Source organism: Amblyraja radiata, chromosome 27, assembly GCF_010909765.2.
Source record: "Amblyraja radiata isolate CabotCenter1 chromosome 27, sAmbRad1.1.pri, whole genome shotgun sequence".
NCBI lineage: Eukaryota > Metazoa > Chordata > Chondrichthyes > Rajiformes > Rajidae > Amblyraja > Amblyraja radiata.
In genome coordinates this window covers 17,152,670-17,212,869 of record NC_045982.1, presented here as the reverse complement: position 1 = coordinate 17,212,869, position 60,200 = coordinate 17,152,670, and the positions used below count along the sequence as shown (strand labels likewise).

General features: G+C 41.1%; 2 protein-coding genes across 3 annotated transcripts in view; both read right to left on the bottom strand.

Annotated features, from left to right (window-relative positions):
* Positions 1 to 5,936: 5,936 nt before the first annotated feature.
* akirin1 (akirin 1) lies at positions 5,937 to 33,223 on the bottom strand. Of its 2 annotated transcripts, XR_004415973.1 has the most exons (6): positions 32,679 to 33,223; positions 22,249 to 22,392; positions 20,333 to 20,464; positions 13,925 to 13,996; positions 11,590 to 11,666; positions 5,937 to 9,399 (listed from the first exon to the last, which is right to left on the bottom strand). XR_004415973.1 is itself a non-coding variant. In XM_033045323.1 (5 exons), exons 1-5 carry the CDS (start codon positions 32,866 to 32,868, stop codon positions 9,389 to 9,391), a joined length of 549 nt encoding a protein of 182 aa, XP_032901214.1. In that variant the 5' UTR covers positions 32,869 to 33,222; the 3' UTR covers positions 5,937 to 9,388. The 2 variants fall into 2 exon arrangements, 1 of the variants encoding a protein (XP_032901214.1); XM_033045323.1 differs by lacking the exon at positions 11,590 to 11,666 and having other exon boundaries at positions 32,679 to 33,222.
* An 11,821-nt stretch (positions 33,224 to 45,044) lies between these two features.
* LOC116988522 (cannabinoid receptor 1-like) overlaps positions 45,045 to 60,200 on the bottom strand; it is a 16,134-nt gene continuing 978 nt past the window's right edge. Inside the window, exon 2 of the mRNA XM_033045322.1 lies at positions 45,045 to 48,006. Coding sequence (XP_032901213.1) covers positions 46,724 to 47,875 — 1,152 coding nt within the window. The 5' untranslated portion in view covers positions 47,876 to 48,006 and the 3' untranslated portion in view covers positions 45,045 to 46,723. The remainder of the gene's footprint in view (positions 48,007 to 60,200) is intronic.

The following is a 60,200-nucleotide window of genomic DNA, read 5'->3' as shown; positions in this document are numbered from 1 at the left end:
TTCTATTCTATTTTTCTTTATCGCGATTGACCTTTGACAAATCCCATGATTTCTTGCGTTTTTCAGAATACCGAACTCACTTATTGTGCCCGTCTTCGGTTTAAATCAGCATCTGCAGTTCTTCCCTACACAGGTCCCTTCCGAAGCAGTTACTGCCACGACAACCGGCTCACTTTTAACTCCATTAACCACATAGTCCCTACATAGAGTGTGGAGGCCGAGCGGAATTTGAAACCATTTGGTGCTGTATTTCCGTGCACCTAAGATTTTATGCTGGAGCAATTTGAAGATTATTGAAATTACCAACTACACGAGAAAGTTAGTCATACCAAATCTTCCTTCTACCTTGAGAACGGCAGGGATCGAAAACAGCATAGATACAAATCTAAGCAGAAGTAGGTCATGTGATGTGTTAAACATGTGAGATAGATTAAAATCATTTCCGTCTACCGTCCTCCACCTAGCAGAGCTAGTCCTTACCCTCAACAACTTCTTCGACTCCTCCCACTTCCTCCAAATGCAAGACGTGGCTCCGGGCACTCACATGGAACATCACGTTCCAGGCATACAATGGCCCTATCCCCAAACTCTACCTCCGCTAGATTGACGAGTGCATCTGTGCTACCTCCTGCACCCATGCAGAACTCACTGACTTCAACTTCACCACCAATTTACATCCTGCGCTCAAATTCACTTGGACCATCTCACTACCGTTTCTAGATCTCAGTCTCCATCACAGGAAACGGACTATTACCGACATCTACTACAAACCTACCAACTCTCGTAGCTATCTAGACTATACTTCTTCCCGCCCTGCTTTCTGTAAAAACTATCCCCTACTTCCAATTCCTCCGTCTACGCCGCATCTGCGCACAGGATGTGGTTTTCCATACCAGGGCATCGTACATGTCCTCATTCTTTAGGAAACAGGGATTCCCCTCTTGCATGATAGCCGAGGCACTCCTCGATATCCCGCAGCTCCGCTCTTGCTTCCCCTCTCCCATTCGTTACAAGGGCAGTGTCCCCCTTGTCCTCACCTTCCACCCCATCAGCCATCGCATACAGCATAATCCTCCATCATTTTCGCCACCTCCAACATGATCCCACTACTGGCCACATCGTCCCATCTCTACCCCTTTCTGCTTTCCGCAGACTTCCCTCCGAAACTCTGGTCAACTCATCCCTTCCCACCCAAACCACCCCTCCCCAGATAATTTACCCTGCAACCGCATGAGATGCAACACCTGTCCCTTTACCTCCCCCCTCAACTCCACCCAAGGACCCAGTCTTTCCAGGCGAGGCACAGGTTCACTTGCACCTCCTCCAACCTCATCTACTGTATCCGCTATCAACTTTTCCACATCGGCAAGACCATGCACAGGCTCGGCGATTGTTTCGCTGAACACCTCGGCTCAGTCCGTCTTAACTTACCTGATGTCCCAGTGGCTTAGCACTTCAACTCCCCCTCCCATTCTGACCTGGGCCTCCTCCATTGCCAGAGTGAGGCCCAGTGCAAATTGGAGGAACAGCACCTTATATTTTGCTTGGGCAGATTACAATTACTTCTCTAACTTCCAATACGCCTTGCTTTCCCTCCCTATCTCCTCCCCTTCCCAGTTCTCCCACCAGTCTTACTGTTTCAGACTACATTCTATCTTTGTCCCGCCCACTCTCCTGACATCAGTCTGAAGGGTTTCGACCCGAAATGTCACCCATTCTTTCTCTCCATAGATGCTGCCTGTCCTGCTGACTTACTCCATCATTTGTGTCCACTTTTGATTTAAACCAGCATCTGCAGTTTGTTCTTACACAGATGAGCAGTGCACTTAACTTTAAACCATGGGTAGAGTTGGACCTTCAGCACAATGGAAATGCCAACTTCTGAAGTTATTAATGGAACTCGCTCAAATTAATTGATGCATGTGGTTTGCAGGAAAACGTTGGAAAGTGGGATGCTTTTAAAAGTGTTGGCAAAAGCCCTGAACATGCATATTTCCTGTTAGAGTGAAGCGCACGGCAGGTGGACACAAGAAAGGTTAAATGACGAGGGAATTGAGGCTCTGCTCAAGAATAAGGTGGTGGCGCATGGGGCAGGTATAGGCAGCTGGGATCAAATGTATCCCTGGAGAAGTTTAAGGAACTGAAGAGAAAGCTAAAAAAAGAAATCAGAGGGCAAAAAGACAGGAGATAGCACTGGCATATTAATGATAGAGATTTTAAAAACAGTTCAAGGTTAAAAGGGTAACCAGAGAGAGAAGGGTGCCCCAGAAATCAAAGTGGTTGACAGACAGGTGGGACTAGTGTAGATGGGGCACGTTGGTCCTGTTTCCACATTGTATGACACAGAGATGCATTGTAAAAAGACTGAAGTGCTACTGGGATGATTGAGAGAATGAATGATTAAAGCAAGATACCAATATAACATGATTCTGCTCCCACAAAAATAAGTTTGAGATTTGGTATTTGGGGGAAGACATAGATGCTGAAAATCCAATACAGAAACAGAAAACAGAGGAACTCCATTAACCAGCATTCATGGAGAGGTTAGATTCAGGTCAATGACGTTTATCATACCTAGGCATGTGAAAAAACATCACCGTAATACAAAGAATGGGATGTGTAGTACATCTAAATTTTAACTGGTGTAGGAAAGAACTGCAGATGCTGGTTTAAATCAAAAGTAGACATAAAATGCTGGAGTAACTCAGTGGGACAGGCAGCATCTCTGGAGAGAAGGAATGGGTGATGTTTCAGGTTGAGACCCTTCTTCAGATTATATTCTAAATATTAACTTAAACAGCAACTGTGTTCCTTTATAGTTCCACAAGATCATTGACATCCAACTACAACGGTCCAGTTTAGCATTGCATGTTGTGAAGGTCCTAATTGTAGCACCACCCAAATAGCCAAGGCTTCCATGGACAGGCCTTAAGACCCAGCACCTTCTGTTTAACTGTTACAGTGAGCATGAACTGAAATGAAGTACAATATTTGGGCTTAACTTTCCACAGGTGGAAGCAAATAATTTAGTTCATAACTGTACTATTGTAGAAATACCACAATAACCAAACAAGTACCAAATTAAATTTAAGCTTTACAATCTTAGTATTACTACTTTTATCTGGAGAATAAGTTGCAAAGTACACAAGAATCGCAATTATAAAATTAACTGAAAAAAGCCATTGTATTCCTTTGTGGTTGAATCATCATGTTTGGCCAAGCCCACCACTACCACCATGTGTTGAAAAGTGGCAACGCATTTTAAATGCAGTAATTCATACACACACCAAGGAAAAACAATTGTTTATCTGGTGGTCCCGACTATTTCAGATTAGTAGCACAGTCCTCAACAAGGATTTTTTTTCTTCTGGAATTGCTCGATTCAAATTTGGTGGAATTACATTATGGAAATATATTGCTATCCTGCAACAATAGTTTAAAGATTTTCCTATAGTTTCAATTTGATAATTTCCTCAACTTAATATGCCTTCTCATTGTAAAACTATATATTTGCTTCAATTACTTGGTTGATAAATTTGATGCACAAATGCAAGTAAATAAAGTGCTCATAAATTCAAACTATTAATGGATATAGAAAATCCTACGTTAAATCCTGTAATTGGAGAATGTTTAAATGATCCACACATCTGTAACTCAATTAAACACACGACGGAGCTGGCTAAAGGGAAAATAGTAGCAGCAATCTTAATTCCTCTCCTCCATCCCGCTCACACCCAAACTAGTATCATCAGACAGCAAATAATCTGGATTTAATTTTGGACAGATTTTGGAATAAAGCAACCTCTTGGCTAACCTGCGCCCATTTTGAAGAGAAGATGATTTGCGTAACTTTCTGTATCACAGGATATTCCAAAATACTCTGCAGCGAATGAAGGATTGTCTCAAACTGCAGCCACACACAATCATTTGTTGTTAGTATGTTTTATAACCTTGTTTACATTTTATGAATAGTGTCTAGGATATGAGACAATTACCTTTCTTTTTCCAAATCATTTTGAAATATTACTTTCAGCTGCTGCTTGTTTAAGATCATTGGCAAGATGACACCTTTGACAAAACTGTTAAAGTTGGCTGCAACCTTCCCCCAATTGATGAACTGTGCACCGCTAGGGCCAGGAAGTGAGCAGGTAAGATAATCTCTGACCCCTTTCACCCTGCCACAAACTCTTTGAAGCACTTCCCTCTGGAAGGCGACTCAGGACTGTCAAAGCCGCCACAGCCGGACATAAAAAGTTCTCCCCCCCCACGAGTAGTAGCTCTACTGAACAGCTAAAAGTCTGTAGCCTCCTTTTGCTCTGGTATTTTATTTAATTCTTCACATATTTAACTTGTTTTATTTTTAATTGTCCACTGTATATCGTGTTGTTACTTGCGAGCAAAGCACCAAGGCAAAGTCCTTATAATGTATACACACTTGGCTAATAACATTTATTCAATTCAATACATTGGATTGTCAGCTTTCGTCTGAGCAAGTGGAGAATTATCTCCCTTGACATTCCCAATGTCCATCATCTACAAATTGGTGCAACCTATTCTCATCTCCGTGTCCAACCTCTTAAATGCATCCAAGCCATCTGCTTCTACTCTCAGCGGCAATGAGAGTGGATTGCCACTGAAGTTTCCTTGGGGTTCATGGTGATTTCAATAAGTGGTTTCTATGTGGAAACAGAACTGAAGATGCTGATGCACAAAAGGATACAGATGCTGGAGTAACTCAGGTCAGGCAGCATCTCTGGAGAGCATGAATAGGTCAGAACCCTAAATGTCATCTATCTTTGTTCTCCAGAGATACTGTTGTCCTGCTGAGTTACTCCAGCACTTGGTGTCCAATAGTGGTTTCTAGTTGTTTTCTCCCCATGTGGAAACATTGCTTCCGCTTCATCAAAACATTTAATTTTAATGCCTAATACACAGCTCTTCAGACGTTTCTGGCATACACACAATCGTTCATCCTCTGTACCACACCCATCTCCAAATTTAATATATTGCTTACTAAAGAACAAACATGTCATTGCCTCAAATGTTTAAAACACAAGTGTAATACAGGAAGATTAACATAGATGATGTGCAACTGCAATTGACGTCTTCCACTACATGCACCCCAGGTTCTTGTTCCTTCACAGAATTCGCTGCCAAATCAAAATTGGTTCTTTCTGCCAAAATGCTTCACTTCATGTCTGTGTTGAAATTTGAACTAAAAAAAGCATCGATATTCAAGCCACTAAAAGCAAGGATATTAGCACTGGGAGAGATGGCTCAAATGCAAAAAGCATCATAACATTTCAAGATTCTGCAGGTTTGGAATTTTTCAAGTGGTCCTGTTACGAGTCGACAGAGGAAATTTACAAAAATAGAGGACATGCCATCTAAATTGCAATACCATTTTCTTGTAATATGGAGATATCCCCAGCAAAAATGCAACTTACTTCAAATTGGATGCACTACTTGCACTAATCTGCAAACTATCCCAAAACAATATTATTGCAAGAATTATATTGCAAGACCATCATTCTTTGACTAAAGAGGAACACTAAAATTATAACCACATTGATAGGTCATCATACAATCAAGCATTTATATATAATGAAGGTTCCTGATCCAAAACGTTGTTTGCCCAATTCCTTTTGCAGATGCTGCCTCGCTCACCAGGTTCCCCCAGAACTCTTTTTGCTCAGGATTCCCTCAGCTGTAGTCTTTTGTCATGAAACCATAGTGCTGCACATTCTGGTATTATTAATTCCAAGATATTTAAAAAACATTTGGACAATTTCACCAAGCCCACTGCTCTTTACTACATTTTTCCAATTTCCATTTGAGGGTTAATTTAAAAACTAGCCACAGTCAGGAATAAAATTTAAGTTTTGTTAAAAACAGATTTTACATTGCCCTTTCACATATACAAAATTGAGAATCAGTTGGTATTGTATTTGTTTAATGAATTTCAATGAAACAAATGGCATTGAATGGTGAATTAAAGTAACTTTCTTGACAAAGGCATGGTCTCCACAAACAGTACATCTATTACATGGAACACAAATAGCAAATTTTACCTCAACAGAAGGGCTATTATTTGCTATGTAGAGGGGCAATAGCTTTGCCACTGTCTGTTCTGTATGTTAGGTAAGCACACATTCTAAAGTCATGACATTCCGTGAAAGTGTTTGAAAGTGTTTAGAACAAGTCTGTGTTCCTTCTGTTCTTTAAAACCTAGATCTCAGATTCCAATATGTATTCCAAACAAACACCTATAAGAAAACTAGTTCTAAGCACTGACAAGTTTTTTTTTTTAACTCCCAAAAATTAAAAGCTACATACAAGTCTCAATGTTGACCTTTATTCTGTCATTTATATCCAGCAAGTAAACTTGCTGGATGTTCTAATGCAACAGGAATCAGTCATCACTTTATACTGCCATTATTTTGTGACCTCTGTAATACTCTGGGGGAAGGTACCACAGCAGGATTGTAGAAAAATTAGAAGGGAGAAAGTAGAAAGTATAAGGACATACAGGAAAGGTTTTAAATACATGCACACAAACACTTGTGTTACTACCACCAAAATCAACTTACTAAATTCCTCTTTGTAATCTCCCACAGTAGGATTTGCAGAAACCACTTTCTGAAAGCAAAGCTCACTGTTCAGTTACAGCAATATTTATATCTAGCATCCTCATTTTAGCCTTTCCCTATGATAAAGTTTCAAATTACAGTGTAAAGGACTGGAAGATAAGAGGAGTGCCCAATCACAAACCAACAGATGCAACTCATTTTTGACCTAATTACCTCAGGACTTTAATTTTTCCATGTAAGTTTATAAGAGTAAAATGATTTAATGAATCCAGTGCATTATTTAGAAAACTCCTGTTGCAGTGATTTTTTTTAAAATGGGGCTCTAGTCCAATTGGAAAGAAAACTACTGAGCACAACTATAGCCTGGAAATAACAGAATATTCAGATTAAAAGTGACATTAGAATTATTCATACATGATGTATTGGATACCATTGGGGAACTTGAACATTTGTGAAAAAGGATATTGTCAGGGGATACAGGAAGGTACAGAAGGACAAGCATATATAAACAATTACTAATACACTGACCAACCTGATCAATATTCACCCCCAGCCCAATCATTCAAGTAGCCCTAGACTGTACTGTACTTGCAACCGTTATCATTAGCGCTAATAACCAAAGTAAGTTTTGTTGTTCCTGTTACACCACTGAAAACTATAACATTGATCTTAGCGTTCAGGTATAACTAAACATTCACAACAATACTGAATAACTAAAGTTTTAATCTTAACTATCCAATTTCAATGGTACAAGTGTAAATCAAATCATGTAAATGCCATTCCCATTAAATAGCAAAATGGAAGAACACAACTGAAAAGCATCACTATAATACAAATCATCCTAAATTACCCTTCACATATGCAGCTACATGGCAAGGTGTCAGAAAAGTGCAAGCTCCAAACTCAACAGCATGCTTCCTTTTATAATGAACATCACCATGAAAATGTGTGTAGTTAGTCATGCAAAGGAGGTATGTAACTACTGCCAATATGAACTCTCACTCCACAAAGTAACTATGTTTTCATTAATAAAAACACTAATATCACTGATAATGAATATCTGGGAACCTTGACTCTGAGGCCAAAAACAGGTTTACCTGGCTGTTTTCATAAGGCCACTAGATTTATTAACAGAAGTCAACTAAACCATAAGTAGATTAAAAAAACAGGCAAACAAGCAAATCCAAGACTACAGCATGTTGCAAAATCAATTTGCAAACAGGTTTTCAAATCCCCAGGTTTCAAAATATTAAATGTTTACATCAAAATAGAATAAAGGAGATGTCTGGTGTATGTCAAGTTTTTTTTAAAACTAAGCTTGTTAGTACTATACAGGGCAAAAAAATGTACAAAGAGCAAGGTAAAAGTTGCACTTTGGTTAGGTATGCTTTTAAGGAAAAAAATTAGAATTCATTCTAACTAAACTAACCTCATATCCTTCTCTCCCCCCCCCAAAGGATTGTGGTGACAATCGTCACTGCAATGCGACTATTCATTATTGTATCTGTTAAGGGGATAGTGAAAATCCCTCAACCCCACCGTTTGGATATGGATGATCAACAGTTGGATTTGGAGTTCTCTCAGGTTAAGCGTTCAAATTAAGTCTGCACCACACCAAATTACTAGAACATATACCAAATAATCTGGTTTCTGAATTTTTGCCTATGGTTCTCATGCATCTTGAGATCAAATACATTGTATTTGAGACAGCAAGAAAATCATACCGACCAAGCTCAAGCCCAATACGTGTTCCAGTGAGAATTAGAAGAATCTTCAACTTAAAAAAGGCAGCTCATTTTACAAACCTTCCCCATTCTTAAATTGTTGGCACAAATTCAGAGCCAATTTAAAACTGCTGGTGCACATGGTAAAAAGATTACATTCATTTAAACAGATCACCGCCACAAAACAAGGCTTAAAGAAAAAGCACAAGGGTATTTAAGGCCATTTAGACAATTTTAACCAAAACAATGACAAACAGCTTTACATCAGTTTACAAGTGATTGTTTTTCTTCATGTTCACATGGTAAAGTTGGTTCCATCAAACTCTTGACATAAACCACTCCATACCCAATTTGAAACCAGATCATCCATTTGGCAATACCCATGCGTACAATTCCTGTGATCAGCCAGTTAACCACGTAAGAACAGGTAATATTTCACACCGAGTCTGCTTCAGTCCATCTGTGGAATTTATATCCTACTGTAGTTTACCCAACTCAAACTCTGAATCCAATTAATTGATTGGATACGCACATACCACCTGCAGTCAGGTAATAACAATACAAAATGTTTGCAGCTGACACTACTGAATAAAAAAATAAAATCTATTCTACAAGGGAGATTTCTGCAGTAATATTGTAGTGCACTATTTTTCAGATCAGAGAGAAACAAATTTCTACTTTAATGACATTCAAAATTCAGACTAAATCACTTGTGACAGAACTTTAATCCTTTCAAAAAGGTTTGAAGGTAACATTCCCATTTTCAGTGCCACTTCTTAAAAAGGCAGGTTTAACAACTGTTGCTTGGTACTCAGCTTCTTGAACTGGAAATAAATGGCAGGTTATTCTCACAGTAGCAGAGTTAGCAGTGGAAAGTAGACAAATCTCTGTACTGACAGCACAAAGTCAGATTTTTGTTTTTGTTTCATTTTTACAAGAGGTAGGGTGGGCCAGCGATGAAGAGTTAAAATCCCTCAAGTTGAAGGTGGGAAAAACATGGCACCAAAACTAGTTTTCATAAGTACAGCAGCTGACTTGAGGTGAAAGCCAACACCCATTCAAGCACAAAATGCTTCAGGACACATCTGCAAGAAAAGAAAATAGTTATGAACTGAGGAAAAAATTCCAACATTTAGTAATGTCCACATGATCAAAGTTCAATGTACTCAATCAAGTTAAAATAAAAGTTACTGCAATTCACCATGCGCATTACTGTATAGAATGTTTTATGCTACTTTACAAGAAAACTCAAGGCAAAATTAGAACTTCATTATCATAAATTAGTAGTGGCAATTGCATCTACTTGCATAAGATTGTGGAAAGTAAAATGCAGAAACCAAGAACAGAAGGCCACCCAATATCTTAAGGCTGTGCTGTCATGTGCCCCATATCTCCATTCTGCAAGCCCTACATAGTTTTCAAATCCCTGATCTATTCTTTTTTAAACCTTGAATGTGCAGCATTCTCCTTTCACTTTGGGTCGGCACAGTGGCACAGCTGTAGAGTTGCTGCCTTACAATGCCAGAGACCCAGTTTCGATTCCGACTCTGTCTGTGCAGAGTTTATGCCTTCTCCGTGACCGTGTGGGTTTTCTCCAGGTACTTTGGTTCCCTCCCCTTCCCCCCACCCCCCACCACATTTCAAAGACGTGTAGGTTTGTGGGTTAATTGGCTTCTGTATATTGTCCCTAATGTGTAGTATGAACTAAGGTGATCGTTGGTCAACACGGATTTGGTGAACCAAAGGGTCTGTTTCCACAGTGTATCTCTAAACTAAAACAAAACATTATATTATAAAATACAATATAAAACCCAAATTGAACCAATTTCAGCCAATCCATTCATTGCTAGTCAGGTTTGAGGAAAAGGAGGCTCTTTATTCCCCTTTAGCTTATCTCTTGATTGCAATAATTTACACAGTGGTGGTCCATGAGATGCCACCTGCACTCCAGTACTCCAAAAACAGCTAGTCTTCATACAGAAGTAATGGATGAACAAAGACGACAGTTTAAGCAGAGGGAACTGTAGGCAACGTACTGCACAGGACCTCACAATTAGACTCACTGTAGATCAAGTACATATCACCATCACAGCCACTTGCACGTATGAAAATCCACAGGCAACTGTGCTACCCGGACTGAACAGATATATTCCAGCCAAGGATCAAAGCCAGGAATAACAAGCAGTCTGCGGACACCTGGTGGGTGCTCTCGTTTAGATTTTGTGCATCTGTTTTGTTTCAAAAGATGCTGTCTTGGAATGTTAGACATGAAAACTACCTCTAGAATACTTCTGAAACATCCACTCACATGTCAGCTCCGTAAGTGACTTTTCTAGTGGAAAGATAAACAATTAATGTTTCTTCAGAACTTAGATATGAAGTACATTTTAGTTCTTTTGAGGGCGAGGAGGAGCAGAAAGATCGATGTATAGATTGAATATCAAGTGATGGTGCTGCCACCTGGTGAAAGAAGGGAGGTAAAGGCTTGGCTGGAGGCATAAATAGGTGACAATCTGAAAGAAATGACCGAAAGCATCAACTCTGTACAAAGATGCTGCCTGATACACTAGATATTTTCTTTTCTTTTTTGTAACTTTTAGATTAAGCATTAATATTTTATCATTAGATGAATTCTGCCCAAGTTTGTTCTTCTATCCATTTCATTTTCTGGTGGTCATTGAACAAATCAATCCTTGCTTTGGAATTCAAATTTAAATGACATCTCTCCAACTCTCCCTCAAAATAAATATTTTCTGACACCCTTTTTGGAAAAAAAGAGCCAAAACGAACGGTACAACTTTCACAGCTTTTTTCGTGCAAATATTTAACTAACCCTTTAAATATTCTTTACAAGTTCACTCATATTTGTCGCAACCTCGACTAACACTTGTGGTGGCAAACTTCATATTCTAACCACTAAATTTCCTCTTCATTTTCAACTTGCTATTTTATCTTAAGAATCCTAACTACATGAACACCAAATTCTCAGTTTCAAATGCCATTTTCTGTTGACCTTTTTCTAGATGCAGAACTAAACTACTTGCTTAACTCTTACCCAATTAATCTTCTACTATCTAATTTCACCAAGATCATTAACCATCTATAAGATGCATTACTTCTCTAACATCCCCCAAACTCCCAACAATACCTAACAGAATAATGCCAAGAGCATCATCACCAAGAAGCTCTGCTCCAAGTCACACGAGCCAAAACTTGGAAAAAAAGCATTCATTAGAACTGGGTCAAAATGCAACAGGTTTGGGAGAGTTCCCTACCACTCATATTGTACCAGTTCAAGGCAGAGGTCATCACCATCCTGACGAGCAATCAAGGATGGACAATCAATGTTGACCTGTGGCACCCACACATAGAATAAAAAGTGTTAAAAGAGATAATGCGATGATTGAATGAACCAAGCAATCCCATAATTAATGGATCCCAGTGCACTGCAGCTACAGGTTACAGTAACATTCTTGTTCCAGAACACACTACACCTAGCTAAGATGTTCAAGTACAGAGAGGCACTGATATCTAGCAAAGTGTGGAGGGCTATGAGTGATTGCCCAGTCTACAATTAAATTTTTTTTTTTTTTAATTGTCCTACTTCAAAACATAAAATTACTTAGCAGTATTTTAAAAGTTCTATCTACTCACCCAACGTATCCAGGTAGACCAAGAATAATTCTCTATCCCCTGCTCAAACATGACCAAACAAGCCTACTAAGGGTGAAAATGGCCATTCTAGTAATCTAGCAGAATTTGACAGCAAGAAATCTCAGAAGCAGAAATCAAGAATTTGGAGGAAGTTACTCCAATAAATGAGAACTCGTATTTTAGTTTCATATCAATATTGCAACAGAAATCTCAAAATATCCAAGGCCTAACTATTACAATTACTTATTCTAGAATCCAAAAACTCAAAACTGCAATGTAGGCAAAGGAGGCATAAATAGTTGACAATCAGAAACAGATGACCAAAAGCATCAACTCTGTACAAAGATGCTGCCTGATACACTAGATATTTTCGTTGTTTTCTACTTTTAGATTAAGCATTAACATTTTCTCATTAGATGAGTTCTGCCCGTTTGTCCTTCTATCCATTTCATTTTCTGGTGGTCATTGACCAAATCAATCCTTACTTTGGAATTCAAATTTAAATGATGTCTCTCCATGATTGATAATGATTGCAGTGTAATACTTCATTCAGCTCCTTCTCGAACAATGAAGAGGCTCATGCCAACAAGCTGCAAGCCCTGAACATCCAAGCCTGGCTTTTAAGTTGTGTTAACTAGTTTTCACAGTATTCAATGGGCTTATCATTAATACACCAGTGAACTACTTCAATACCGTAGACTACTAGAAAAACTTCAGAAGCCACATGGCTGATGCACAGGCTCATTACATTCCTTTAATTTATACTGTTTATGCTAATAGCACTGGGATTCTCTGCACTTTCCCTGTAAGTTACAATAGCAAGAAACATGCAACTTGCAGTCATACAGGACCAAATTCTCTGACTAGCACTTTACCTGCCAGTCAGAACACCATTCCCTGACAAATATATACATTGTGCCAGTTGCTGGGAGCATTTCACCTTATTAAGGTGAGCAAGGGGTAACTTTTACACACAGAGGTTGGTGGGTGTATGGAACAAGCTGCCAGAGGAGGTAATTGAGGCTGGGACTATCCCATTGTTTAAGAAACAGTTGGACAGGTACATGGATAGGACAGGTTTGGAGGATTATGGACCAAGAGCAGGCAAGTGGGACGAGGTTAGCTGGGACATTGTTGGCCGGTGCGGTCGAGTTGGGCCGAAGGGCCCATTTCCACACTGTATCACTCTATGACTCTCTATAACTGAATGACTCAGGCACATCCCATTCTGATGAAAATTCCATCACTGAACTATGGCAAGTGCAATAAAGTCACAACTGAGACAAGATGTTCTTCAGAGGACAACAATTTTTTGAAATTTTCTACCAGTGGCAGTGGCATTCTAAACACATTTTGATAATTTTGTTTATTAAAATGGATCAAGAGACACAAGGATACTGCAGGAAAATGGTATTGAGGTGAAATCAGCCACATTGTTAATAAGGGCCAAAGAGCCTACTCATGCCACTACTATGTATTCATCACACAATCCCACTTGATAGCATGCTTTTCACAAGGACTAGAGTGCTCAAGAGTTAATTCAATAGATTACTATCATCCTAAACACCCCCCCCCCCCAAAAACAAAACAACCCAACAACAAACAATGATTATTAAACAGAAACTTCACTTCTGGTGACTTTTTAAACTAGAGTAGTAAGGTAGTTTTCTCCCAGTGCACGATTTCACCAGATTCAGAATTTTGGTTCAAACTACATACAGGTACATTTCAAATGTCACTGATTTAAAGCTAGCCGATATACCGCTGCTGAAAACTGTTTAAATTGCTTTTCAGCTTTTTATTTGGGAAATAATTTGAAAGGCAAATGTTAATCCACAATGGTCAGTCACATTGTGACCATCAACTGAGCTCAGAATGTGAAGAAAGGCCAATTACTCTTTACTATCTGATGAGTTTTTAAATTTAAAATGACAAAAACTACAAATGTCCACTTACAGCTGGCAGGTCGTTCTCCATATCGTCTCATAATCTGGTCATGTGTGAATTTCACAAAAGCATCATATTGTTCTGAAACAAAAAGCAAATATTTAAACTATTCCCTAATATAACCCAATTCTAACGGTCTAATAAGTTTTATTTTAAATTGCTTGGAGTTGATTCAACTGAGAACGTTACAACGTCCACTATGCATACTAATCCATATTACAATCAACAAAAAAAAAGATTGGTTTGTAATGGGGATTTCCAACATATTTGCATATGTTTCACTACAGGTGTTCCTCAACTTATCAATACCCAACACACACAGCTCTTACATATGAACAAGAATCTGGGAGTCAGAGGGAGAGTGGGTGGATTATCTAGCTGCTGCAGGCAACTTCTGTCATATAGGAATTCTGTTCACAGCCACGTTTCCAAGTTATTAAGTGCTCGGATTATGAACAGGAGTAGATGCCTGCTATAACCTGGGAAGGACATTGAATGGCTTAAAATATTTTTATACATATCTTTAATGACCATATTCAATATTGATTTTTTTTGATTTTTTACCTCAAGCTAGAATGGAACAAATGCTCTGAAAAATTGTCCTTTCCCATACAAATTTAAATTGTGTGCATTTTGAGTGTGGTCAGAATGAGCAAGGGAAGCTTAAACACCGTTGACCCATTGTCAAGAAGATTTTTTTTCATTCCTGGTCAGCTGTGAATCGGCCAAGTACCAATTTAAAAAAATAATCTAAACCTAGATCTTTAACAAGATTTCACATTTCTTCAAAAGTTAAGTTGTGCTTACTGACGTTGAAACTGCATCGTCTGAATTGTGCACATTAACAGGAAGATGTAGGGGAAGAGTGCTTAGAGGAGACTCGTATAACTGATAGCAGGCGAATTCCTTACTTCCCTCAATTTTACATTGAAGTTACAAAACTACAAAGTGAAAGGGAGTGGGATATTTCAATGAAGGCACCAAGGGCAGAGTTCCTCTTTCTGCGCTGAATGGCTACTCTACCCTTAATTAAAAGCAGGCTCTCAGCACAACCTACAAAAAATTACAGATTAGAAATCAAAAAACATTTCTCAAAATAAAGATTTGGTCCAGCAAATTTACCCTGGTGAAAAATCTAGCACCACAAAGGAACATTCTAACTCACAGCTAGCTCTAGTTCACAGGGGCAGCACGGTGGCGTAGTGGTAGAGCTACTGCCTTACAGCGCCAGAGATGTGCTCGTCTGTACAGAGTTTGTATATTCTCCCCATGACCTGCTTGGGTTTTCTCCGAGATCTTCGGTTTCCTTCCACACTCCAAAGACATACAGGTTTGTAGGTTAATTGGCTTGGTATAAATGTAAAATTGTCCCTAGCATGTGTAGGGTAGTGTTAATGTGCGGGGATCACTGGTAGACACGAACTCGGTGGGCCGAAGGACCCGTTTCAGCATTGTATCTCGCAACTAAGCAATACAAAAATCTTAACCATAAATATTCAAATGTCCAAACACAAAGATGTTTAGTTTTTAATCGTTAATAGTTTAGAGATACAGGATGGAAAACAGCTCTTCAGCCCACCAGGTCCACGCTGACCATCGATCACCTACGTACCGATTCTTTTAAAAAAAAACTCCAAACAAATGCCGAAAATGGCAAGCATCATTTTCAGGAAAGTGAGATTAAAGACATTTCCGATATAACTATCTGCCACAGAAGGTAGTTGAGGGCCAGTTCAGAGAGGCCCAGGGAGCCATTGGTGCGAGGGGAGGAGTACCTGTGCTGTAAGTATAAAATACATCACGGGGCTTGCTTTCAGAGGCCCAGGGAGCCGTTGGTGCGAGGGGAGGAGTACCTGTGCTGTAAGTATAAAATACATCGCGGGGCTTGCTTTCAAAGGCTCAGGGAGCCGTTGGTGCGAGGGGACCTGACACCAAAATCGGCAACGTTCCAGAGAAGGAGTCTGGTGGAAGCCTCTGATTGGTGGAAGAGGACCGGGTTTACATTTTTACATTTCTGCCTTCAGGTTAAGGATTCTGGGAGTTAAGGATTCTGGGAGTTAAGTGAACAGTATTTATTAGTAAAGTTTAAAGGATAAAGTTTTGTGTTTTTTAATATTTAATATAGAGTTAATTTGGGAGTAAGATATGTCAGTGGAGATTGGCCCCGTGGTTTCCTCAGCCTGCAACATGTGGGAGATCAGGGATAAGGTCGGTGTCCCTGGTGACTACGTTTGCAGGAAGTGTGTACAGCTGCAGCTCCTGGCAGACCGCATTGAACGATTGGAACTGCGGCTGGATTCATACTGGAGCATCCACGATGCTGAGAAAGTCGTGGATAGCACGTACAGCGAGTTGGTCACACCGCAGGTAAAAGGTAAGAGGGCAGAAAGGGAACGGGTGGCCATTAGCCAGCAAAGCAGTAGGCAGGTAGTGCAGGAGTCCCCTGCGGTCATCTCCCTCCTAAACAGGTATACCATTTTGGATACTGTTGAGGGAGATGGCTCATCAGGGGAATGCAGCAGCAGCCAAGTTCATGGCACCATGGTTGGCTCTGCAGCACATGAGGGGGGTAAAAAAGAGTGGAAGGGCAATAGTAATAGGGGATTCAATTGTCAGGGGAATAGATAGGCGTTTCTGCGGCCGCAAACGAGACTCCAGGATGGTATGTTGCCTCCCTGGTGCAAGGGTCAGGGATGTCACTGAACGGCTGCAGAACATTCTGGAGGGGGAGGGTGAACAGCCAGTTGTCGTGGTGCATATTGGCACCAACGATATAGGTAAAAAAAGGAATGAGGTCCTACAAGATGAATTTAGGGAGCCAGGAGATAAACTTAAAAGTAGGATCTCAAAGGTAATAATCTTGGATTACTACCAGTACCACGGGCCAGTCAGAGTAGAAATAGGAGGATATTGCAGATGAAAACGTGGCTTGAAAAATGGTGCAAGGGGGAGGGATTCAAATTTTTAGGGCATTGGAACCAGTTCTGGGGGAGGTGGGACCAGTACAAACAGGACGGTCTGCACCTGGGCTGGAATGGGACCAATGTCCTTGGGGGAGTGTTTGCTAGTGCTGTCGGGGAGGATTTAAACTAATGTGGCAGGGGGATGGGTACAAGAGCAGAGAGGCAGGGGGGGTGTAAAATGAGGGTAGAAGCAATAGGTAGCAAGGTGAAAAGTAAAAGTGGCAGGCAGACAAAACCAGGGCAAAAATCAAAAAGGGCCACTTTTCAACATAATTGTATAAGGGGTAAGAGCGTTGTAAAAACAAGCCTGAAGGCTTTGTGTCTCAATGCAAGGAGTATTCGTAATGAGGTGGATGAGTTGAACGTGCAGATAGCCATTAATGATTATGATATAGTTGGGATCACTGAGACATGGCTCCAGGGTGACCAAGGCTGGGAGCTGAACATCCAGGGATATTCAATATTCAGGAGGGATAGAGAGAAAGGAAAAGGAGGTGGGGTAGCGTTGCTGGTTAGAGAGGAGATTAACGCAATGGAAAGGAAGGACATTAGTTTGGAGGATGTGGAATCGGTATGGGTAGAGCTGCGAAACACTAAGGGGCAGAAAATGCTGGTGGGTGTTGTGTACAGGCCACCTAACAGTAGTAAAGTTGGAGATGGTATCAAACAGGAAATTAGAAATGCGTGCGACAAAAGCAAAACAGTTATAATGGATGACTTCAATCTACATATAGATTGGGTGAATCAAATTGGCAGGGGTGCTGAGGAAGAGGATTTCTTGGAATGTATGCGGGATAGTTATCTAAATCAACACGTAGAGGAACCAACGAGAGAGCAGGCTATTTTAGACTGGGTATTGAGTAATGAGGAAGGGTTAGTTAGCAGTCTTGTTGTACGTGCCCCCTTGGGCAAGAGTGACCATAATGTGGTTGAGTTCTTCATTAGGATGGAGAGTGACATTGTTAATTCAGAAACAATGGTTCTGAACTTAAAGAAAGGTAACTTTGAGGGTATGAGACGTGAATTGGCCAAGATTGACTGGCAATTAATTCTAAAAGGGTTGACGGTGGATATGCAATGGAAGACATTTAAAGACTGCATGGATGAACTACAAAAATTGTTCATCCCAGTTTGGCAAAAGAATAAATCAGGGAAGGTAGTGCATCCGTGGATAACAAGGGAAATCAGGGATAGTATCAAAGCGAAGGATGATGCGTACAAATTAGCCAGAAAAAGCAGCATACCAGAGGACTGGGAGAAATTCAGAGACCAGCAGAGGAGGACAAAGGGCTTAATTAGGAAAGGAAAAATAGATTATGAAAGAAAACATAACATAAAAACATAAAACATAATAAAACATAATAAATTCCATAATTTTAGGGAACATAAAAACTGACTGCAAAAGTTTTTATAGATATGTGAAAAGAAAGAGATTAGTTAAAACAAATGTGGGTCCCTTGCAGTCAGAAACAGGTGAGTTGATCATGGGGAACAAGGATATGGCGGACCAATTGAATAACTACTTTGGTTCCGTCTTCATTAAGGAAGACATAAATAATCTGCCGGAAATAGCGGGTCAAAGGAGTTGGAGGAATTGAGTGAAATCCAGGTTAGTCGGGAAGTGGTGTTGGGTAAATTGAATGGATTAAAGGCCGATAGATCCCCAGGGCCAGATAGGCTGCATCCCAGAGTACTTAAGGAAGTAGCTCCAGAAATAGTGGATGCATTAGTAATAATCTTTCAAAACTCTTTAGATTCTGGAGTAGTTCCTGAGGATTGGCGGGTAGCAAACGTAACCCCACTTTTTAAGAAGGGAGGGAGAGAGAAAACGGGGAATTACAGACCAGTTAGTCTAACATCGGTAGTGGGGAAACTGCTAGAGTCAGTTATTAAAGATGGGATAGCAGCACATTTGGAAAGTGGTGAAATCATTGGACAAAGTCAGCATGGATTTACGAAAGGTAAATCATGTCTGACGAATCTTATAGAATTTTTCGAGGATGTAACTAGTAGCGTGGATAGGGGAGAACCAGTGGGTGTGGTGTATCTGGACTTCCAGAAGGCTTTCGACAAGGTCCCACATAAGAGATTAGTATACAAACTTAAAGCACACGGCATTGGGGGTTCAGTATTGATGTGGACAGAGAACTGGCTGGCAAACAGGAAGCAAAGAGTAGGAGTAAACGGGTCCTTTTCACAATGGCGGGCAGTGACTAGTGGGGTACCGCAAGGCTCAGTGCTGGGACCCCAGCTATTTACAGTATATATTAATGATCTGGATGAGGGAATTGAAGGCAATATCTCCAAGTTTGCGGATGACACTAAGCTGGGGGGCAGTGTTAGCTGTGAGGAGGATGCTAGGTGACTTGGATAGGCTGGGTGAGTGGGCAAATGTTTGGCAGATGCAGTATAATGTGGATAAATGTGAGGTTATCCATTTTGGTGGCAAAAACAGGAAAGCAGACTATTATCTAAATGGTGGCCGATTAGGAAAATGGGAGATGCAGCAAGACCTGGGTGTCATGGTACACCAGTCATTGAAAGTAGGCATGCAGGTGCAGCAGGCAGTGAAGAAAGCGAATGGTATGTTAGCTTTCATAGCAAAAGGATTTGAGTATAGGAGCAGGGAGGTTCTACTGCAGTTGTACAGGGTCTTGGTGAGACCATACCTGGAGTATTGCGTACAGTTTTGGTCTCCAAATCTGAGGAAGGACATTATTGCCATAGAGGGAGTGCAGAGAAGGTTCACCAGACTGATTCCTGGGATGTCAGGACTGTCTTATGAAGAAAGACTGGATAGACTTGGTTTATACTCTCTAGAATTTAGGAGATTGAGAGGGGATCTTATAGAAACTTACAAAATTCTTAAGGGGTTGGACAGGCTAGATGCAGGAAGATTATTCCCAATGTTGGGGAAGTCCAGGACAAGGGGTCACAGCTTAAGGATAAGGGGGAAATCCTTTAAAACCGAGATGAGAAAAACTTTTTTCACACAGAGAGTGGTGAATCTCTGGAACTCTCTGCCACAGAGGGTAGTTGAGGCCAGTTCATTGGCTATATTTAAGAGAGAGTTAGATGTGGCCCTTGTGGCTAAAGGGATCAGGGGGTATGGAGAGAAGGCAGGGATGGGATACTGAGTTGGATGATCAGCCATGATCATATCGAATGGCGGTGCAGGCTCGAAGGGCCGAATGGCCTACTCCTGAACCTATTTTCTATGTCTATGTCTCACTTAACATTGAACTGCAAAAGATTTCCTGTATTGTACGTTTCAGTGGATGACCTGCTGACAAAACAACTTCAACAGAAAGAGAAAAAATATTGAAGCTTTTTTTAACAATTTTAATTTCAGTAGTGACCGCAACTGAAACTCTTCATTGTAACATTCTTACCAATCTTACATGGAAACAACATTAGCTCTTCAGGTTATGTATTACTTTTGTAGTGCTTTTACCTGCAAGTTTTGTGTTTAGAACTTGTTCATATTCCTCCCGGATCTTGCTTTCATGGTCTTTTAGGAGACGCTCACAAATTATCCCAACCTGTCGTAATGTGAACAATGGCTGATCTTTCTTTGATAATGTCCCTATGAAGGAAAAAAAGCTCAGTCACATACATGCACAGCTAAAGTCACCCAGTGGCGATGACTCTGATTATAGGAGGTCTTTCGTATGAATTTAAGCATTTCCTGTTTTCGTTCTATGGTCCATATGTTATCCCAAACAGAATTATTTTTGCAAGGAAATTTGGAAACTAAGATAAAGCAGAGAAAGGCAAATGACAGTTAATAAATGACTACTGACAAAATAAAGTTTAAAAAAAAGGGGAAAGTTAAAGTCCGACTATGAAATAGACTGGAAACTAATAAAGGGAATCCAAAATAAGTCTGCGGGAACAAGGGAGGCTAATTGATTGGGAACCCAAAAAAAAGGGGGTTTTGTATGGAGGTTGTCAAATTGTTTGGATGTCTTTATCAAAGTGGCAATACCAAACAAGTGCAGTCATTTGTTGTCTAAAATCAAGACCATTTTCTATACTTGAAAACAGTGAACAGAGCACTAGACAGGATGCACTATTAAGAGTAAAGGTAGTAGAATCTGCAGAAGAGTTCACCATAATCTCCCAATCCTACCTGGAAACAGAAGCAGTATGAAAAAAAGGGTGCAAGGCCAAATCTGGAAATAACAGACATTGTTGGCAAGGAAACATTTGAAGGTTCATGAATAATATTAATGTGGCCATCTAAAGTGCTTGAGCACCAGCATAGAGACCTGTACAATTGCAAAGAAGCAGAGATCATGTAGACATTCAAGTGTGTTGATGGCAGCAAGCAAATGATTAAAAGATGACAGGATCTTGGGCTTTCTAGAGGCACAACTTAAAATATTGTATCCAATTCAGATCAATCCATTTTTCAGAAGACCTTGGGTGTTAGAGGAAGTAGAAAAGATCAACATTTAAACGACAAATTTTATTTGATAGCAGTATTTAAAAGGCAAACATTTGACAAAGTAAATAGAGGGAATGTGATTTTACTAGAGTAAGATTTAATGACCAAAGGATGTAGCTGCAGCAAGACTGTCATTGGTCCATTCCAAGTGCAAATGACAATTAAACACTCGAGTCTAGATTTTTATTTTTTTTTAAACTGGCAACTGAAGTGCATCAGTAGAACTATTTAAGTGACTGGTTAGATACGATCCAAAACATACACATTTCATTGTAGCCAAAATGAAATTGGGTCAATTTGAATGAAATAAATATTCATGGATAGGAGCAAAAATCAGAAGTGAGAGTAACTGGATTGCCCCGAAAAGAGTTGGCAAATAATTAATGGGCCCATGTCCTTGCATTAAAACAATTTTACAAAACAATCAATACATCTATCCTATATATTCTCCTATATATTCGGCAAGACCAAGCGCAAATTCGGCGATTGTTTCGCTGAATCCCTCAACTCAGTCCGCCAAGGCCTACATGATCTCGCTGTTGAGACTTTAGTTTAGTTTAGAGATACTGCTCGGCAACAGCCCCTTCGGCCGCATCGACCAGCGATCCCTGCACGCTAACACTATCTTACACACACTAGGGACAATTTACATCTATACCAGGCCAATTAACATACAAACCCGTACGTCTTTGGAGTGTGGGAGGAAATCGAAGATCTGAGAAAACTCACGCAGGTCACAGGGCGAAAGTACAAAGAGGTACCCGTAGTCAGGATCGAACCCCAGACTCTAGCACCGTAAGGCAGTAGGTTTACCGCTCGCCACAGTACCACCCCAAGGCTTGATGGAAAGCAGTTCGCATATTGGAGTTAAGTTGATTAAATACCGGGGGAAATTAAAATATTTCAGATATCTTGCTTACCCGGTGAACTTGGTGCATTTAGTAACAAATTGTTAGATGATCCCTCAGCAGAACAGTTTGTTTCACTTTGATTAAAAGTTCCTTCTAGCTGTCGCCTCCATTGGAAACGGCTATATTCTTGCTTGATGTTCTGAAATATTTGTTCTGAAATTTCAATAGGAAAGAGCAAAGTGAGGAAAAACTTAAACTAAAGTTACATGTCACAAGGTAAATAAACCATAAATTCATCTTTACAATGTTTATGCTGCACGTTAAAAAGGTAAGCCCAGCACACAATACAAATGTTCTTTTAAATTTAAATTGTAACAGCCAGGAAGTATCATGGGAGTTAAGCTCTGGACTAGTAACCCGACAGGCAAATGGGCCGATTTGAGAAATGAGGGCTCCATGGCAGCCGAGATATTTGAATTTGCCAAAATCTAGTCTTGGAAATGTTCACATGGAACATGGAATCGGCCTAGAAATGTATCTGGTTTATTAACGTCCCTTAGATCCAGTTTTTAAATAAGTCTGAACATGCAGCAACATGGTTAACCCAAAATGGCTTCACATTTGCACCACCAATAATGCAGGAAAGCTGAATAAAACCAGATGCCCCATCTGTCATGGGCCTAGGTACAAGGTTTCGACAGCCCAAACCACCTTACAAAATTCACCCTCATAAATATCTGAAGACAGGTATCCAAATTGGGAGAACCACTCCAAAGAAAAGTGAAGCCTCCATCTGACAACTGTAAATATAGGTAAAATGTATCAGCCTCCTCCACAAACTTTCCCAAAAGAACAACAGGACAGGATCACCAGATGAAGCAACAGTGGATGCTGAAAGGAGCAGCCCTGGAAATCCTCAACATCAATTCTCAACCTCAAATCTCACGGCATTAGGTTAAACCTGGGAAAGCAAACTTCGTGCTAAACACATAGGCATAGCCGCCAGTTTAAATCTGCAGCAGGTAATGAAGGAAAACCTACTGGACCATATCCTCACTTTAACAGTGGCAAATGCATATGACAATATTGGTATTTACAGCCATGAATACCATACTGATGATCCATCTCAGGTTTCTCCTGGGATCCATATTACAGAACCCCGTCTTCAGGGAATTTGATTCCACGTGGCCAAGAAACAGCCGAGAACCTGATAAAGGACATATGACTTGTCCACATTCCCAAGATCCGGTAGGCGGCGCGACTCTCGTCTGCAGCGGCCTCTGCAGTCCATCTGCGTTTTTATTATTTTATGTCTATGTTTTAATGTAGTTTTTGTTATTTTTGTTGGGGTATGTTTGTGGGGGTGTGGGGGGGTTGGGGGTAACTTTTAAATCTCTCTCTGCACGGGAGACCCGACCTTTTCTTTGTCGGGTCTCCGTTGTCGTTGGGGCTGCAACGAGGAGCAGCCTCCAACAGGAAGACCGGGGGCTCCAGTGCTGACACTCACCTCACCGTCGCGGAGCTGGCCGAGTCTGGAGCGGGTGGAGCTGTGGTGGACGCTGCTGCGACCCGACGGTGGCTGCAACTGCGGGTTTGGCGGACGGCACCGGGAGCCCGCGGGTCCCTGGAGGGAGACAGCTTTTCAGGGCTCCCGCAACGGCGACTTCTCCCGCCCGAGTTGCGGGGTTGAAGAGCTCCTGGAGCGGGGCCTACATCACTGCCCCGCACGGCTTGGAATGGCCGCGGGAGTTTGCGAGCGCACGCCGGGGGCTCTAACATCAAGACCCGGTGTGCGGCCTTGCATCACCCGGCGTGGCTTAAATGACCACGGGACAATCGCCATCGCCCGCCGGGGGCTTTGACTTTGATTCTGACATCGGGGGGGAGAGTGCAGTGGAGAGAAAAAAAATTTTGGCCTTCCATCACAGCGATGTGATGGATGTTTATGTAAAATATGTTGTGTCTTGGGTCTATTTGTTTGTAATGTATGGCTGCAGAAACGGCATTTCGTTTGGACCTCAACGGGTCCAAATGACAATAAATTGAATTGAATTGAATCACATTGGCAACTTGCTACCTAGACTGACTAGTAGAATGCAGCGGTCTAAAGGGTCCCGACTCGAAACGTCACCCCTACACGATGTCCAGAGATGCTGCCTAGCCTGCTGAGTAGCTCCAGCACTCTATTTTGACCAGTAGTGCTGTTCTGTGACTAAACCGAGACAAATTGGACAATCACTTACTTCGCTCTTACTAATAACCTGTTCAAATGGTCCATTTTGCATTTTGCCAAGACAACTTAGTTCTAACCTTGATCCAAGAAATGGAAGGTGTTCCACAGGGCAGTCATACCCACCTTTCAGCTGTTTAGTGATCTCTATAGTCTATACCTTCTATAATCAGGTCAATGATAGAAAAATTCACTGATGATTGCATAGCATTCTATTCAATTTGCAACCTCTCAACAAGAGAAGCCATCTATGGCTGTATGCAGCAAGTTTCCGAACAACATTCTTGGCACAAAATAGCCGAACATTGACCAAAGCAACACAAAATTCAAAAAAGCATTGCTATGATACTCAGAATGTCACCAGAACGTGCACCTAAGATAGCAAGGACATGGCAATCTGACGGAAGAAGGAAAAGAGGCCTACCAAAACTCACATGGAGGCAAACATTTCAGAAGGATTTGGAAGCCCAGGACGCAAGTATATCGAGAGTGGAAGACAGTGCACATAACCAAACAGAATGGCGAAAGCTTGCTGCCCAATGCACTCAAGTGTAGGAGGAACTAAGTCTAAGTATGATAGAGTCCCACAGTGTCAATATTTTGAGAATACCATTAAGTAGAAACTCACTGGACTGACTACATAAGTAGTGGATACTAGAGCAAGCCAAAGGCTGGGTATACTCCACGAGTGACTCGCCAACTGAAGCAAAGTCTTCCCATAACTGCAACAAATCAGGAATGAGATAGAATACTCTGCAACCAGAATGAGTGCAGTGCTAACAGCTTGCTGGAATAGCACTCTGTTCATCAATTGACTAGCTGCCGTGTGCATCATCTACACAATCCATGGCATCTATCAAGGAGGGCAAAGGTAGCAAACACTGAACATCTATAGTTACACAGACTTCAACCAAAAGCAAAGCTACATGTTTGTGTTAACTAAACACTTTAATAGTCAAAGAAAGAAAGGTCTCAACCCAAAACGTCACCCATTCCTTCTCTCCAGAGATGCTGTATGTCCCGCTGAGTTACTCCAGCATGTTGTTTCTATCTTCGGTATATTCTGCAGTTATTTCCGACACACTTTAATAGTCAATTGTCTACATTGGTTTTAACATTCTAACAGCATTTCTGATCCATGCTTGTGGAAGCTAATATAGAAATTGACAGATATACCTATTATAAAGATCCCCATACAATTTTAAGGCCAGTAGTGAAGCTTCAGCAATTAAAAAAAAGTTGGAAATAACAATGGTAAATACTGTGCAAGAAGGAACTGCAGATGCTGGTTTAAACCGAGGATAGACACAAAAAGCTGGAGTAACTCAGGCAGCATCTCTGGAAATTGGCCTGTTTGTTGTAAATAGATTTAAATGTGTTATACAGCATGCTTACATGGAAAGAAAATGATTGAAGAGTTTACCTCAACGTGTTCAATTACTTCATTGTTAAATGGGATATACAGTGCATTCAGAAAGTATTCAGACCCCTTCACTTTTTCCACATTTTCTTACGTTTCAGCCTTATATTAAAATAGATTAAATTCTTTTTTTTTAAATGAACAATCTTCACACAATTCCCCAGAATGAAAAAGCAAAAACAGGTGTTTAGAAATTTTTGCAAAGTAATTAAAAATAAATGTTTAAGGAACTGCAGATGCTGGAAAATCGAAGGTACACAAAAAAGCTGGAGAAACTCAGCGGGTGCAGCAGCATCTATGACCGTCTGAAGAAGGGTTTTGGCCCGAAACGTTGCCCATTTCCTTCGCTCCATAGATGCTGCTGCACCCGCTGAGTTTCTCCAGCTTTTTTGTGTAATTAAAAATAAATAACTGAAATATCACATTAATCACATATCACAATAAGTATTCAAATCCTTTGCAATGACACTCAAAATTGAGCTTTGGTTCATCCTGTTTCCATTCATTATCCTGTAGATGTTTCTACAACTTGATTGGAGCCCACCAGTGGTAAATTAAATTGATTGGACATGATTTGGAAAGGCACACACCTGTCTATACAAGGTCCCACAGTTGACAGTGCATGTCAGAGCAGAAACCAAGCCACGAAAACGAAGAAATTGTCCGTAGACCTCCAAAACAGGTTTCGAAACACAGGTTTGGGGAAGGGTATAAAACAATTTCTGCAGCATTGTGGGTCCCGAAGAGCAGTGGTCTCCCTCATTCTTAAATGGAACCACCAGGACTCTTCATGGAGCTGGCCACCCAGCCAAACTGAGCAATCTGGGGAGAAGGGCCTTGATCAGGGAGGTGACCAAGAACCCGATGGTCACTCTGACAGAGCTCCAGAGTTCCTCTGTGGAGATGGGAGAACCTTCCAGAAGGACAACTATATTTGCAGCACTCCACCAATCAGGCCTTTATGGTAAAGTGGCCAGATGGAAGCCACTCCTCAGTAAAAGACACATGACAGCTCGCTTGGAATTTGTCAAATGAGAAACAAGATTCTCTGGTCTGATGAAACCAAGATTGAACACTCTGGACTGAATGCCAAGTGGCACGTCTGGAGGAAACCAGGCACTGTGGACAATACCATACCTACGGTGATGCATGGTGGTGGCAGCATCATGCGGTGGGGATATTTTTCAGCGGCAGGAACTGGGAGACTAGTCAGGATCGAGGGAAAGATGAACGGAGCAAAGTACAGAGATCCTTGATGAAAACCTGCTCCAGAGCATTCTGGACCTCAGACTGGGGCAGAGGTTCACCTTTCAACAGGACAGTGACCCTAAGCACACAGCCAAGACAACACAGGAGTGGCTTCGTGACAAGTCTGTGAATGTCCTTGAGCGCGCCAGCCAGAGCCCGGACTTGAACTCGATCGAACATCTCTGGAGGGACCTGAAAATAGCTGTGCATCGACGCTCCCCATCCAACTTGACAGAGCTTGAGAGGATCTGCAGAGAAGAATGGGAGAAATGACCCAAATACAGGTGTGCCAAGATTGAATCGTCATACCCAAGAAGACTTGAGGCTGTAATCGCTGCCAAAGGTACCTCAACAAAGTATTGTAAAGGGTCTGAATACTTACATAAATTAGATATTTCAGTTATTTATTTTTAAAATATTTTCCAAAAATTTCTATACACCTGTTTTTGCTTTTTTATTATGGGGTGTTGTGTAGATTGATGATACAAAAAAAGAATTTAATCCATTTTAGAATAAGGCTGTAACATAACAAAATGTGAAAAAAGTGAAGGGGTCTGAATACTTTCTGAATGCACTATATAGTGGCTCAGGTTTCTCCAAATCAAAATGCCTTATCTACAATCCAGAGAAACCCAAGCAATAGATGAAAGGTCATTACCCGAAATATTAATTCTCTTTACAAATGGCTCTCATGAGTTAATGGGCATTTTCAGCATTTTTCATGATTGAATTACAATACAAGTAGATAGAAATATTAAAGAAGGCACATTACATGCTCGCCTTCATTGGCCAGGGCATGGAGTACGTCAGGAAGTAGTTCAGACATTGGTTACGCTGCATTTAGAGTAGGGCACACAGTAGTGGTCACCCCATTACAGGAAGGATGTGGAGACTTTGGAAAGAGTGTGGAGGTGGTTTACCAGAATAATGTCTGGGTTAGGAGGTATTAGCTACAAGGAGATACACAAAATACTGGAGTAACTCAGGCAGCATCTCTGGATAGAAGGAATGGGTGACGTTTCGGGTAGAGACCCTTCTTCAGACAGACTACAAGGAGAGTTGGACAAACTTGGATTGATTTCTCAAGAATGTCAGAGGTTCAGGGGAGACGATAGAAAGTATAAAAAATTATGAGGCATATAAGATAGACGTGTCAGAACCATTTTCCCCAGGGTGACAATGTCAAAGACTAGAGGGCATAGCTTTAAAGGTAATGGGGAGGGGGTGAAGAGAAGAGAGAAAGGGTGTAAGCTTTAAAGGAGTTGAGCAAGACAAGTTTCATTTTTTTTTTTTTACGGAGGATGATGGTTGCCTGGAACCTGCTGCCATGGGTAGTGGTGGACATATTCAACAGTAGCGTTCAGGTGGTTTTTGGATCGGCATGTTTGATATGCGGAGAATAGATGGATATGGATCGCATGTCGGCGGATAAGATTCCTTTATTTTGGGCAGATATGCTGGAGTAACTCAGTGGGTGAGGCAGCATCTATGGAGAGAAGGAATGGGCGATGTTTCTGGTCGAGACCCTTCCTCAGACCCTTTATTGTGGGCCGGGGAGCAGCTCCTGTGCTGTACTTTTGTAGTTCCATGCATTTATTTTGCTTATGTTTTTAATCAAAACAATTGATCAAATTTAGGCACGGGGATAAAGGAGTTTAGGTTAATCCCACTTCTCAGATCCAAATTTCTATTGGTTATTGCACTCAAGTACTTTTTATTTTATCTATGAGAAGAGTTTGTCCTTTTTAAGCTCTCTTTCAAACAGCAAGTTCATTAATTGTTGCAGTCACCTTGAGGGCACATCGACCAGTGGGTTGGAATGTTTTGAGATTTAGACCCAGCAACACACGAGGAATGGCAATTATATTTCCAAGTCCCAATAGTAAGTGGCTTGGAGGGGTCTGTGCAATTGGACAAATGGTGTATATAGAGACAGAAAAAACGCTATGCAAGTTATTTATCTTAATTTAAGGGACCATTTAAGATTTAAATGATAGCAGTGCAAAGAGGAAAAATACCCCAGATTTCACCGTATTGAACATTTTATAAAGGATTGATTGTTTTTTAACCAATTTCCTTTGAAACTCCACATGCAGACACGGTAGTGCTATAGTATTAATGTTTATGAAGTAAATATTTTTGCATAAGAAACAGATTGCTGCTTTGTATTTTTCTCCAACAAAATATAATCAGTCCTTTCGAAAGAGTTCAAATGGTGAAACCTGGAGGAGTATTTTTTGATATAAGATCAATGTGTTGCCAGTTATTTGTTATTTCATGGCATTTCAGGTTTAAATTAAATGTACCAAAACTTCAGATATTAACTCCGTACTCCCTTCAAGAGGAAAGATTATCTTCATTAATCTTGAAGACAGCTCTTCATTCTCCAGATTAATTATGTTAGAAAATATTAATAGGATTTCAATCTTTTAAACGTTAAAAGTTGACAAAATTAGAAGTGTCCTTGATTCAGCAACATACGGATAAAAGCTGATAGATTAATGATAGCAATTACTGAGATCTGTAAAGCATCTTTTACTTTGTGAAATATTAATTTTAGGCACTAGAATGCAATTCCAAAACATTAAGTGTGCTGCATTTAAAAATCTATTTGGCAAGATGCCAAGCCTAGCTTTGAAAATGAACTAGTTGTTTTGATGTCCATATCTCCAGCTTAAAGAAAATTCAACAAATAATTGCTCCCTTATTTTGTGTCCTCCAAATGCTTGTAAACCACTTATGTCTCGAGACAGTTACATAACTGAACAAATCTCAAAATCAGCAAGACAAGTGGATTTAAGTCAGTACACAGTTTATAGAGCTTCAGGCTAAACAAAATTGTGAACAATAGCAATCATTTCCTGTTAAAATTATTAATGTATAATAGCAAATTATGGACTCTTTACTAAAATCTTGTTTAAAGAATGTTCCACCCGGAAGATAATAATTAAGACAAATATATTCACCCTTGTTGCTTGACACATGTTCACCATACAGCTGAATACAAAGTTAATGGAAAAATCCAGACAACAGACACAAAAGAAACAAAAACTACACAATTTATGCAAACGGAAAAAAAGTCGAGCATAGAAAATAGTTCTGAGTCATTTAGGTCTGCAGGTAGGGCAATGTTAAGTGCTTAGTAACAATAATGAAAGGATATTAGAAGACAACTGTCCAATAACATAAAAGGTAAAAATGAGACCGGAGATGAAAAATTCAACATTATAGAAGAAACTGAGAAAACAAAATACCAAATAAAAAAGATTAAAACTGCAGGGCTATAATTTGGAATTTACTTCAGTGCCAAATTATAACAAGTGTAAGAGCAGGAAAAATGTGGAATGGCATTCTTAGAATAATAACAGTAAACCAAGTTTCTATGATAGGAGATGTCATTTTCAAGACATGCTCAAAAAAGAAATGCTAATTTAGGCATCTTCCATGAACAATATTTTCAGGTCAGCGTAATGAGTGCTCTGCTCCAAAAATTCTAACACTACCATTCTCTATAACAGCTTCTCCACCTCCCATCCCACACACCAAACGAACAGACTGCTCAGTGCCAATTCTGTGAAAGCACACACAGGGAGGCCATTGCCACAAAGTTAATCTCATAATCAGATCCATTTTATAACATAATTTACTTCCCTCAAATGTTGTAGCACATACAAAATAGGCATAGCTAACACTGCTGTGTTCAAACTTGAAAAAAATCGCAGTGTAAAAATAGTAATTTGCTGTTACTCTAAAGCACACTAAGCCAACAAACACTTTGAGTTCATTAATAGTTCACATGCTTAATATGCAAATTCACCAATTGCACATATTTGCACAAAAACCCAACATATGTGAATCTGCACAAAAACTCAAAAAATATCAATGAACACTTTATACAGTATTTAAAGAAATACAAACATGCTCCATTAAGGTAGCAACAGTCAAATAAAAATCCAATCTTTCGAACATATTCCACCATTCAATAGCATGGCTGATCTGTTCGCTCAACTAATTTACTACATATGTACCACAACCAAAAAAACCCAATCATTTTCCAGTATACTCAGTAAACTTCCATGGTTCTCTTGAAGGAGGAATGGCCAATGATCACCACCTCATGTGGGGAAAATATGTTTTAATTCCAAGGAACAAAGTACTAAAGCTCAATTAATCCTCCTAAAGCAAACACACCAATTCAGAAAACTTTGCTGCACTTCTAATTGTTCTCAAGTTAGTGAGATAAGACCCATACAAAATGTTTCACGTGACATCTCACCGAAGAGAAGAACTTTTTTCACACAGAGAGTGGTGAATCTCTGGAACTCTCTGCCACAGAGGGTAGTCGAGGCCAGTTCATTGGCTATATTTAAGAGGGAGTTAGATGTGGCCCTTGTGGCTAAGGGGATCAGAGGGTATGGAGAGAAGGCAGGTACGGGATACTGAGTTGGATGATCAGCCATGATCATATTGAATGGCGGTGCAGGCTCGAAGGGCCGAATGGCCTACTCCTGCACCTAGTTTCTATGTAAGTCTATATAATCAGTGTTAAAGCAATTCTATTGGTGCCCAATTTGGTTAAGGCAAACAACATTAACTGTAGCTACTTTGTTAATCACTTTAAAAAATACGAGGATCCCAGGCCCCTCTGGACGCCAATAACTTTCAATCTTTCGCTATTTCATTAAAATCCTCATTTCTGTTTACTTTGAAAATCAAAGTGCATAATCTCAATGTTCCACGTATCCCGTCTGCCATGGTGTTACCCATTCCCACAACCTACTCATATACCCCAGAACCCGTTCAGCATCCTCTTCGGAGCCCCACACTGCCATCAAGCTTTGTATCATCGGCAAATCGCTCATCTCAAAAACAAAACACCCATTTTTAATCACGAATTGATTGAAGTCCTTGTTTCAGTTTAACGCAATATACATACACCTTTAATTATCTTGAAAGGTCTGTTGTCCCCACTTAAAAACTGACCTGAAGCTTTAATTGACGTGTACACTTGGTTACTGGATAACAAGATTGCAAGACAATATTTCACGCGAGTCATTTTCTTCCTGTGTTGCAAATATTACTACGCCAGCACACTAATAAATAAAAGGCTTCAATTGGGGTTTTTTTACATTACGAGGGTAATTACGACACCCAGAAGCAGACGATAAAAGAAGCAAAGCTGGGGACCGCATTTCAGCACCCAAAGTCATCACGTCCATGCCAAATGGTATATTAAAATACTGACTTATTCTCGCGAAAATCCTCCGAGGTGTATGTAACAGCGATCAAAGACAACTATAAGCGAAAATGGCAGCCATTTCCGAGTGGGTGGCAGTGGAAAAAAAATGATCAACTACATCGATTTTTTAATTTGCAAATCATAGTTTAACTATGGTAAAGGGCGTTTTTTGTTGTTGTTTTATTTTACAAACCCGGGTGTGGGAGGCTCCACGCCAAGAAGCCGAGTTGGAAAGCAAGGCTGGACTATTCCCTAGGAAGCTGCACCCTCTATCACCCAGGCGTATCAATGCCGGCTTTTACTGCCATTGTCTGGCCGTGCCGTCGCTCTGTGGCACCGCTTCCCTTCCCCCGCTGCCTTACCTGGGGTGAGTTTGTGCGCTGATGAGCTCTCTCCTCCAAAGGCCGCAGCCTCTGTCTTCAGATACTTCTGGGGCGAAGGTGTCCCAGTGCCGGGCCCTGTTAAAGGCATACACCGCCTCCTCTTGGGCGACTGTGGACTGAGCAGGGCGTCAAACTCGACGCTGCGTTTGAGTGTGGCCCCGCACGCCATGATCCGCCGACACTAACTCGCCTCAAACGCCCAGAGCTTCGCGACTCAGACAACCCGGGGGGGAGAGGGAGTGAGGGAGAAGAGTCAACGTCCGACCGCTCCGGGGGCCCGCTCGCTCACCAGTTAAAATAACCTACTTCCAATTTATCGTTTCGCGAAGGGAGGGGATGGCGGGGGAGTGGGGATTTCTGTAGAAAACAAAGGCTTGGGGGGGTGGGGAGGGGGACGGGGACAGTGGAGTGAGGCCGCCCTGTCGGTGTGGCTCTTCCCCCGGAGCCACTCGCAGCGTTGGCTCTTCACACAGTAATGGCGACTCCGGCCGCACTGCCCGCACCAGCCTCGCCCTCAGCCGCGCCGCCCGCGTCACAATGCGGCCGGCGCCACTCACTGCTCCCACGAGGGGAGGCACGGGGCGCCCAGGCAAAACACACCAGCCTCAGCCAAACCCACTGGTCGCCCATACCCCCACAATCACATAAATCATCCTAATAACCCCATCCAATATCAATTTCCTGAACTTAAGGGTTGAATTCTGCGTGATTGTCTACCTTTAGATTTCACCACCCCCCCTCTTATCATTTCCAAGTCCACTATTAAAGAGACAGAAACCGTCTGCAAGCCTCCATTGGCTGGGATCAGCATTAAAAGTCCTGAGTTCCACCCATCTCTCCCAATTTACTTCAAAACTAAACATTTGAGGAAATCTATTACAGCACCGAGACATATAGTAAAAGTGTGAAAACGTCCTGAGAAAATTAAGTTTGCAAGACTTATCAATTTATACCTGCTCACCATCACCTTTTCAAGATGTTTAAATGTTCTTCCATTTCCAAAATAGCAAGCAAGAATATATCCAAATCTACATCCACTTGACCAAATGTTGGTTGTTTAAATACACTTTGAGAATGTTATCCAACTGTGGAGGCCACAATGGCCAAATTACAGTTGTGACAACAGCCAACATCACCACCTGCCCATTAAGGTTACCTCAATGTTTAAGAGGGAACTGCAGATGCTGGAAAATCGAAGGTAGAGAAAAATGCTGGAGAAACTCAGCGGGCGAGGCAACATCTATGGAGCGAAGGAAATAGGCAACGTTTTGGGTCGAGACCCTTCTTCAGACCTCGATGATCATCTCAAATTTGAATTGTGGTTATTTTTATTCAAGTATTATGCTGTCTAGCTGAGAACTTTAAAAGTAACATTCAGAAACAAAACACTGCATTGGCTGTAACATCAATATAAAAATAGTAAATGCTAGAAATATTACATAGAACAGTACAGGACAGGAACCAGCCCTCTGCCCACTATGTCCATGTTAAACATGATGTTGTTAAACTAATCATCCCTGCCTGCACATGATCTATATCCCTCTAACACCCAGGCGTATGCATATCCATGTGCCTATCCAAAAGCCTCTTAAATGCCATTATTGTATCTGCCTCATGTTCCAGACACCCACAACTTTCTGTTAAAATACTTGCCTCACATATCTCCTTTAAACTTTACCCCTCTAATTCAGCAGGTCCAACGTTTAAGAAACAGTTAACATTTCAAATTAAAAATCTCTCATCAGAACTGGGAAAAGTTAGAAAAGGAACCAAGTTTTAAACTATGGGGAAAACAGGAAGCAGTGAAGAGAACAAAATGGAAGATCTCTAATCAAGTGGAGTTCAAGGGAGACTGAATGATACATGTGGTGGTGGAGGTTCTGGCTGAATGAGTATGATTAGGTATGTCTAGAGGAGGAATAAATTGAGGAGACAAATAACATCTGCCAGAAGAGGAGAGAGAAAAAAAAGCATCCGCAAATCTATTCATAGTGAAAGTGGCTGATGTGATATTGTTGGATTCTTTGTTAAGTCTTAAAGACTCTCTGTGTTAACTTGGAAGATGAGGTGCTGTTCCTCAAGGTTATGTTGAGTTCCATTGGGACATGTAGAAAGCCTAAGACAGAGAGATCAGGATTGGGATAGAGAGTGAAAATATCAGACACATTGAAGTTCATAGTCATTCTTCGGAGATCTCTTCACTGATGCTACCTGAGTATTTACAGGATTTCCCATTTTAATTAAAACTGGCTTCCTCCAGCACTTTGTGTTTTGCTTAAGATTCCAACATTTACAGTTCCAGATGTGCTTTCTTAGCCAACATCTATTACTCTTTATAAAAGTGATTCTGTGCCCATGAAATTAGGCCAGATTCTTGGTGAGCAATGTTACAGTTTTCCACTGAACCTTCTCAGCAACACGAGTGGAAAGAATGCCACCAGACTGAATACTTTTTAAAACAAATATTTATAGTTGAATTGATCACAACACTGAGTTAGTAATTCTACTACTCATTAGAACAAGTACACAGCTCTATATTTTTTTCTGGCTGATCAATTATGAAAATGCAATTAAAACAATAGCTGGTCAAGAGTTTGATGTTCAGACTCCTTGCATAGGCCTGAAACGTGAAAAAGAAAATGAGTGATCTGAGAAGATGCACTAAGATAGAACATTTAATGAATGTTGGTATGTTTTAAGTCCAATATGTGCATTCACCAGGGTAATATAGTATGTTCAGTGATTCTGTAATATTTAGCAGTGTTATTCCCATGCAATATCCCCCACTCTTTTTGCATTCTTAAATGTTCACATCCTTTTATTTATTGTCCTTCAATTAACATCTTCAGGACCTTTAATGGTTACATGCTGATACATACATACCTACATGTGATTCTAACCATTTAATAAACATATTATTTACTTAAGCTAGATTGTTGCCTATTGTTATTGATTCAAATTATTAAAGTATCTTCAATTTAATTGCCAGCACATTGGCACAAAATATTTAGAGCCACAATTATGTGCTCATTTGACATAGGAGAAGATCCCAAATATAGTCTCCCCTTTGAACAAATGATAAAGATGTGACAGAATAAAGAGCCCTCCATCTATTTGCTTCCAATAATTCTCAACAGTTTTTTGATACTGTTAGAAACTCCTTCGAAGTGATGACCTTAAATCATGCAAAAAAGTTAAGTAGATCTTACAAACAATTCCAAGATATTTTGATAATGTTTAGAAAAGATGAATGTTAACTGATCCATGAAGCAGTTTTAAGAAATTAATTAGTTATAGATATGGATAGCTGTCATTTCATGATTTATTTATGGACATCCTTAACACATCATTAAACTGATGTAAGAAATGTTCACCACCTGGAAACATTTGCCCTGAAAAAACTAGCCACATTTAGCCATTTATATTGCTGTTGTCTATCCATTTTACAGATCATTATATTGGATGAAAAATCACATCACTGGTAATATGAAGTCTAAGTATTAACAAAATGGTGATTCATAATCATCACCATGGACATCTACAAACAATAATAAACATAACGTTTTTCCAGTGTTTTGAAGCAGCATTGTTTTGTCATGTCTGTTTGCAGCAGTCCCCACAGGCTTTCATTCTAACAATCTAAATATTTTCTTATCAAACACAAAATCGAGAAAATAATGCAGTATTTATGAATCTTCTGTCATTAACTTCCTGACAACAAAATGGCTAAAATATAATAATCGCTCGTATATTACATTGAATTTAACAATTTCAGATGACTAGCCTTTTCATTTCCGATGAAATTAAATTTGTTTATTTTGCTACATGGATGCTTGGCTGTATTGTACTAATCTCTATTTGTACTTCAGATTTCCAGCATCTGCAGTGTTTAGTATCAGCAGTTCTTTGTATCTAACAGTTCCAAACATTTTTACTTGCACATTCTCTCTTCTTTTCTGTTTACATTTGTACACTTCTATTTTCATCTCCCTGAGATGGATTGCCCACCATTATCAAGTCTTCAATGTTCTTTCTAAGCTGGCATCATCACCAGTGTCCTTCAGTCTCACCTGTTTTTCACCTAATCCACAGTTAACCATATATAACCATATAACCATATAACAATTTCAGCACGGAAACAGGCCATCTCGACCCTTCTAGTCCGTGCCGAACACGTATTCTCCCCTAGTCCCATATACCTGTGCTCAGACCATAACCCTCCATTCCTTTCCCGTCCATATAACTATCCAATTTATTTTTAAATGATAAAAACGAACCTGCCTCCACCACCTTCACTGGAAGCTCATTCCACACAGCCACCACTCTCTGAGTAAAGAAGTTCCCCCTCATGTTACCCCTAAACTTCTGTCCCTTAATTCTCAAGTCATGTCCCCTTGTTTGAATCTTCCCTACTCTCAGTGGGAAAAGCTTATCCACGTCAACTCTGTCTATCCCTCTCATCATTTTAAAGTCCCCCCTTAACCTTCTGCGCTCCAAAGAATAAAGCCCTAACTTGTTCAACCTTTTTCTGTAACTTAGTTGCTGAAACCCAGGCAACATTCTAGTAAATCTCCTCTGTACTCTCTCTATTTTGTTGACATCCTTCCTATAATTAGGCGACCAAAATTGTACACCATACTCCAGAATTGGCCTCACCAATGCCTTGTACAATTTTAACATTACATCCCAACTTCTATACTCAATGCTCTGATTTATAAAGGCCAGCACACCAAAAGCTTTCTTTACCACCCTATCTACATGAGATTCCACTTTCAGGGAACTGTACACAGTTATTTCCAGATCCCTCTGTTCACCTGCATTCTTCAATTCCCTACCATTTACCATGTACGTCCTATTTTGATTTGTCCTGCCAAGATGTAGCACCTCACACTTATCAGCATTAAACTCCATCTGCCATCTTTCAGCCCACTCTTCCAACTGGCATAAATCTCTCTGTAGACTTTGAAAATCTACTTCATTATCCACAACCCCACCTATCTTAGTATCATCTGCATACTTACCAATCCAATTTACCACACCATCATCCAGATCATTGATGTACATGACAAACAACAGTGGACCCAACACAGATCCCTGTGGCACCCCACTAGTCACTGGCCTCCAACCTGACAAACAACCATCCACCATTACTCTCTGGCATCTCCCATTCAGCCACTGTTGAATCCATCTTGCTACTCCACCATTAATACCCAACCATTGAACCTTCTTAACCAACCTTCCGTGAGGAACCTTGTCAAAGGCCTTACTGAAGTCCATATATACAACATCCACTGCTTTACCCTCATCAATTTCCCGAGTAACCTCTTCAAAAAATTCAAGAAGATTAGTCAAACATGACCTTCCAGGCACAAATCCATGTTGACTGTTCCTAATCAGACCCTGTTTATCCAGATGCTTATATATATTATCTCTAAGTATCCTTTCCATTAATTTGCCCACCACTGACGTCAAACTAACAGGTCTATAATTGCTAGGTTTACTCTTAGGCCCCTTTTTAAACAACAGTTCTTCCTCGTGTTGTCTCCATTCTTCTCCCTTTTCTGCAACTTAAAATATTTTTGATTTCCAACTTTTCTTGGTTCTGACGAAAGGTCATAGATTTGAAATATTAAGGTAAAAACAAACTGTGAGATGAACATGTAGACACGAGGAACTGCAGATGCTGGAATCTTGAGCAAAAATTACAATGTGCCAAGTCACTCAGCGGGTCAGACAGCAACACTGGAGAACATGGATAGGCCATGTTTCAGGTCAGGACCCTTCTTCAGACTGATTGTAATGGGGGAGAAAGCTGGAAGTGGTGTGGACTGGACAAAGCCAGGCAACTGATAGGTGGAAGATAGACACAAAATACTGGAGTAACTCAGCGGGAAAGACAGCATCTCTGGAGAGAAGGAATGGGTAACGTTTTGGGTTGAGACCCTTCTTCAGATGGTGCCTATCTTCGGTGTAAACCAGCATCTGCTGTTCCTTCCCACACAACTGATAGGTAGATACAGGTGAGGAGGGTTTATTTGCAGATGGATGGACAAGGACCAGGGATTAAAGGCAGACAAAAGGCTGTGAAGGAGATAAAAGGTGTTAATTGTGAGGGAAGGGATGTAGGTGAAGGGGACAGCAGGAAGTGGAAATGGGGACAGGATAGTGAGAGAAATGGGTGCGCATCCATGTGGGGCACAGGAAAGAGAGGGGGGGATTAAAAAGAGAGGGTGGGGATTGTTCGTTAATTACCCAAAATTGGAGAATTCAACATGATCAAGTGTAGAGTAGGCGACTGTTTCGCAGAACACTGATGCCCTACCTGCCAAAGCTTGCTGGAGCTCTCTGTTGCTAACCATTTTAATTCCTGGCACAGTGTCACAACAGTAGAGTTGCTGCCTTTTGCCCTTGCAGCGCCAGTGACCTGGGTTCGATCCCAACTACGGGTGCTGTCTGAACTGTGTTTGTACATTTTCCGTGTGACCGTGTGGGTTTTCTCCGAGATCTTCCTCCCACACTCCAAAGACTTGGCTACTTGGTATAAGTGAACATTGTCCCTAATGTGTGCAGATAGTGTTGGTGTGCGGGGATCGTTGGTCTGTGCGGACTCGATGGGCTGAAAGGCCTGTATCTGCGCTGTATCTCTAAACTAAACTAAACTAAACTAAACTAAAATTCCCATACTGACCTTTCTGTCCTGGGCCTCCTCTATTGCCAGAGTGAGACCACAGGCAAACTAGAGGAACAGCACCTCATATTCCACTTGGGTAGCTTACAATCCAACAGTATGAACATTGAATTCCCCCTCACCTGTATCCACCTTTTGCTTGACTGGCTTCATCCTGCCCCCACAACTCTTCCATCTTTCTCTCCCCGACCACAATAAGTCTGAAGAAGAGTCTCAACCTGAAATGTCACCATGTTCTCTATCCATGCTGCCCAACCCACTGAGAAACTCCAGCACCATGTGTTTTTGCTCAAGAAACTCAGTGGGTCAGGCAATGCCAGGACTGAGACTGTCGAAGGAAGATTGCCAGTGTAAGTAGAAGAGGCGGAGCAAGATTATGAGCAAATGGAGCTAGATAGGGGAAATGGAGACTGGGATTGGGAGCGAGCCATTGGTGACTGACAGGTCGAGACAAATAAGGAGACAGGGAAAAAAGGGGGTAGATGGAGTTCAGGGAGGAAGTGGAAGATGAAGGTAATGCAGAGGCTGGAAAGTGATAAGTGGAGACACAAGAGGCTGTAGATATGGTATCTGAAAATAAGGAAGGCGATGAGGAACCAAATAAAGGAGGGATGCTGGGGAGATGGAACCAGTTTGGCCAAGTTTATTTTTCCAGTATAAAAGTCCTTCAAATGTTTTCAATGGTAGTGCAACATGCAAACTTATCTCTATTGGGTTTTTCATAATCACATTGATATCGAAAGTCATATTTTTAATTCTAGACTGGAATCACATCCTTATATCTCTCTGGAACTTCGTGCCATTAGCACGTGAATGGAGCTTGCGAAGGTCTTTATTATCCACATGTAGAAGATACTTCCTATGGACACAGTTTTATACCAGCCCACACAGTTCCACTGACCCCCAAGGTTCCACACCCGTAGCATCTTTAGAGGATTAGTTCATTTGATAGCAATTGTTCCCCATAGCTGGAAGAATATTGCATGTATTGTTGTATGTCTGTTTAAAAGCTGATTGCAGAGATTGCAACTGCTCTGCTAAATGCAGGCAGCTGCAAAAGCTTGCAATGCATCAAAAGGGCGCAGCAATGAATTTGATAATACCATTTTAAGCACAGTGCCATAGGGAGAAACCTGACAGCACGATTCTATGAAGCTCAAAATGAAGGCCTTGCTTTTATGTGATTTTCGCACAATGCTAAGGCGACTCACAATATTCTTCTAATGTGATTAAAATGCAGAAAAACAATTTTTAATCCACGGTCTCCGTCAGGTGACAGCAATTCACCATTGTTCTCGCTTCCTCGAGAATGTATGATAGAGTTACACCACAGTTCCCTCCTGTTGTTCCCTTATGTTGTAGTGTCTTCTATAAATATGAAAGATTGAATGGGCTACTAAAGCTCCAATACACTCAGAGTAGTTAAAGAACAATAACTCTCTTTCCCCTAGGATAATATTCAAAGGTGCAGATTCATCGCTTCAGACCTACACCTCTAATCTACACAACCACCAATAGGTTTTTATATGAAAGATGAATACATCAAATTGCCCCAAGGTGCTTCAAAATTTGCCATCAAATACTGTAAAAAGATAGTACGACAGATGACCCAAAATTGGATAAAGAGTTGATTTTTAGAAACTTTGGAAGGGAGGAAAAAGGGTTGTTGAGGGTTTGAACGATGACAGCTTGAAAGCCTGGCTGTCAATGGTGGTGCTATTATTGTTACAGTGCAGAGCATATCATTTAGGCATTATCATGAGGGTTGAATTTTCAAAATGATTATTTAAATTTGACAGTAATTTAATATACAGGTACTGCATATCATTTGATTGTTGTTATTTTGGATCCCTGAGGCTTTACCTGTATAACAAGACATGGAATTGACTAGTCTGTTGAATAGATGTGATGGTTCGATTTGATGGTGAGGGGAAATTGGAAGTTGGAAAAAGAGGCATCTATTTATTTTAATTGTTTTCCATTTATATAAGAATGAGTACAAAAGTTTGTAAGTTTCAGTAAAAAGTGATTATTTTAAGTTTCAGTAAAAAGTGATTATTTTGTGCAAAATACACAAAATCTATCAGGGGAAGGGTCCCTTGAAATGAGATGTTCCGAAAGAACTGGTGAGGATGAAGAACATCTTATTAGAATTTTAATGAGTAAATTAATTCAAAATTGATTGGTGATGTGTATATTGATTGGTGATGGTCATATTTGTACAGTATTGTCCTTACACTCAGATAACGTTTTAGCAGGCTTTTATTGTGTTAAAAAAAAAAAGTAATTTTGAGACTGTATTCAGAGACCTTTACCATGCTCAGGGAAATCTTAATCTCCTGAAATAGGTAGCTGTGGGTTACATAGCATACAGAAATGATTCAATATTCAAGATTCAAGAGAGTTTATTGTCATGTGTCCCAGATACGACAATGAAATTCTTGCTTTGCTTCAGCACAGCAGAATATAGTAGGCATGAATACATAACAGATCAGTGTGTCCATATACCATTATATAAATATATACACCCATGAATAAATAAAACAGATAAAGTGCAAATAAACAGATAATGGGCTATTAATGTTCAGAGTTTTTTTGGGGGGTTTAATAGCCTGATGGCTGTGGGGAAGTAGCTATTCCTGAACCTGGATGTTGCAGTCTTCAGGCTCCTGTACCTTCTACCTGAAAGTAGCGGGGAGATGAGTGTGTGGCCAGGATGGTGTGGGTCCTTGATGATGCTGCCAGCTTTTTTGAGGCAGCGACTGCAATATGACCTTACTTGCAGCGGAGTTAGCTTTGATAATCCAGTATTTTCTACGGAGGCGAGCAGCATATGATTTCTTCCTCCATGTCCGATCTGTTCATGAATATGTCATAACAGTAGTGTTGATATGTGAAGGTCCTTCGAGAGAATAATAGGATGTTTGGTCTTTTCATGCATCGCTAGTCTATTCAGGCGACCACCTACTCTTAGAAGTCCATCATCCAGCACCGGTCTAGCTTGTACAAATGACTGCTTCTCTTAATACCATTTTTACCAGCTTCTAGTACTGATAGTTCTTCTTTGAATCTGTGTCTTTGACTTAAAGAGGTGACTGCACTTTCTGCTTGGACAAGATCGTCAGCACATAAACACTCTCCGCGGAGTGTTGCTTTAAAGACTTGCATCTCCTTTTCAACCATTTTCCTTAACTTGCCAGGATCCTTTTCAAAGCTACTCACAGCAGTCTCAATCTCCTTTCTCCTTTGAGTCAGCAGCAGCAAGAGTGTTGTCCTTACTTTAAGAAGCCAAGCTACAGCAGTCTTAAGATTCCTCCATGATGAGAAATAGGTGATCAGAGAGTTTATGGGGTTCAATGGATTATTGACAATGACGTTCATTGTGATGTCTTGTTTGATTTCTGGATCATTAGCAGAGATTGCAGATTCCAAGTGAAGTTCTCTGCCTGGCTTACAGAGAGACTCTGGTCCCTTGATCCATCTCTTGCAGCTTAAGAAGCGGTCTGTTGTTAGTCCTCTAGAGGCTCATCTGCAGGATTTTCCTTTGTGCCAACATATCTCCATTGTGATACATCGGTAGCATCCCTTACAAAAGAGAACCTGTTCGCTACATATGTTTTGAAGCGTTTGGTTTAGTTGTTGCGCTATTGGTCCAGAAGATGGATTTGTCCAGTTGAAGCTGCAATTCCTTTCGCATCATTGTGTCAACTCTGCAAACTAAGACTCGGACTGCAGCTGTACTCTGGGAATTGTTATTTGTAACGGTGTGTGTGGGCGGGGAGGTGATATTGGAGATATCGGCGATGTCACCAAATGGAAAGCGGGAACTCTGATCCTGGCAGAGGAGAACGACCAGCGACCAGCGACCAGCGCCCGCAGTGAGTTCCTATCGCACCGCCAGCTGCAGCCCCTTCCCCTCTGGTCCTCCTGGCTGGCTCCTGCTCCCCTCTCCCGTGATACCCCCCTCTCCTCCATGGCTCTTCCCCCATTTTTTCTCCGAGCTCTCTCCCTCCCCACCCACATACCTCTCTCCCCCCACAACCCCCTCCTCGCCCACACCCCCCCGCACACACACCCTCCCCCATAACAACCCCTGACGACACCCCCCACAACGCCGCTCCACATCTTCACCCCCACACCCCTCCCCACCACAATCCCCTGCCCCCACAACCCTCCCCCCGCCCACACACCCCTCCTCCCTGCCCACACACCCCTCCCCCCGCTCTCACCCCCCTCCAGGCCCACACACCCCCCTCCCCACCAACACACCCCCTTTCCCCGCCCAACCCCCCTCCCCGCCCACACACCGCTCCCCCGCCTACACACCCCCTCCTCGCTCACACACCCCCCTCCCCGCTCACACACCCCCCTCCCCGCCCACACACCCCCTCCCCGCCTACACAGCTCCAAGAATGGGTTGGAGAAATATTTTTGGGGGGAGAGGCTGAGAGGAGCTTTGACTTAATATCATATGTGGAACTACATGTGAGAAGTGAGAAATTGTTCCCATTAGAGAATGGCTGAAGGATCAGTGTCACACCTTTAACATAAGACCAAAAGATACAGAAAATAAATGAAATCATAACCCGGGACTTTAGGCCTGGAAGTGTAGTGAAAACAGAATCAATCCTTACCTTTTGAAGGATGCATATTATATGAATAAGATAGTTTACTGGGCTGTGATGAAATGGCACCATATTGGAACTGAGTTTATATGAAGTACCGTTGAATGGAATAATGCAAATATGTAGTTCAAAATTGTAATATGATTGTAATGTTGCACTTTTGACCAATTACAAATTCTAATAACATATCAGAGCACATTCATTGTCTTGGCAAAATAATCTGCATGTCATTTTGCTGGAACTTTGGGGTATGTAATGAAGCCAAAGATGGAACATTGTCATTGTATCTGCAAGTAATCATTCAACCTCAGAGAATACTGATTTAAACATCCCACGAGAGCTTTGCCAGTGTCATATTTTTCTGAAACCAACTCTATGCTGTACTACTCTGGATGATCCTGTTCTGGACTGGTGTGTTGTCACTGCATCAGGAAAGAAGTGGGGAACAGAGATATCAAGTGGCCTGGTTACTTCAGTACTTGTTAATTAGTTTTTTATTTATCTGTTTCGATAACCTTATGGGATTTTCCAAATAGCAATCATTTCTCATAAGATTGTTTGCTTTTGATCACAGCATATTGGTTGTCATCAGACGATGTTATCTGATTATGTTATCCACCTATATTCTGTGCCTAAAACAGACTTGAATTTCTGAAATGGGTGAGAAAATATTTCATGGTGAAATATAAAATCTCAGATACATCAAAAGGCCCTACAGTTTTCTCAAGGCAATTCACGATGAAGTTGCTTTAGTCAAGAAAAAATCTAAGGAATTTATTGTTTGTAGGAACATTAATCACATACTGCACCACTCTCAACCAGTTCATCAAAGTCATATCCTGCCACTGCAATATGTTGCATTCTGTGCTGTTGCCAAATGTGCATTTAATTCCACACTTTAAAACCACAGAACATGACAGACAAAAATCTACGTTATACTATTCAGTTTTACCACTTCAGTTTAATGAATATGTACAGTAATCACAAATTGATTTCATTTAAATCAAAAAATAGGCAAAGCATGGCACCAATTCTAAATCTCATCTGAACAAAATGGTATACACTGAAGTTTATAAAATAATTTACTTAAAGTACTTTCTTGTCTATTTTATTGAATATACACAAATGGAACTCATGGAACAAAATGGAAATCCATAATGATTCAAATATCACATTTAATCATTTCCTTTAAGAATGCATGGAGATAATCATTAATAAGGAGGGTGAAGCTGCTTTTCTTATCATCAAACTCAGTAACTGAACAAGATCCCATGATCAGTGATGAGTTGATTTACCAATTATGCGTGTTACTTGGCGAGTTAATCATTCGGGAATATAAACAAACCATTCATTAAAACAAGGATCTTTAAAACTAAAATGCAGATGTTGGAAATCCAGAAAATTCTGCAAATGCTCAGCATGCAGCACATGTGAGAAGATAGACAGTTAACATTTCTGCACTAAGTCTTGTCAGCAGAATTGGGGAAAAAAGACAAAATGTTTTAAGTTGTTGGGAAGGTGGGAGAAGGAATAGAACATCGAGAACATAAATGATAGGGTGAGGTTAAGGATGCCATAGAAATGGGTTGCAGAGATCTTTCAGTCAATGGGTTAATGGGGGCATAGGAGTACCATAACAAACAATGAAGAATAAGTAGTTACAAAATAAAGAGTGATGTCTTGAGGAGCAGCACCTTATCTTCTGTCTGGGCGTGTTGCAGTCTTCTGCATTTCAAATTCTACAATTTCTGGTAACTTGCTTCACATCTCACAAAATTTTTCACTATTTTGTGTGTTTTATCATCCTCTAACTATACCGATTAATCAAATGACCAGAGGAACTCTACAATTTATCATTCCAGAAACCCTAGCCTCACACTTTTACAGATGTTGCCTATGTCCTTCTCCCATCTTTCCTGGGAGTTAAAATGAACTTGCTTTTCTCTCTTTACCAGTTCTGATGAAGGGATTTAGACCTGAAATGGTAACTTTGTTTCTCTTTACGTAGATTCTGAATGTTTCCAGTGTTTTCTGGTTTTATTAAGTTTAAATCTTAAGTTGTGAAACTTTACAGATTATTTCTTTGCATTATTTCTTGTATTACCAAACAACAAAACTATAGCTACATACAAAAATATATCCTCATAAAATGTTCATGTAGTTATCAGCTCTTCTGGTTTGACTCAGTAGACTTGTTTCAACATGATGAGAATATATAATTTGCAGATTATTGTTTGCAATGTGCAACTACGATCCAATGAGAAATTTTAATGAGTTTCCCAAATCTGAGTCTGATCGGTGTTACCTCTAAGATTATTTTGCCAGGATGTTTATTGCACTAACTCTGCAGAAATCCATTGGAGCATTTACAAACCATGATCATGCATATACAAAGCTCTTTGGTAATGAATGGGAAAAGGGACTATTCACATTTTGAAATGTTGATGAAACGGGCACCAAAGTCATGAGTATCTAGTAATATTTTCTTGCAGTAAAGTTGGCAAACGTGATTCTTAAATTCTGTAATGTTTGAAGTATTAGTACATAGAAATTCCATCAGTAGTTGAATTGGGTTCACTTGATGCCTTGTAAAGTGTTCACTTGAAAGAAATCTCCAGCCACGTGGATCCCAATACGTAGCATCAGCTGGTTGCTCATCCTCTGTACGTAAAGTTTTGTTCTGAAAGTTTTTATCCCAGCAATCAAATATTTCACTTATCTGCATTTGGTGATGTACCATTTTCCGAAATGTCAAGGCTGCATTTATCAAATGATGAAAACATAGTCGTGCTTGCAGTGTTGCTTTTGATGTGTCCATCAGATGCCACGCTGTTCTCCAGAGATGGTGACTGCCTCTTGCACCCAGACAAGATGTTTACGAGTATACTGCGCATGTCTTTGCTCCTTAGTGCATACACAATTGGATTCAAAGTCGAATTTAGCAAACATAACATGCTGCAAAAAGCAAAGACCTTTTTGGTATCTTTGCTTACCGTCGCAAATATATCAAAAGTCATTATAGCCAAGACTGGAGACCAAAAAGTAATTAAAATGATTAATATTAGACCTAGTGTTTTGGCAAGTTTAATGTCTATGCGTGTGTGGCCCAATTTTGATTGACATTTCCTTCCTTCTTTCTGTTTTTCCATGTGGACTGAATGGAAATGGGCCTTCCAGAGAATATGTATGTAGGCATAAATTATTAAAACTAACAGACAGGTAATAAGCATTATCCAGGAAATTAAATAGGTTTCATCAACTAAAGGAAATAGCTCAGAACACTTATAATGTGAATCACAGCAATTCCATCCCATCAAAGGAAATAAACCTATCGAAATAACAACTGACCACAAAACGAAAAGACATTTCACTGCTTTCCTCATTGTTAAAATTGTCCTGTATTCAGATGGCTTGTGAATGCATATGTATCTGTCAATCGCAGTGAGTAGCAAACTGCCCACTGAAGCTGAGAATGATGCAATGACACCTCCTAGTTTAAACAGAAAGATGTTATTATTGTCCTTGTGCTCAAAGACATGGAAGCCAACAAAACTGTAAACAAATATAATGCTTGCCATGAGGTCGGCAGTTGCAAGGCTAGAAATGAATAAATAAGAGGGTCGACTTCGGAGATGCGGAGTTAAGAGTATCACACATAAAACTAAGATGTTCTCCAACACAGTAAATGGCCCCACTGTTAAACACAGCACGGCAACGACTTTCTTTTGGCTTTCTGTGAGGATCATGAAGGATTCCATACGCAAGATCTTATCGCCACAATCAATTTCATTATCTTCATCTGTAGTGTAAGAAGTGGTTGAATTTGAAGTTGAGTTAAACAAAAGTGAATTATTCTCATTCATTTTTTGATGCGCTTTTATCTTTCAGAATTCCAAACTGCGATTCCAAAGTAGGTTTAATCAGATTATGGACTTTTAAAGATGGTTTTAAACATGGAATTTTCAATCTCTTCAGCACCAGTTCTTCACTGTGCCTAAAAAAAAGAGAATATAATTAAATTAGTAAAGACATTTTTAATTTGACCGTCTATTATGTTTTACTGTCTGTTAGCTAAATCCGAGCTCGCCACAACATTGCTGTTACCAGAGGCTTGTAATATTTCTGGGAGACCAATAATATTTCAGATTTCTAACGCTTCAGTACCATTTAGAACCAGCATCAAGAAATCATAAGGATACATCTGGTCTAAAACTCTTAACTTATCGTATTTACAAAGATTTTTCTTGTCAGTTTTAAAGTAGTTATGATTTTCTGTCTTTTGAAACACCGTGAACCGTACAGTAACACAGGTAACAGGCAGTTCTGTATTCAAGAAATGGTAGAAAAACATTATGTTAAGAATGGGTTGTCAGGACAGAATCTATTAACGCAAGGGAGCTCATGAACAAATTTCAATCACACCTACCTTGCTTCTGTAGTTATTGATTTAGTTGTTATCCTCAGACGCACACAATTTTCAGCCAATACTAACTCTCTGTTGTGCCCTGGAATGCCAGGACATACTTACTGACACACCTGAACCCTGCACAGGTGTTGCTTAGGTGCATGGCCTGGATTATTTTCAGCCAATGCTATCAAATGAACTGCCCCTTTCAAGGCTCTAATACCATGTGCCAGTCAATTTCATAGCAATTTTTAAATGACATTTGGCATTTTTTAAATCCCTCCTTAGATGGCGCTAGACAATACAACATAATAATCCACCATAAATCCATTGGTCAAATATATAATCACTTTAAAACACACTGGGACTGATCAGATATAGATATATTCTCAGAAAGAAATATATTTATATCAAAAAAATTAAGATTTCACAAATTGAAAAAATTGCATTTGTTGAATTCTCCTATACTCAGCAATTTGAATGAAGCAAATTTTAATTTGTGTTGTTCAAATTTCAGACACAAATCAGCTTGCTTAGAATCAATACACAGATAGACAACTTTCATCAGAAATTCTTTGGATCTTGTTTTCCAGAGGGAAACCATTTTTTTCCAAAACTGTTAAGTATTATTATTTACAGTTTTAACTGATACAGAGGCGAGCAATGTAATATTTCGCCAATTATTTAATAAATGGAACTTTGAAATTGCTTGCTGGCAGGAAGTTCATGAGTTTGGCATGATGCTCATTTAAAGCCTACAGGGAAGGCATGATGACAAGTTCCACAAGTAAATAATAAAATTAATTTATGCCTATCCATGTTCTCTGGAGATGCTGCCTGACCTGTTGAGTTACTCTAGCACATTGTGTCCTTTTTTGTAGATTAGCATCAGCAATTCCCTGTTTCTACAAAGTGAATTATAGCTTCACTTATTGTATATATTGGTGTTACAATGTTTTTATTCCAAGAGCCCAGCCTGATTAATAATGTGATTTCTGTAAAATCCTTATTTGAAGTGAAAATACAAAGCGCTGTAAATACTCAGCAGTTTGGGCAGCATCTGTGGAAAGAGAAACAGAGTTAATGTTTCAGCTCAAGCGCTGATACTTATTTATATTAATGATATTTATGGGAGTACTAGACCAAGTGTGGACCCGTTGGGTCCCATCCCCCAACGCAATATTCCACCACTGACCCATAGCCCCCAACTGCGCAGGCACGGCTGACGGGTGCCCGTTGTGATGCCAGAGATCCCCATTGTGACGCGAGTTACGGCAACCCTCCCCAACTGCGCAGACGCGGCCGGCAAGTGGGAGCGTGACTGCGACATTTTTTAAGTTGAAAATGTCAGTAACGTAAAATATAAGATCAATGTGAACATATCTCACTCTCCCTCTTCAGGCCCCTATTCCCCTCCTTCATTATCCTCCCTCTCCCCACCCTCCACCTCCTCTGCTTCCCTCACGCCCTCCCTCCCCTCCTCCCTATTCCCCCTCCCCTCATCCATTACTTCACCATTCCTCTTCTTACCCTTATCCACCTCCATTCCTCCTAATCACCCAGCACTACCTCCCCCCCTCTTCACCCTCACTCTTCTTTCCCCTCTCCTCCTCACCTCCCCCACCTTTCCCTCCCTCTCCTTTCCGCTACCCTGTCACTCTCTCCCTCCCTCCCTCCATAACCCCTCTCCCCTCCCTACCCCCCTACCCCCCTCCTCTCCCTCTATCTCCCTGCTCCCCATTCCTCACCTCCCCCTATCCCATTCCCCCACAGCCTCCTCTCCCTCTATCCCCCGCTCCCTACCTCCCCCACTCCTCTCTCTCCACCCCCCCCTCCTCCCCCACTCTCCTCACCTCACCTCACCCACTTTCCCCTCCCTTCCCCCCTCCTCTCCCCCTACCCCCCTGATCCCCCACTCCTCACCTCCCCCTATCCCACCCTCCCACATTGAAAATCGAGATGTTTATTTTGTAAATGAAACCTCTCCCGTATCCCACCACCTCAATAATGAAAATTGCAATGTTTTTTTGTAAATGAAACTTCTCCCCGAGAATTGGATTAAAACTGAGTTTTTTGGAAAATCGCGATTTTTTAATGTAAATGAGTTTCGGGACCCCATTGTGATGTCATATGCTGCTAACGAGCAGTGCAAGTGGAAGTGATTTTTGTCAAAGTTATTTTAGTAAAGTTTAAAATGTGCATCACTTGTAAAATATACCATCAATCTGAATGAAACTAGCCACAGTACACCACAGCTGCCCCCACTGACTTAGTAGGTGAGCGAGTGAGTCTTCAAAACTCCCAAATCTGCTTGGCTTGTGGAGGGAGGTGGGAGGTGGGAGGAGGGGGAAGAAAAGGGGACGTTGTGGGGAGAAAAGGCATCATGAAATGCCCCATTCCCAGCCGGCAGAAGATTCGCAATGGCTGGCAAATCCATCTCCGGTTTCCCAAACACTTGTTCAAATGTATGAGATATCCATATGGCAGGCATTAGTAATCTGCAGAGGAGTTTAATTTAGTTTATTGTCAAGTGTACCGAGGTACAGTGAAAAGCTTTTGTTGTATGCTAACCAGTCAGTAAAAAGACAATATCTGATTACAATCGAGTGTACAAGATACCTGATAAAGAAATCTGTCTTCCCTTCACAATTTGATTTGTTCATGACAAATGTTTGATGTAGCACATCAAAGTATGGACACAAAGTGCTGGAGTAACCTGAAATCTAGAAATCAGGTGTGAATTTTTTTTATTTACGGTTGCACAGTGTTTGATTAATTTTACAATTCCTCAGCCTCAATAACCTAAAATCATCCAGACTTTAGCTGCTAACTGCTGAGCAACATTCACATCACTCATGTGCCAGACATGACCATCTCCAACAAGAAAATATCTATTTGCCTCCCATTAACTCACGTTATTAGTACTTTTTCCCATCTCTCTCTGTACCCTCCAAGGATGGTTCTTCTGTTTGCCTTTATTTGCTTCTGTTTTATTTGTTGGTGTTATTTATCACATTGTACCTTTTGAAAGATTCAAGCGGGTATCAGATGCTTTCTAGGGGCTGATTCGGCCCCTTCGTGGGGCCTTTCATCGCCCGGCGTGGCTTAAAATCAAACTGCTGCATCGAAGGCGATCGAGGCTCCCGATGTTGAAGCCCCCGCCGGCCGTTTTTAAGCCGCGCTGGGCGATGAAAGGCCAAGCGAATGGGCCGATTCATGGCAGACGAAGCTGCTGTTGCTGGAGTTCGGAGTCAGTCACCAACCACGTCAGCTCCCGATGTTACCGTCCACAGAGCCCATGGCTGAAGCCTCCAAAGCCTCGCGTGTGTGTGTGTGTGTGTATATATGCGCATGCGCACGCGTGTGAGAGTGTGTGTGGGCGCGCATGTGCGCGCGCGTGGCCACCAAGAAATTGTGCCCCCCCCATGTTTTGATAGCGATTTCCGTCCCTGTCTCCAAGTGCGGTCTCAAAACCATCATACATCTGCAACTTAGGGTCACAACTTCCGTTCTTAATGTTCTTCCAGGTGAAGATTAGCATGCTGGAACCCTTCTTCATCACCCGGCCCACCAGTGATGCCGTTTTCAAGGAACTATGTACTTTTCTCCTAAGTTCCTCTGTATATTGATCAGAGATTCACCCTGAACCTAGGACATCAGCATGTTTCAATGTGATTAGCAGTTTGGTCAGACGGAGCCCAGTGCTGAGGCTGCACTGCATTAAACCCTCCAGAGGTTATGCCTTTCACGAGAACTGCCAATAGAGCAGCACATTGGGGAATTCCATGATTTGAGTCACAATATTGACATTTGTCCAAGTCAGAATAGTGAAAGATGTGGAGATGTGGATGCGTTCCAATGCTGGCCTTAATCTTGTGAGAGATGAGGATCAAGAGGTTGGATTGTTTTGTTGTAGGAACTGTGTGAATTGCTGCTATAGATTCTGTATTTGGTAAACACCACAGCTACAGGATACCAATTGTTGAATTGTGGATGGTGTGGCTCATGATCAACTAAAGCTGGATGATGTGCATCTTCTTGAGGCAGTTGCTAGTATTACGACACCTAAAATTATGTCATCGCCACACTATTGATGTTATTACTTCAACCTTCTTCACAAGTTTTCTTATTGCCACGTTGCATCTCACATCCAATATACTTTACATTGGAGCGCAGCTAATTCCCAAGACTAATGAGAAAGCATTCTACGTCCACCACTACTACTCTACTCTTAGATCACTCCAAATACAGTCATAGAACATCAAGAACCTTTTGCAGACACGTTGACCCGAGACGTCACCCATTCCTTCTCTCCAGAGATGCTACTTGTCGCGCTGATTTATTCCAGGCTTTTTATTTCTATCTTCAGTTGCAATTCATCATTAATCTGCTCACTGAAGTCCATGAGAGAATGGCCCTTACACTAAACATCCACAGAACAAAGATTCTATGACACTGCCTCTGACAAGCATAGTACACAATGGGACCGTTCAAAATATGGAACATTCTCCATATCATAAAGGAAATTTATCAGCAATGACAGATCTCAATAACAAACATCATTGCCATCCCAATGTGCCACAATAGTCTCTGGCTGATTGAGGAAATTAATGTTTGAGGAACATGGCACAGTGGCACAGCTGACAGAGCAACTACCGCACAGCGCTAGACACCTGCATTTGATCCTGATCTCAGGTGCTGTTCGTTTGAAATTTGCATGTACTCCTTGTGACCACATGCGTTTCATAAGGTCATAAGTGATAGGAGTCAAATTAGGTCATTTGGCCCATCAAGTTTACTCCACTATTCAATTGTGGATGATCTTTCCCTCTTAACTCCCATTCTCCTGCCTTCTCCCCATAACCCCGGACACCTGCACTAATCAAGAATCTATCTATCTCTGCCTTAAAAATATCCACAACTTTCTTTGGCAAAGAATTTCACAGATCTGACTAAAGGTTCCTCCAGGTGCTCTAGTTTCCTCGCACATGCCAAAGATGTGCAGGCTTGTGCGTAAATTTGCTGCTGTAAATTGCCCCGAGTGTGTAGGGAGTGGATGCAAAAGTGGGATAACATAGAACCAAAAGCTGGAGTAACTCAGCGGGACATGCAGCATCTCTGGAGAGAAGGTATGGGTGACGTTTCGTGTTGAGACCCTTTTTCGGACTGCAAACACTTCTGTGTCTATTTTTCAGTTAGAACCAGCATCTGCAGTTCCTGCACATTTTGTCTGCTCCACTGCAAAGTCTCCTGAAGATATGTCTACTTTGAAAAAGTTATCTTCTCTCCGACAAGAGTTCTGCAACATCCTTTCTCGCTGCTCCCCCTCTGTGATTCCTCCTGCTCTCCTACTCTACGACCACGTTATTAAGCAGTCTGAAGAAGGGTCTCGACCAGAAACGCCACCCATTCCTTCTCTCCAGAGATGCTGCCTGTCCCGCTGTTACTCCAGCTTTTTGTGTCTATCTTCTGTTTAAACCAGCATCTGCAGTACCTTCCTTCACATAACATAGAATCTGTATGAATGGGTGATCGATGGACGTGTGGACAAAATGGGCTGAAAAGCTTGTCTCCATGCTGTATTTTTCAATTAAAGAATGATATATCTAGACAAAATATATCTACAGGAATGGACAGACACAGGGAGGGAGAGCATCCAGTTCTCACCAGACCAGGGTGAACAGCCAGCTACAACTTGCATGCAGAATAAGGAAAACAGGTACGTTCATCTCTTTGTTTGTACAACTACTTCAATAAACAACTGGAAATACTGACTGGAAGATCTGTCCTATTGGGCCTGTGTAAGATCACTCCTACTTATGTGTGTAGTAATGGCAACGCAAAAGAGGACACTGGAAAAGTTGGAAATTTGCCATTACATTTAAGTGAGAACTGGCTCTATGAGTGAAACCGGAGCTTGTGAATACTTGGGAACACGGATTGTTTTATTTCACAAGCATGATGCCGCCATTCCCAATCAACTGGACAAGGTTGCCACCTGCGCTAATCTGACTAACGGAGATTGGAAACCCGGAAAGCCAAAGCGCAGGGAGAGTGAGTAGGTACAGCATTACGTTTTAGTGGACAAGCTATATATGATAAGCTGTATTGGAAAACGGCTACAAAAATGGAGAATTGAGAAGTGACCTTGAGAAACAGAACAATATCGGTTGTTTGAAATATTTTGCTGTCGCTATACGGCTTTACGTCAACCAGTCTTAAAGGGATAGTGAACAAGTATGTCTGTGGTCAAAGCTAAAGCTCAGTCACAAGATGTCGATGTTGGAAATGATTCTGGAAAGGAAAAAAAGAATTACTAAGCACACTGACAAAGGCTTGGAATTGTTCAGGGAAAAGTGTCAGAAGCCAAGAAACACGATATGTAAACAAGCTAACAAGTGATTTGAAAAGCTGAAAGAGCTCATGAAATCAGAGGAAAATGCAAATGAAGTACAATCTAACCTGGTTCAATTAATCAAGCTCTGTGATGAAATCAGTGAAAACCACGAGTCATTGGTGAAGGTACCACTGCCTGAAAAGGAGCTTGAAAGGCAAAATCAGTGGTTTCAACAACGAATGGAAACATTTAATAGTTTTATACAAGACATAAAGGTGTGGTTACCTGATGTTGGACAGCAAACCACACACTCTATAGCTGAAAGTGCCATACAATAGAGTGTTGTAAACTCAGAAGAAATTGGACCTGATGACTGTGTTTCAAATGTCTCAAAACTAAAATGAAGCCACAAATCTAGTTCTTCACCAAGTGCATCTTCAACGGCCTCTGCTCGCATTAAAGCTCAGGCAGAAAGGGCTGCTCTCTTGGAACGGGTTGCCACCCTGAACAAAAAGCACAAGCTTGAGGCACAAGACGAACAATTGGAGAGGAGGAAAGAGAGAAAGAACAACTGAAAAGAACGAAAGAACAATTGAAAAGAGAGAAAGAACAGCTGGACTTAGCTGGCAGCAACCAATGCAAAAATCAATGTACTTGAGGCCAAGGGATCAAGAAACAGCTCTAGACTACCTGATGTGATGAACTCATGAGAAAAGGAACTGTTGAAGGGGAAAAATCAGCTAAATTAAATCCACAGGCAGATGAATACTTGCCTGATCAAGTGCAACAAAGACAGAATGTGTTGATGGGAACTGAATCTTCCTCTCAGCACCAAGTTGTTAGACCAAAACAAACAACTCATAGACCATCTGTTAAAGCTCAAGATATGACCCATCTAACTCAATACTCTCTTCAAAGGCAAAATGTACAGACTCATACGCAAAAGGGTATGCAAAAGCATGTTTGCACTATTCCCCCTGTAATGAATGATGGAAACCAATGTGATATCTGGCACGTAATTCAGAGGCAAAATGACATCACTGCTCTTCTGGCTCAACAAAATCTCTCTTCTACTTTACCATCAAGAGACATTCCTGTTTATAATGGTGATCCTTTGCAGTATGAAGTTTTCATCATGGCATTTGAGAGAGGAGTGGAAAGAAAGACTAATGATGACAGTGATTGCTTGAATTTTCTCGAGGAATACACAAGAGAGTATTTAAAAGACTTAGTCCGCAGCTGCCGACACTTGCCTCCAGCCCAGGGCTATCAAAGAGCAAAAGATCTGCTTAAAGAATATTTTGTTAATGAACATAAGATTGCCACTGCATATGTGGTCAGGGCATTTGCCTGGTCAATGATCAGACCAGAGGATACGAAGGCATTGCATGTCTTCTCACTGTTCATTAGAGGTTGTTGGAATGCTATGGAACATCTCACCTATTTAGGAGGAGATGAATGTTCTTCTAATACGAAGACTATCCTAAAACTGCTTTAGAAGCTTAGAGACAAGTGGAGGGATAGGGCATGTCAGCTACAGGAAGAGCGTGGACATCGAGCTAGATTATCTAACCTAGTAGACTTCATGGAGAGACAAGTGAAGATATTGTCAGATCCACTTTTTGGAAACATTCAGGATACTAGGCCAATTGCAACTGTCAAAAGCTCTACTTCTGCTAAAGCAAGGGAAAGGTCAGGACCAAGAGGAAGCAGTTTTGCAACAACTGTAAAACCTGTTGAAACAGCAGTGCAAGAAAATCTGACAACAGGTGGAATGAGAAGAAATGTATTTACCACCAAGGCATCTCAAGGTTCTTATTTGTTCTGTAATAAAAGTGGTCACACATTGGGGCGGTGTCCACAGATCAGGAAGAAGGGGCACAGAGAAAGGATAGACTTCTTAAAGGAGAAGGGAGTCTGCTTTGGATGTTTGAAAATAGGACACATGAGCAAAGACAGCAAGAGTTGTTTGACTTGTGATGTGTGCAACCAAAATCATCCTGAAATACTTCACATTGAACAAAAGAACAAAGAGCCGGAGCATACAGAACAGAATGAGAAACCATTTGTAAGTAAAGGTGTTCCCTCACCTCATATGTGTGGGCATATTGGGGCCGGTGATGAAATCTGCATCTTCGCCATTGTACCAGTACAGGTATAGAGCCACAAGGGGGACACAGTGTTGCAAACACATGCATTTTTGGATCATGGAAGTTCAACTATCTTTTGCACAGAAAGTTTGATGAGAAGACTGAACATTACAGGACAAAAGACCAATATTCCCTTGCGTACCATGTGAACCTAGTGAAGCATGTGATCAGTCAGAATATCTGAGGTTTGGAAATATCTAGACTGGACAAAAACGATTTTATCCAACTATCTGATGTGTTCACACATAAGACCATGCCGATTTCTCAGCTAAACATTCCCAGACAGGAAGACATGATACAATGGCCTTACTTGGTGGAATTTAAAGTGGATCGGTGCATGAAGCCCGCAAACATTGGTCAAATCAGATATGCACAGCTGCACCACTTTTCAGATGCAAGCGAAAGTGACTATGGTAATGTTTCATATTTAAGAATAGAAGATGATATCAAAGAAGTTCATGTTGCATTCATAATGGGGAAAGTCCAGAGGGGCACCATTAAAAGAAATGACGATTCCCAGAATGGGGCTTACAGCTGCAGTCCTAGCTGTCAGAGTTGACACAACTCTGTATGACTCTATGACTTTATGTGAGCACAATGAGGCAGAAACCACTTTAGCGTCAAGGATCTAAGCATCGCGGGAAACTGCCAGAACAGGTACCTGGCTCGATCATGGAGAGCTGTCCTGTCCTTTCTGTCCCAATAAACAGAGGGTCAATCTCAGGACTCTCCAAACCAAGTCTTTACCGTTTCAAGCGTCCCTTATGTAACCCATGACTTTATCTCACTGAGTAAATGGACCTTCCGATGGGCTGCCCAAGTAAAAACTTCCTGCTTACCGAGAACAAGCCCCCTCTTTAATGCCCTCGAGAGGCCGGGGAGGTACAGGGAGCGTGAAGTTGCAGGATCAAGTATCTGAACCATTCGATCAAACAGCTGGAAAAGAGGGAGTCTCGATCAAATGAATCTGGAATCTCACCTAACATGGAACCATGTCAAATCCACTGGACCATTCGCTGCCTGCACATCTGTTGATGTGAAATGGGATCATAACTGACGTACTAAGTTTGAGGTGGCATCCATGTGCTCACGGGGAACAGGAGAAGATCCGGGGTTAAACATTTGGGAGAGTGCATGGTTAAACTCCCCCTCAGTCAATCCCACAAAATTGGAGAGACAGAGGCAACCCTTGCCCACCGCAGGCCTTCATTCCAGGTGCATCGAGACTCTAGTCCCCTACAGTCTGACGTGGACTGCAGTCACTCCGTAGTAGACCTGTATTTCCATTTTACTTCAAACTATGCACGCCTCCCAGACATCATTTTTCGAAGCAAAATTCCCCACTTTAAGAGAAACACAAGACTGCAGATGCTGGAATGTTGAACAGGACACAAAGTGCTGGAGGAAGGAGGGTTTCAGTTTGAAGAAGCGACCCAACTCACAGCCAACAGTGGACCTTTGTAGGATGAAAGGCCAGAGGAAGCAGTAAACCGGGGGACAGGGAGAAACTCAGAGGTGGACAAAGGGGTTAATTAAGGGGGGGAGGGGGGGGGGGGGGGGAGCATGAAAGAAAGCTTGCGGGGAATATAAAAACTGACTCTAAAAAGCTTCTTTACATATATGTAAAAAGGAAAAGATTAGTGAAGACAAATGTAGGTCTCTTACAATCAGGAACAGGTGAATTTATAATGGGAAACAAGGAAATGGCAGAACAGTTAAACGAGTACTTTAATTCTTTCTTCACTAAGGGAGACACAAATAATCTCCCAGAACTACTAGGGAACCGAGGTTTTCAAGAGAGAGTTGGCTCATTGGGCTAAAGGAATCAAGGGATATGGGGAAAAAGCTGCTCCACCTTTCCTTGGTCATGGGTGCCGACTCTGATTTGTCCTGACCATTTTCACACCTCTAGTTTCCCTCCCTCCTGACACAGTCTGAAGAAGGGGTTCGACCCAAAACATCACCTCTTTTTCTCCAGACATGTTCCCTGACTCTAGCATTTTGTGTCCATCTTCGATTTAAACCAGCATCTGCAGTTCCTTCCAACATACTGAAAGTGGTGTCTCTCAATTCCCTCCACGGATGCTGCCTGACTCTCTAAGTTCCTCCAGCACTTTGTGTATTTCACACTTTAAATTTAGTCCTAAACTGAGTGCAAATTTAGTTCTTAGGATTAAAAATTAAATTAAATGATGCAGGATACATGTCCATACTTTAGATGAAATGATAAAGGTTGGGGTGAAGATTGCAACCTTCACGTGGTTTCCCGTTTCGACTAATGCAATCAACACGACGTGCACAAACAAATAGATCAAATAGAACAAGTTGAGTTGCAACTTTAGGCTGTGCACGCCACACGCAAGAAGAAGAAGAAATGATGGTCATTTCATGGACCTGAAATATTAATGGTTTCTCTCTCACAGATGCTGCCTGACCTGACTATTTCCAATACTTTTGTTATCAGTTCTATATCCCTCCTGAAACGCATTTACCCAGGATGTGTGTGAAATGGTATTTCTCAACATAAAACCTACCAATTATAAAATAGTTATAGTTCAGGAATTAACTTAACAAAGTCTTCTGTATTCATAAACATGGGATAAAATTTACATCCAAATAAAACGTTATTTGAGGAGGAAAACTGTGCGACTGAAGAAGGGGTTCGACCCGAAACGTTGCCTATTTCCTTCGCTCCATCCTCACCCGCTGAGTTTCTCCAGCATTTTTGTCTACCTTCGCTTTTCCAGCATCTGCAGTTCCTTCTTAAACATTCTTAAACATTTTTAATCACGTTTTCTTTTTACATAGCGAATTATTATATTCATTCATGTTCGGCTATTCTCTCCACATTGGCATCTACACTGCCCAGACTGGGTGGCAAGCTGGGAGTTTGGATTCCCGTGTTGGAGTCCTTTGTTTCGATTCGCCTGCCGCTGATCTATTCTCTGTAAACATTAGAGCGGTTTCACGTCTTCTACCATCACACACTTTGCGCGCCGCATCAGCCAAATCTCCAAGTCCCTATCTCATTGTCAAGAAATGTTAAGGCTGTGAATTAGCGAGAATGACTTTTAAAAGGAGATGACTATTCATTTTGATTTGGAGTCACTAACCGCATCCCGGGGAGCTAAGAGCGCCGGTGGAGACTGTTTGTAGCGGAGATCTCCCCACTGGCAGCGCCCGGTAACATGCACACCGGATTGTTTTGTGAAACGAAGCTAGGACCAACGTCTGACCGGAGCTCGGATGAGTGACTTCCCGGGTGTCCATTGGCGGAGCGGCGGAGGGAGCTCAGA

Coding starts and splice junctions, on each gene's coding strand:
- akirin1 (XM_033045323.1), bottom strand. CDS start 32,868: ATGGCGTGCGGGGCCACACTCAAACGCAGCGTCGAGTTTGACGCCCTG. Junction 22,393..32,678: donor AGCGCACAAACTCACCCCAG/GTAAGGCAGCGG, acceptor TTGAAATTTCAG/AACAAATATTTCAGAACATC. Junction 20,465..22,248: donor AAATGCACCAAGTTCACCGG/GTAAGCAAGATA, acceptor TTTCCTTCATAG/GGACATTATCAAAGAAAGAT.